Source organism: Channa argus, chromosome 13, assembly GCF_033026475.1.
Source record: "Channa argus isolate prfri chromosome 13, Channa argus male v1.0, whole genome shotgun sequence".
Taxonomy (NCBI): Eukaryota; Metazoa; Chordata; class Actinopteri; order Anabantiformes; family Channidae; genus Channa; species Channa argus.
In genome coordinates this window covers 15,580,970-15,641,917 of record NC_090209.1, presented here as the reverse complement: position 1 = coordinate 15,641,917, position 60,948 = coordinate 15,580,970, and the positions used below count along the sequence as shown (strand labels likewise).

The 60,948-nt window shown below is 39.1% G+C and overlaps 3 protein-coding genes across 4 annotated transcripts; 1 reads left to right on the top strand and 2 right to left on the bottom strand.

Moving 5' to 3' along the window:
- Positions 1-3,220: 3,220 nt before the first annotated feature.
- tmem201 (transmembrane protein 201) lies at positions 3,221-15,297 on the bottom strand. The gene is made up of 11 exons (XM_067527526.1): positions 15,065-15,297; positions 14,422-14,542; positions 14,056-14,250; positions 13,790-13,969; positions 11,955-12,331; positions 11,657-11,857; positions 6,901-7,121; positions 5,818-5,880; positions 5,378-5,668; positions 5,052-5,180; positions 3,221-4,533 (listed from the first exon to the last, which is right to left on the bottom strand). The coding sequence occupies exons 1-11, from the start codon at positions 15,172-15,174 to the stop codon at positions 4,436-4,438; spliced, it is 1,986 nt and encodes a 661-aa protein (XP_067383627.1). The 5' UTR covers positions 15,175-15,297; the 3' UTR covers positions 3,221-4,435.
- Positions 15,298-16,204: 907 nt separating this feature from the next.
- foxl2l (forkhead box L2-like) lies at positions 16,205-17,675 on the bottom strand. The gene has a single exon (XM_067528499.1). It carries the CDS (start codon positions 17,578-17,580, stop codon positions 16,777-16,779), a length of 804 nt encoding a protein of 267 aa, XP_067384600.1. The 5' UTR covers positions 17,581-17,675; the 3' UTR covers positions 16,205-16,776.
- Positions 17,676-57,281: 39,606 nt separating this feature from the next.
- her9 (hairy-related 9) lies at positions 57,282-59,121 on the top strand. 2 transcript variants are annotated; one of them, XM_067528363.1, is made up of 4 exons: positions 57,282-57,622; positions 57,731-57,826; positions 57,928-58,015; positions 58,136-59,121. In XM_067528363.1, the coding sequence occupies exons 1-4, from the start codon at positions 57,512-57,514 to the stop codon at positions 58,699-58,701; spliced, it is 861 nt and encodes a 286-aa protein (XP_067384464.1). In that variant the 5' UTR covers positions 57,282-57,511; the 3' UTR covers positions 58,702-59,121. The 2 variants fall into 2 exon arrangements, with proteins under 2 accessions (XP_067384464.1, XP_067384463.1); XM_067528362.1 differs by having other exon boundaries at positions 58,133-59,121.
- Positions 59,122-60,948: the final 1,827 nt, after the last annotated feature.

Genomic DNA, 60,948 nt, shown 5'->3' with positions numbered 1-60,948 from the left:
GAAACGTTTGGAAGCAGTAAGACACAGATAATGGGACTTCAGGTGGACGCCATAGAGGACACTGGCTAAAAGGATGAGAAACACACCTACGCTCTGAGGTCGGGTAATGTTGCACTCGATCATGTCAAAAACATAAGTGAAGTCCACAAGGAGAAAACAAAAAGCTGTTTTATGAACTAGATTTTTGTGTTGATTCAAATTTGTTTGATTTTTAAAGTCCACATTGAACTGCACAAAAGTGTTGTAATAACAACACATTATTCGACTTTCCTTGAGCCATAAGCAAGGTCTGTGGTTCTAGTTTAGACACATTTTCATGCACTCACTTCCCTCTTAGTACTGATGTTTTAATATTGCTTATCCTGACCAGTGCAGCCCCATCTTCCTGCCTTCCCTTCACTGGTTACTCCCTGAATCGATGGCGCGATCCTACAGATATATTTTAAAACTCTGACCTACTTGATTTAAGCGAGCTGATGTCCTCTTTAATTTAACTTTAGGAAGGTTTAAAGTTATATTTGGTAAAAATTCATCATGACTTTTGGGGGAAAACCATTAAAGAGGTATAGCAACCAAAATGATTCTCACAGCAATGTGAGATGTACAATAGTTACATAATAACATTAGAAATATTATTAAATAATGTTATTTCTAATCAAGTCAATTTTTATGACAAATGCTTTATAATAAATGATTTGATTGTTTAAGATTCAAGTGCTATCAAACCAAGGTTGAGCGTTGTGCTTTTGGCCTTTGAAAGGAACAACATGGTGGTTGTTGTACTGAGAAAACAGCTACTCTGAAAGTAAGAGAAGAGGGGGATGCTGTAATCGAGCAAACAAAACAGGAAGCAGCAAGTGTAACCGAGAACTAACTTAGAATAAAAGAAGAGCTCAGTTTAGGGTTAAGAGGCATTCCATACACTTGACCTGTTAAGTGACAAAAAACCCATGAATTCTAATTAATCAAATCATAGTAAAAACTGTTTGATTATTTTCCAACAATACACCTGCAAACACACTGGACTCTGGTATGGTCATGTTTTTAGAAGTTAAAAAACAAACCAAAAAACAGGTTAAATGACTGTAGTAGTCATGTGACCATTTTTAAAACTTGCACAGAAAATTCTTTTAGTGATGAAGAAAAGCAAATAGACAAAATTTGTGAGTAGGCCTGCACTACTGAAGCTTTGTTTAGAAATCTTATAATCATATTATTTATACAAAGGGATGGAGGCTTTTTTCCTTTTTTCTTTACCGTTTGGTCAGTAATGGACTAGAAAATAAATACAAACGGGTGGGCAGCGTCTACATGTTGATTTTTAAAATGACGGAAGGTAAATATGCCCCCTGCAGCTAATGCACAGAAAATACTTTGACTGTTTCAACAGTTTGGACATTGTACTAAGTCAGTAACCCTTCCTTTGGCAGATTTTGCCTGTGCCTGCAGATCACTTGAAATTCTCAGATATTTTTAGCCTTAGGTAGACAGTGTGTTTAACATGTAACCACAAATGTTTTCTCTTATGTTTGAGCTAGGGTTTATGTTGTGGTCTGCTCCACATTCTATCATTACAGCAGCCTCTTTTCACATTCATGATATGTGACATTTACATCCAGAATTACCCCTCCCCCCTCCTTTATTTTTAGATTTTGCCACAAAGAAATATATTTGTGTAATTTCCCTTTCTGTCTAGCAGACATGCCAAGTCAAGTTTAATTGTAGTTTTTCCAGCTTGTATTGAGGCAGTTCCATTTACCTTCCACTTTTTTTCAAGCAGGAAGCACTTTGATATCCTTTATTTCCCTGCAGTTGGCCTGGTGGATCAGTGGTAAAGCATTGAACTTATTGAAGTTTTCAGTGTTTGAAAGTTTACGGGTGCCCAAATGTTTGCACATGCCACAAGTTGAAAATAAATTATGTCATGTTTTTGATTGTTATAAAAACACTTTAGATGGCCAACTTCTTTCAAGGCTTCAATGTAGGGTTAATAATTAGAGATTCAGTCTACTAAGGGAGCCATTAGAATAAAATATCACCTAAGGAAACTCAAACAACAAAGATGATATGCAAGTTCAGTGTGCTGTTTGATTCAGAAATAACATTCAATGAACAAATGCTTAAAAACAAAACAAAAACAAAAAGTATTGGTCCAGATGAAACAAGCCAATATTGTTAATTAGAAGCATATAGACATAAGAGGTTTTGGGTGACAAATATTTACATTAGTGGATTACCAAGTTCAATGTCTTGATGTCAAGAAATAAGCAACATGTACTTAGTTACCCCAAACTAATACCAAATTAAAAATAAATAAATACAAATATATATCTTTAACTCAAAAAAAATGAAAATTCTGCATTGTTGAAAGAAAATGGTTACATTTAACAGGTAAATGACCTTTCAACCAATGACCAATAAATGTCCTTTAGAGAATAAACGAACATACACCAGTTTACACACACAAGGTACAAATATACAAGTCTGTAACCAGTATGTTGAGAAGTTACAGCAGTGTGAAATCTATTATGGTAGTTTAATGGTTATAAATTCTTAGGCAATTCTCAATAATTTAGAGGTCTATGAATTTTAGTTTCTCAAAAACTCAATTAACTTAAGTCTTCATTAATACTTTGGCTCAAAATGAGACAAAGAACACTTTGAAATTACCACAAAATAAACAAACTGCATTGACTAAGGAGAAACCACATAAGACAAATACAGAATTAAATAATTCTTTTTAAAGTCTGGTTATGCAATTACAAAATATCTTTCACATGAAAATAAAGAGTCAAAAGCCCCAAATTTGATTTTACATCAGAAACAGAACAAGCAGACTGCAACTAGTTTGACAGATGATCAAACTTATATGGTGACAGCTGTGCTCTTTAATTTTAATAAAATTTTAAATTTCATATCTGCAACAAAGCCAAATGCATAAAAATGAAAATAAAATTTGGAAATCCACCCCCCTTATTTTAAATCTTAAACAATAAAACAAAGTATTTTTCCCCAACAACATAATACTTAATCTACATTCAGGTAGTGCAACTGTTCCTACATCCTTTTTTATCAATTTTATCAATTTTATTTAGATGTTTGCACCACTATCATTTTCATTATTTTACATTTTTAAACTCACTTCTTTTTGACATGATTCAGTCTTTTTATGTGTTTGAATATGAACATGATTTTTTTCCTAGATAAAAAAAATTAACATTGCACTTGACCTGAGGGGCGGTGCGGTGCCCCTTACAAACGAGCCTGTGAACAGCATTAGTAAGCGTTAACAGAAAATGAAATGGTTTGTTGAAATGACGGTTTCTGCAGTAAAGATTGGGACATTCACCACTTTAGCACTTTACTGTATGAATAACCATGATATAGAAAATGTGGATTGTAAACTGTAGAAAAAAAAATAAGAACCTGACACACCACTACTTGACTGCTGAATATACGTAGAAACAATACATCTAACAATGACAAAAAACAGTGCTGTGAAAATATTATATTACAAAAGTGAAAATCTGTACAAATTTCAAAAATGCAAAACTGCCACAAACAAAGCATGCTGCTATATTTTCTCCTATTTTTCCAAACAGTATTTTGTTAACCCTGGTGTTATACAGTTGTTATAGGCAATATATTCATTACCAAAATCAGCGTTCAGTATGCTCAAAGTTGTCTGGACCTTTATTTACCTCAGCAGCTATAAATAGGCTTATACCAGAGACTCACCAATTCTCAGGGTTCTGCAGTTTAGTCCCAGCAGAGTGATGAGCGTGACACCAATATGTTGTGATATCATTGCATTAATGCTTCGAAATGACACTGATTTACTAAGTGACCTGTTACAGTAACTAATTGGTGTGTTTTTTCGGTTCAGTCTTCATTAGCAACCTCCTTTATGGTTTGTGCATTGATATCACTTGCCATTATTTGATTAATTTCTTGAATACTAGCTTTTATTATTTCTAGTATTACCAAGTATTTCTAAGCAGCATCAACCAAGCAGCAAGTTTATTGCACATTCCACAGATTGATTTTTAAAACCCCACTAAGCATTTAAATCTATTAAACATGCACCTGTTTTCATGTAACTGGAGCAGTGACAGACCAAAAGACAAAACAAGACCAGATCACAAAGCCAAAATACTTGTAACCAGTTGTGAACCAAAAATTCAAAAGACATATTTCTTTTCACCCTACATTTTTCTTGTAGCTCCAAATGAAGGGGAGGTATGCTTTCAAAAACCTGTCAGTTCGCATGTGTATTTTGACAAAGGAACAGCAAAATATGCGTAACTGCTAGTATGTCAACGTTTTCTGGCCTTTCTGAAAGTACTTCAGGTCTACAAACATGATAGGGTTGTCAATGGCCGGAGTCTAAGTCACTCAGTGTGGGTCACACAAACAGTGGCAGACCATTAACAATTCATCTCCAGTAGTGGTACATACAGATGCAGGTAAACAACAGGTTGGTAGACAGGCTCACTATTAAAAGCCCTGGTAAGATACACTGCTTCATGAAACCTGAAGAAAAAAGAAATAACAATAAAATGAATTAAACAAAACAAAAAAAAAACAAATAAAGAATGTGTTTAAATGTAATATACATTTCTTTAATAGATTAATTGTTAAAATGTATTTAAGGTGTGCATTTTCCTTGAGGTCAATAGGTGTAATTACAATTAATTTAACTATAAGTATAAATTTCTGGTCAAATATAAATGTAATATGGAAATACAAATCAGATGATGGACCAAAATATTAAAAGTGATAAAGTACAACTGAATTTTGCTGTGTTGCTATGATGTCCATTTTTTGATATCAAAAGAAGTGTGTCATCTAGTGCAGCAGTGTAGCTACCTGATGTCTTTTTTTAACTATTGATTTCTCTGGTGCACATGAATAATCTGAATTAGGTTCTGAGGTCACAGACATTAGGGTATCGGATGTAATTCAATTTCAGTTTTAGAACCTTAATAATGACAAAAAAAATACAGAACGCATAAAATCACTAGGCTTATTTTTTAAGTCAGAATGCTTACCTTTGGAAGGAGGGGGGCTTTCAGGCCCTTGTGTTGTAGTTCCAACTAGGCATGAAGAGGACCCAGAGGAACTGCCTCTCTCGCTTTGCTCTTCCTTATAAATCTCACTGCTATCTATAACATTCAAATCTGCAAAGCAGTGACACCGGGTAAATAATGAAGCCATACATATCCAAGCATAAATTTATTTAATATAAACCTTTTCAAGATTCCAAAATTCTCTTTAAAGCTACAAGTTTATATATTGGCAGTTATATAAAAAGTGATCAGATAGATTCCAATGCATGTTCCCCCTAAGCATTTGATTTTCAACAAGGTGTACTTACCATTCTGGCTCTGAAAGGGTGATATGTCAGGTGAAAAGCAGCCACTGTAAGTGGGGGTAGCTGGCTCTACGGTAGAATATAATGAAGAGACAGGTGGAGGCGAGCGCTTGTGTTCGGGCATTGTTGAGAAAAGTCTAAGTTTCTGACTGCAGATGTTGAAGCGAGCAGGGCTAATGAGGGGACGGCGTTGTCTGGCAGAACCTGAACTGGATGTACCAGACCCAGCTACCGAAGGAGGTGGAGAGGGGCTTGGAGATGAGTGGTGACTGCCAGACTTCAGAGAAAAATAATCTGTGCCAAAATATAAGCAGCGAACATTGAAAATTAAAGGCTCTAAAAAGGGTTATAAAATAGATTATAACCCTTATTAATTAATTAATGCATTAATTAATAAATACAGAATTGAGGCGAGCTTACAAAATCAGCAAGTCTTTTAATACCTGACGGTGGGGAGTCTTTGTATTGTGAGGCTGGTCTGCTTCCACTAAACAGGTAGCCAGAATCTAGGAAAGAGGAGAAAAAAAAATTATATTTTTATAACATAAAGTCACAATATTCACCTTAAGCATGAAACAGGTATTTCCTTAAACCAGCATAATTAAATTGGTCAGAAACAATTCCAAATTAAATCGAATTTCCCACAGATCGACATGTGGTTGTTGGTCTATTGGATGCTTTTCTGCCCTCTAGTGCCCAAAAAAGAAAAACAAAAAGTGACTATTTTTCCTGGACAAATCAACTAAACTCTGAATGCAAATGTAACTTATCGATGTAACACAGGAACTGGATAAGTCATTGAAGCATTATAATAATTTCATATTATTTTGATAATGTGCAATTACGGCAGAAAAAAAAAAAGTACAAATTCAAGAAAAATGGATAAACTGACCGAACTTGTAACCAACAACAAGCCGTCATATTGGTATCAGCTTGCTGGTAAATACAAAAATTGCACCACACAAGTGTCAAATGCACAGTGTGCGTGCAATCAGTTAGAGACAATGCCTTTATCACGAAGTTTCAGATATCAGACATACATAGAAATGAAAAAAATAAATATCCCCTCAGTTCTTGTAACATTTATTTCTAATGCCAATTTATTTTCAGTTTAAGAGAACAGTGAGCTTTTCACAAGTTCTGCATGGCCCAAAACATACCAAGTAAAAGAAAGAGGGAAAAAGCAATGCTAAATCTTGTCAATAATGAGTCTTCTGCACAGCAAGTTGCACAATGCAAGAAACAACAAGATTAAACATGTCAGCAGTTGTGTGGAGCCAGTGTAACAACACCTGCTGGCAGAAGTGGGGTAAAAGTTCTCCCTGTTGAAAATACTGACTTGCTACTAGCTAAGACACTTTAGTAAATTGTCCTGAGTGAGTTTAACTATTTTATTTGGCATAAGTAGGCAGCAAATTGACAATGCAGTGAATAATATGACAGTCCTTATCTTTGAGTAATCCCAACGATCTGCCAGTACATCACTAATTCCTTTTTAGCTGTCAATTCAAACAAATATAAATTACCTGTCCTTTTGAAGGTAAGGATGGTGCCAAGGCAGAGGGCCCTGCTGAGGCGCCCAGGCAGAGAGGAGGGGGAATCGTTACACTTGCAAGGACCATGTTGGCGGTTGATGAGCTTGGAGAGGTTGGGGGGCGGAGTGGGGGCAAAGGAGTCTGCCAGGTCCGAAGAGAGCAAAGGAGGTGGGTAGCTGAAGGGTGGGACTGCAGAATTGCCTGCAAGGTATCTGCAACACAAGGGCAATGTAATGGTCTACAAAAATACACCAAGAGTCAAAAAGTTTCAATACTACAGATAAAGCAGTACAAAAGATGCCTCGATAAAGTAGAAAAAACAAAAACAAATAGTCTGCAATGTGTGTAAAGAAAGTCTTTAAATGCAATTCAGTCCCACACAAATGCCAACATTCTTCACATTAAACCATTAAGTGGAAGCAGATGGTAGTGGGGTCTGAAATAAAGTAAATGCTCATGTTTTGTACAATTCAGCTCTGATGTCCTTTGAGCACCTCATTATTGACAGCAAGGCTGACAGTGAAATGCTGCTACAGCTGTTAAGACAAATGCTGCTGCCCAGCAACATAGCTCAGCTCAGACATTTCCACAACACACAGTACATGGCACATACATGGTATGCTTTGTATTCAGTGGCAGTCAAGCTTTGCATTTTCAAGTGACAATTTACAAAACAAGCACACAATCAAATGGACAAGACTGCGTTTCTGTATAAAAAACAAAACAGAAGACACATCCTTTTACCAGTTGTTTATTACATACCATGTACAGCAAGCATTCCTACAAAGGTGCTGAAACTCAGGCCTTCTTTACACCCAATTTCAGCAATTTAATACCCAAAACACACATAAACATGGGTTTCATTAGGTGTGTTGCAGGAAACTTTTCATAATTCATCTGAGGTGATTAGAAGAGCTCAAGTTGAGATAAATTTCAGTACCTTATATATACACTATAGCTTGAAATATTGCTTAATTATGTAAAAGTACTTAAGCTAGTTCTATACCGTCTAGTGTTTTAGTGTCTCTGCAACACCCACCTTGATACAACATTTAAATATGACACAATCAAATTTCAGCTACATATAGTATTACATTAGGATAACGGTGTGGTAAAATATCAATATTTACGGCTCTATTAGTAAAAACGTATTCCTGTAGTTATTATTATACCACAAAATGTTTGTTGCAATTGTAGAATCTTCTAGTATTAGGTAGATACAAATTTATCTAAAAACGCAGAAATAGCCACTTCTCAATATTGACATGCATATACCATGACAAACATGCACACTATAGATAAAACAGTGAAGACAAACATTTCAGCACAGATTATAAAATGTTGGCAAAGATAATACATTTAGGCTCTTTCTTAAATACTTAAATAACACACACAAAAAAAATAAAAAACAAGAGTAAAAGTGCCCTGATCTCTGATATCCTCCTCAATGTGAAAATATACAAACAGCAGTGTGAGGCTCAGAACAAATCCATCAAAATTAAAACATCACAAGTAGGGGTGTAATAATGAACCGTGGAAGGCCAGTTCAAGATTTAAAATGTGACAAGACATAGGTCTGCCACAATAATTACATATGACATTAGGACATGGCGTCACTTATCTGACCTAAATCATTTTTGAAACACCTTAAGCTAATTGCCAAGCTAATCAATCAGATGACTGCATATTTTTCTGAACCTTAACTAACTTAGATTAGATAGTAGCTGGGGTGAGATTTCCTCTCTTCCTGTTTTGAGCAGATTTTACATTAAACTAGCACCACTGCAAAAGCTGCAGGTCTGCTGCATCTTGCAACAAAATGAGTATAGGGACAATATTAAGATATAATAATTAAATCACACCCATTTACTACATTCAACATTTACCTGTCATGTTAAAATATTTCACCTTTCCAATTGACAAAATACTCCTCTGACATGCAAACATGGTTTTGTAGAGTGTCCACAAGTGTAACTTTAGTTTGATAAGAGTTTTTTTAACTAGACTTTAAACATTTACTACTCATCTTAATGAGGGCACTGTTTGTACTTCAGGGATTCTGATGTTTTCACATTTATTTTTAAGAAGGAATTAGGTTGAAACTGAGATATGATTATCTGTCATCTACCTAAAAACAAAAAAACTGATATTTCCTTATTTCCTTAATTGTTTTGGAAGTGTATCAAACAATGACTCCTGTATCGTGTATCAAACTGAATCGTGAGCTGGCTGCATTTTTACACCCCAATCACAACACTTCAAGTACATCAGGTATTTTTTTTCATCAAAGTGGATAAGTATGCATTTTAACTTCGATTAGTTCTTATCTTTTCAAAGAGATTTAAATGAAGAATTTTGAAAACTTGAATTTGGCATCACAGATATTCTGCACAAATTGAGCTTGTTCAACATAAATGCATCAAGACAACGTAACATAATTTAAATTCCATAGTTCAAATACAACCTAGAAGTGCACTCTACACCTAGTAATGTCTACACTTGTTCACACTGCTGTCCAAAAATTCCCCTTCACTCAGTATATGTCAAAACAATAACAGGTTAACAACAAAAATGCAGATTTTGTTACAACATTCAAAGTGTTTTAATACATCAAAATGCTTGAATGTTGGCAAACATCAGTATTAATAGAAAGTGATTAAGCAAAGAAATGTGTATATGCTTAAGAAATGTATTTCTTTTAGTGGTTGAACTGGGCAATTTATCAAAACAATTTTTTGTTTCTAAATGATATGAAAAATGTCTACTGTTAAAAAGATTCATTCTTCCTCTGCTGTCACTCAAATGGCAACAATAGCAGCTGTTGTCTATTGTCTGCTGTCACAGTTTCCTTGGAGATGCTTGCATACCAGCAAGCTGGAGTAACTGCGGCCGCAGAAGGTAAACCAAATAATACCAAAGAAAGGTCATGTTTCGTCAGTGACGAAGTGTCAGTGTCAGTAAATCCTAAACATCCCATTTTTATTACTCTTTGTGCATGGGCCCTTACACAGTTCCTCCATAAAAGCTGTAGCATTAGCCACTTGCAACCCTTACAGTGTGATAGTACACTGTTGATACTGTATGTCCAGGAGTGCACCTGATATTGGCAATATGTAAAGGAAGAACAGTGCTGCTTTTGGCACATATGGCCCTAGGGGAACTCTTGAAAGTATTAAATTATTTGAAAAAGAAAATATTGGCTTATCTTGCACAAGCATGAAATGTGGTGACAATACAAACAACATAATTTCTAATGATTATGAGTTGTAAGTTCAGCATAATTCTTGCTTAATAGCTGCAATTTGCATGTTCAAGCAAAAGGAAAAAAACAAACAAACAAAAAAATATCAGAAGCTAATACTTTACCATGATTACCTCTAGAAAATGCCAACACAAGCAAAGAACCTGGCTGGTAGCCATCAGGAGGCACTTTAGTAAGCATCGGCATTCGACACAGCTGTGAGTACAGCATCTTACCCAACCATATTTTAACATTCCTATCATCAACAAATTATTCAAGATGCACAGACTATGTCTGCAGTGGATGTTCAGATTACAGCCCACTTCCGAACAAATATAACCACATATCATGCATGTGAAAAACCCTCCAGCTGTACATTGTCAACTACTCAGTTGCTTCAACAATGCTGTATTCCTCAGTGTCATCAGCAGACATCAGTTGTCAACAATGAGCGGCTTCAAAGGACTCAATAAGCACATGAGGTTTTGTGATTATTAAAAAAATAAATAAAATAAAAAATTTAAATCACATTGAGTATGGAGTAAGTGTCTGTGTTTTATGTACTGAGGTTGTGGTTAGTCAATGACTTTCAACCCACAGATATTCTAAATTGGTAATAAGTGGAAAGGAAAAAAAAAAAACATTAAAAAATTCTTTTAGGGGAGATGTAAATATGTAATTTAGTGCTAGTTGTGTACATGAAATTTAAAGATGTTTTCAGAATTACAGTTCACACAATTATAGCTCAGAAGAAATCAGAAGTACTATTAATCATTTAAATGGAAATTGAAAATTGCCAAACGCATTATGTACAGTGTACTTAACAAGTCTTCTTAAGAGGTGTAACCGTTATTATGACTAATGTTACTAGTATTGGTTTGTGTGCAGACAAATGGTCTGCACTTTTAAAGCACTTTCTTAGCTTATTGATACTCAAAGTGCTTTACACTGCTTCTCATTCATCCATTCACACAATCACAAATTGATGGGGAGCTGCCATGCAGCTGGTCTGCACTCACTGGGAGCAACTAACTTGGGGGTTCAGTGTCTTGCTGAAGGACATTTTGGCGGATGGAGGATGGTAATCAAACCCACAACCTCAGGATCTGGGCAAAACTTCTCTACCTCATGAACCACAGCTGCCCCAATTAGTAATGATGAGTTTGACCTCAAACACTGTACACAGTTAGGCAACTTCATACTATATATGCTCAAGGCAAGGTTTTGATGTACATAAATGGTTCCATTGTTCAGCTAAGAAAAACACAATCATACGTTTTAAGTTTGCTATCACACACATGTCAAAACCGCACAGTTATTCATACAGTAGCAGGAGGGCTATGATTTAAAAAATGGACAGTACTTTTAACTTGGCACATTCCTTGTTCTGTTAAAGAACAAGAAAAAAATAAGGTGTCAGATACTAATGTGTATTAATCGGGTTCTAATGAACAAAATCCTCTAATGTTTGAAACACAAATTGAACATTACTGTTCAGATTCTGACCTTCGACATCTGTCTCTTTGTGGACCCAGTGGTTTGTGTGTTGCCACAGCAGCGGCAAAGCTGACTAGGCAACACAAGGCGATGGTACTGTACTTGGCTGTGTCCATGCAGCCTGAGGCACCAGTTAAGTAGGTCTCAGCCAGGTAGAGGCACAGAATAATGAACCACAGGACAGAGGCTACAGCGTCAATTCTCCTCAACCTGAAAATGCAACACAGAAACGTGCTTGTTTTTTTTCCTTTAATGAAACCTGAACGACAAAATTCCCAAGACAAATAAATAAGTGGTGACAGCTTACCTTGTGGGTCCTGCTAAGAAGATAGCAGTGAGACAAGTCAACAGGCCAGCAGAGACTACAGACAGCTGGTTGGACCTTCCATGCTGCCACACAAGTTTTGCATTTTGTATGGCCTTGTCTGGGAGCAGCTCCAGAAGACCCTGCCACACAGGCATGTTTGCACTGCTTTCATTTTTTGGGGCCGATTCATTGTAAGGTTTAGGCTTTGGAGAAGTGACTCCACCACCTAATGTTTGTGGGTCACTCACCAGCCAATCAGCCAAAGCAGACTGATCCAGCAATTGACAGAAAGTTGTAGCGACTAGGAAAGCACAAATTAAGAATGCAATGGCCCTTAACAGTATGACCCCCATGGGAGAAGACAGTGTATAGGAGCTCTGTAGGAGAAAGAAAAACAATTCCATGGTAAATTCTGGCATTTTCACTCATTTTGAATTTATAATTTAAAACTAAAACTCTAATAAGATATACTGGAGGACTTAAACTGTCTAAAACCATTCAAAAATAATGTATATTCAAGAAGTGTAATTGCTACTGGTGTAGAGGCTCAGCTGGTAGAGCGGCTGGCCACCGGGTTGGAGGTTTGTGCCTGGCTCTCACCGCACATGTCCACGTAACCTTGGACAAAACACTTAACCCCAAACCACCCATCCCCGGTAAAATTGATGAGGGTTGTGTCAGGAAGGGCATCTGGCGTAAAAAGGAAAATCAACATCTCTCTCTCTCTACACAACCACATAATTAAACTTATTCAAACATTATGTTCTTAAGTCAGTTTCCTTTTTTTTCCCTAACCAACTTTTCCCATTTTTGACTTCTACCCTCTTTCTACCCCAAACCTTTCACTGCCCTTGGCAAAGTAAATGGGGATTTTTCAGTCTTGTAAACAACAATTAATTACAAGATGGAAACGGTCATCAGGATTTCAGTTGACTAGTGGTCAACTGACCACTAGTTTCACACTGACAGTAATGTTTTCCAGAACACAGAAGACAGTAAACGATAAAACTACAATAAATTAACTCTGTATCTTGATCCAGCATTATATGTTCTGATCACTTCGCACAGTTCAGCCACTGATGCCTGTCAGCAGATACCTGGCTCACCGGAACTTAGCAGCCCTTATTTTGATTATTAACTTGTCAAACACAAACCGGTGGACCTTTTTTAAGTTTGATGTTACCTGGTTGGACCTCTTCCTTAGTTAGACACATTTAGCACAGCACCTGTTCCTGCTGTACATTATCTTGTTTAAAGCCGAACTATAGCCAAGTGATCAATGTGACCTTAGTGTTTGGCTTTGAGAGTAACATTAACATGGTCACTTGTTCATCGACATTGGGGTTTGCTTCTGTCAAAGCCATGTTCACTGTGCCAAGCAGCATTGCAGTTAAGCTTGTTTTTTGTCTTAAAATTTCTTCCACAACTCTCACTCACTTCCTACACAGACGAGGGAGAGCAGATTTCTGCATGTGAAGCCTGCAGGAATGCTTCTCCTGTTACTCTAGAGATTTTTTCTTTTTTGAGCTTAAAAAAAAAATCTGTTTTGTTAAATTGCCATAAATAAAAAACAAAACAAAAGGATTAATCATTCATCCCCATGTTCAGTAGTTACAATTTTAAATCATAAAATAAACTTATTAAATTTGGGGGAAAATGTTTTAATATAGGATTTGTTGTGGTGGTGGAATAAAGTAATATCCTTTAAGATAAAAAACAGTGTCAACAAAATATTAAATGTCATAAGAATAAAGACGTAAATATTATGTGGACCAAATAATATAAGGAAACCGTTTGGCAAGTGTGTGGTGTTTTGCACTTTGGGCTTTACTGACCTTCACAAAGTTGTTGACTGACTCTCTCGTGCGTCGAAGTTGATGGCTTAAAAGTATAGTACGTAGTTGACGATTTTGATATTTGATGTAGTACTCCACTGCTGTCTGACATGGCTTGCATAACTTATAGGTTTGCTCGAGGTGGTGCTTGTAGGCTTCAATTTCCTCATCATAGTTCTCCTGCAATAAAAAACAATAACTTGAGCGCTGATCATTGAATCAAAATCCAGTGCACTACAGTAAACAGTAAAAAGCTAAATACATACATCATCCCGTGGGATAAATGATGCCAACTGCTTGATCTTTGTAGTTTGATTGGTATTGCATTTTCTGCAGAGCAGCATCTGACAGTTAACCCACTGCTGTGTTTTGGGCGTCTCAGATGAGGGAACATTTTCAGATACTCCGTGGTTTAAATGTGCCTTGTGTTGAGCTGGGATGATTTTGTTGTAATCACCATTCTGAAAAGACAAATCAACATGTTCAATAACAAAAAACCAAAACAAAACAAAACAAACACACACACACACAAAGGACTCACAGGATTAACAGAAAGAAAGCACTAATACACTGGAAGTGACTTGAGATGCCGAGAAAATAATTTACAGGTAACATGCTCTTGTCCCACGTACCTCTTGGAAGCCATTGTATTGGTCACAGTTTGGACAGTCCCAGCAGTTCCTGTTCCCATAAGGTACCACTGTGTTTTCATTACAGAACCAGCAGTTCACAGTTACATGGCTCGGTTTCTTTCTGTAAAAACGGAGTGTTTAAACGATATAACATTACACTATTAATTTAATCAGCTGATGCATTTCTGCAAGTTCAATTGTTTCCCACACTGGGACAAGGAAACCACATTTGGTCTTTGAAGTGGATAAGGAGACTGCAGACTGTTATTATTATATATCTAAACAAGTAACTACTGATAGTTCTTGATTTTTTAGAAGTTATCTTTATTTTGGTTATGTATAAATTTGCAAACTTTCGGTGCAGAAGATTGCAAAGACAAAATTCCCGAAAACTCTGTGCATTCAAACAGTGGAAAGTTAACGCTAGTGAAGTGTTAGCCTCACTGCTAGCAGAGCGATCAGGCTAGCGGAGATAAATGGACCACTCTCGGGCAATGGATGGATGGATATATTCACATTGTATTTCTTCAACACGTTCACTCGTGAGAGTCTCAATTTAAAACACTCAATGTAAAGTGCGCTAACATTTTCCATTAAGAGTCGGCGGTGCAAAACCATGAAGTTAACTCAACGTTAACATTACCTGGAAGCAATTTTGTATATCAGCGCTCCACCGGCTACAAACGCCGTAAATCCAACTCCACCGTACATTATTTCAGGATATTCCTCCACAAGTTGGTTAAGCGCCTCCATATCCAGATAAATACAGTAAATAAGTTAACAAAACATGAGAAATAAACGTTAGTGTTTAATTTTTTTAACTAAACACGACGCGAGGATTCACGCGGCAAGCGAATCTTTTTTTTGTACACGCCTCGTAACGGAAACGGAAAGTACGTAACGGGCTGGACAAGTTCCAATCATTGCTCGCACGCCTTCCTGTGGACTGTACCATCCACCAAACTTAAAACTAAACCTAAAATGTGTGGCGGTCACTTGAGTGTTTTAAGTTGTGCTGTTGAAATCAATCTGATTTTACATGTTGCCTGTTGCAGTGGTCGTGAAGCATGCCAAAGAGGGGACTGTCCTGTCCTCTTTCTTTCGTAAAGTTAATGCTGCATTCACGTAATGTAGACAGAATGGGGAGAATCCGGTCCCTGGTCAAATTAAATCTTAACTCATTCTAATTCAGCTAACGCTGCTTTTGTTGTATTGTATCCATTCATTATAAAGTCAAACCAGATACAAACGAACAGTCAGTGTGTACCTCCGATAAAATTACCCGAGCTTACCGCTTTAGTGTTTATATTAAAATGTATTTAAACGTAACTGCAATAAATTGTATATTTGCAGCCATTCTGCCACGGTTTAATGGCTATGTATGTCGTTATTACATTTACCACTCGAAATTATATTTTGGAGACTGACGTAAAGTCCTTTTCCTGCTCGGCTGCTGGTAAGTGCGACGTCAAATCGATTTGACTTGAACTCTGTACCTGACAAACACTAAAAACATTGCACTGAATAAGATGTTGTTGTCCGGAATATTTGCCTTCCAAAACAGTTCTACTACTAGAACTTTTACCTTGCATAAGTAAAACATGACAATATCAAGTTGAGAAATACTCTGTTTTAATTGTGCATTTAAAATATTAACTAGGTAGAAGTAGGTCTACATATGTGGGCCCAATAGCATCAAAATATGCTAGATTTCTCATTTTGCGGATTAGACTATTTCTGAATAACATTATAATGACAGTAGGAGAGTAAAGTCACAAGATAGTAAAATGCAAAAAAATAATATTTTATTTTAACAAACAAGATGCATTACACATCGAGGAAACATTCATAATCGAATAAGAAAACTGATCAGTGCTTCAGTGTCACAAACTGTTGCATAGCAGCTCCAAGTATTGGATAAACCCAGAGAAATAAAATAAATAATATACTTACAAATTTATAGGCCTATTAAATCATAATATAAAATACCCTATGCAATTAATAAACACTTAAACAAGAAAAAGTTCAACTAGGCCACAAAATAATTCACAAACAAAGATGCAAAAATTAAGTCTCAGACTTAAATGATCTTTCTTCCTGCAGTTTACACTTTATCAGTGCCATTTCTGAAGCAATATGCACCGAGTCGTAAGAGAAGCGTTTGGCTAATTTCTTGGTATTTGAAACGGTTAAGTTACCCTTATGCTATATTAACAAAACTGTTCAGCAGTTAATCTTAGTCAACACATTTTCACCTAATCCAACTACCAAACAAATGGCAGCCGACCTGAAACGATGAAACAGATGAACCTTGAGTCCTTGAACTGGCTGCCAGTGGTCACACAAACTTGAACCCTAGTGATCGAATGAAGGAATTAGCTGCGCCTCCGCTTGCCTCGAGTAGGAGCTGAACTGCTGGTACGGCACGGAAACGCTGCCTCCCTCGGGGCTCATCGGCTGGCTCACGCCGCCGTAGGGACCCCCGTTGTAGGGGACCAGCACGGGTGGGTGGCGTTGGTAAGCCCCGTATTGAGGGTGGTGGTGGAAGTGGGTGGGCGGGCAGTATGAGCGCACCGGGGCGCTGGGGGACACGCTGCGGGCGTGTCCACTGATGACCTGGGCTGGAAGGTATGCGGTCTCCTGGGACGAGGTGGGCTGGCGCAGACCCCAGGAGTTGCTCACATAAGACTGAAGGTAAAACGGCTCGGGATAATCCACAGGGTTCAGGTAAGGCACACTTGGGGGTCTGTATGGTCTCCTCACACGCCTCCGCCGCCGGTAGTTCCCCTTTTCAAACATGTCCTCAAACGCTGGGTCCAGCATCCAAAAGTTGCCTTTCCTGTCCCCTACACCATCTCTGGGCACTTTGACGAAACACTCATTTAGAGACAAATTGTGTCTGATGCTATTTTGCCACCCTTTTTTATTCTTCTCATAGTAGGGGAACTTGGAGATTATGTAGTCGTATATTCCGCTCAAGGTTTGTCTCTTGTCAGGGCTGTCTTTGATGGCCATGGCGATGAGCGCCACGTATGAATACGGCGGTTTCTCCGACTGACCACGCTCCTCCGCACATTTAGGCACAGTAGGGGGCGAGTTGGAGCTGATGTCCAGGAGCTGCACTCCTTGGTCGGCGGGGGCTTTCTCCTCTCTGTCCATGGCTCAGGTATCCGTTTGTGCGTCCTGCTGCGACAAGAAACTGCAAGGCAGCGCTCGGATTGTCCGCAGGTGCAAAAACTCCTCCCACAGGTCCCGAGCGCGGCTGTTCTCATCCTCTTTCATCTCACTGAGTTTCTCAGACTGTTTGTCGGACTGTGATGTCTGTTTAGGTTGAACCAGGGGTCACAGCATTGTGTTAAATCAAAATAGACTGCACACACTTTGAAGTGAGATGATCAAAGTCTGCATTTTATAATAAATTTTAAGTTTCAGTTTTTAAAAATAATTTTATGAGCCTTTTACAAATGAACACGTCTTAATTCCAATGTAAAGTACCGTTAACAATTTTTAATAGCTAAAGTCAATTTATAGTCTGATGCACCAAACTAAAACTTTTCGTATCTTGTAAAAGACAGCTACACACTGTACGTAGATCAACGTGAAACAACTATATCTAATTGGAAACCTGCAGATTTTACTAATTCGAAATGCTTTTTTTTCTAAAATGGAAAACGTATAGACTGTGAAATTAGAAACCCATTTTTATTTTATTTTGTGTTTGCGTAAGATGTTTTTCCCATATAGTAAAATATAAGTGAAACAATATGGATGCAAACAAACATACACACACATGCATTAATTTCTACTTTATAGGACACACATTTGCTTTTTTGTTTTACTGCTTTACCCATATCTCAAAGGTACATGATAGTTGGGTATTTCCAGCACTTGCAGGTATCAGAGCCCAGCATACCCCCCACATACAGTGAGGCATGAGCAGCAGGCCTGTCTGTCCGCTGAGAATGGTAGATAATGATCACCTGCTCTCACCAGACAGTCTGTCTCCCTTGAACTGATAGGGAAACATAGATCTCAAAAAGTGTGCAACCAGTGGAAAAGCAACTACATCTTTGGCAAGAACTAGAGAACATTTTAGGCTGATCCTGCTATATAAGGGTAATTGGAGTTACACTGAAGTGTAATCATTTTAAAAAAATAATTTCAGTACAATTTGACACACTGAGTCTATCCAACATTTTTATTACCAGGTATCATTATCTGAAGTTTTATAGCGATTCATTACTCAAACCCTCAGAAATGTATTTTACCTTGCATGAATTCTACTGTATAGTGACATGAAATGTAACATGCTGAAATGTGTTTGAATTCCTGAACATTAACTCGAGTTCCGGACTGAAGTACAGGGTATTTTTTTCTAATAAATGATAATATGTTTTTATGGATTAACCTGTCAGTACACAAAAGCTCAAACATTTCCATCTGTGCTGTTTTTGTTCCACACCAGATTGCTTTGGGCTTTATTTTTATCTTTGCCACAAATTTAATTTTTGAGAGTTTGCCAAAAAATCTATAAACTTGTACATTGATATTATCAACAGTATTCATATTCTATTCATATTTTTTTATTGTTTATTCTATTCGGTTCTATTTCAAATTTATTTTCTTAGCTGAGAAGTGTACTTTAAATAAGGATTTACTTTTGTACTTCTGAGCATTTGAAGGGGTACTTCTACTTGTAGCAGTGCATGTTTTTAGGCAAGTACTTTTAGTATTGGGATTGTGTACATCTACCACCTCTGCTCCTGTACACGACTATTTGAGAATTTTCGCTGTAATGATTCAGTAATTCAAAATATCAATATTTCTTTCAACAACCTGGTCTCCCTTGAACTACACATATTACTACATTGTTTTCTCAAATAGTTTTAGATTTACACCCAGTGGACCATTTATAAGTGACAGTGAAGTGCTAGAATAAGTAAACATGTACGATAATCCAGCTGCAAAGGATGATTGACATGTGGACACTAAGGATAAGATGGTGGAAATTTAATTTGATTAAGGGCAATTTGAAAAATAATCTGAAAAAAATTTGACAGAAGACAGTTTGGCTCATGAAGGTGGTCAAACGATTCTGAAAAAGTTACAGTTCATTACAGGATGTTGTTGTCAAGAATGAATAAGTTACTTTTTCAGACTGTTTGGACCAAGTTGTGCACACTTCTCAGGAATGACCCACGTCCATCTCTGATTTTCCAGTTTTGAAAATAACTGGTCAAAAATGGTAAAGGGAAACTGGACAGCTCACTGTCTTTCTCTCACAGAAAGAGCTAGATTTACCATCTGATGTCATATGAGCAAAGTAAGGCGCCAGGCAAAACACAATCTGTACAGCTAAAGCCATCTGAGACTAAAGAAGAATGCAGCAAAACTGCCAAAAACAGAGATCATGAATGATGGTTAAGACAACAAAAGAAATGAAGAGTCGCAGCCTAAAACATCTTCAAATAGCACTCAGTTTATTACAGTTTCAAGGTTTGTCCTTGATCCTCTCTGATGGTTTTTAATGGAGCTGCAGTAAGGTGAAAGACAAGCGAGAGATATCTAAATATGAATCATTTATTTTCCATAATGAACAAGACATCAAAATATGCAAATGCTAGTTAATAATCAGTGATAAGAATTTGACAAAGCTTATCGAATGTGCAGCTTCATGTGAGTGTTTATGTTGTGTCATTGTGTATTATTGCCACAATCAAATCAAAGCATCTTTAACAAAATCTCTAAAATGATGCTGTGCTATAAGTCAACAGAGAAAATTAAAGCAATAAGTTCTATGTTGCATTCTACTGGTTAAACAATTCATTCCCCAGTTACTTCGGTAATAATTAGTCTGCTATTACATTAACGAGAACATTAAATAGATTGTTGATTCTAATGGGGTTGAATATGTTGAAGGTATTGTTCCGTGTACACTTTTTACATCTAAAACATTTTTAATTACTTGTGCCTTGAAATCCAATAGTGTAAATATCAGCATTCAAGCGAGCATAATGTTAGTGTGCACATTATTAGTAATTTCTTTAGTATTATTATCGTCTTATCTTAAACATTTTAACTCCAGAAAGTGTTCTATTAACCAGCCAAAGGAAACATTTTACTTTTTTTATTAAATATTTTGAAAGCTTCAGTTAAAAACTGTAATGCAACATGTGATGGTATATTATGTGGTAATATGGTGATGCAGCAATAGTTTAACCAGTGGGAATAGCTGTTCTTTTTAATATGTATTGTGTATTCTTACATTCAATTTGCTGCTAATACAGCAGTACATTTAATCAAAGTAAAATGTTTATGTTGCTTTACAGAATACTTATGTACACAGTGGTTTTCGGCAGGATGACAGGATTATTAGTCAGGACGAGAACTTGAAAGGAAAGAACATTGACTATTCAACTCACTACAATCAGGAAATTTGCTTCAGTCATACCACAAATGCCTTTTATGCATAATCGTTGACTGCACAGCAGCAGTAGCGCAGAACGCCAACTGCTCTTAACAGATTGTGGCACCTTTGCTTCTCCTTTTCTTTCAAGAAGAGGAGGTGGACAGGTTGAAAGGTGTGTGTACTACGAGGCTGTGAATCATCGGAGCACGTTGGGGTTGTGGCAACATGATCTTTTTAAGACGAGCAACATCCAGCCGCTACTATTTTTCGTTTTTAGCTTGATGCTACTGTGTTTCAGTTAAACCTAGATGATTTTTTTCACAACCAACAGTTTTGACTTATCAAAGCATTATTATGGAAACTGTTCCTACTAACATTAACAACGACTTCCCCAGTAACCGGTGACAGTAAGCTGGCATGTACTACAATATCAGAATCCTGAAAGTGAGGCACCTCAGTTGCTTATACCTCAGTTGTTACCGCTGTGATAAGTCAACATGTCTTATATAAAAAATCTTTGAACATGAATGAAATTGGGGAAATTAGGTTGTTCTAGCGATACATAATTTCACACTTAAGCTACAGTATTGAATTATGACGTCTTTTTTATCTATAGCTAATATTAGTAAGGATTAATAAGTATTTAATAATTAATATTATTAAATAAATTTAAATAGTGTCGAACATCACCAAGGCACCTGCAAAGCTGCGATCAGTGATAAAAGGGAATGACAGCATGTGTTGTGGCTTCTGTCTGAACACAAGAGTATGTAGCCGACCACAGCCCTCTCCTTGACTTACAGTAGTCATTTGAGGCACCACTCCCAGACCTAGGTCTAATCCTTGAATTACAGGAAACCTGACTTCCTTCTGTTAGTGACAAACCAAACAACATCTGATGTGAAGGTTGCTCAGACCGACAAAAAGTCCACATCAGAGTGAAAACATGAAGGGCAGAATAAAGGACTCTGAAGCACAAAATGTTGTGCACAAAACCTATAATACAATACTCACTTTAAAAAGGTGTGTGTGAGTGTGCAACAAATAACAAATGTGACAAATTAATACTATTAACAGTCCCCTAATGCTGTTTGTTGGCTGAATTCCACATTAGGTGTGGCTCTCTCTTAGGTGATAGATAGCTGTTTCCTCTTCAGTTCACAGTGCCACTGACCCTTGCCTCCCACCATAGTACATCCGTTTGTAGCATTCTACATGACAGCCTGTCAACCGGCCCTGTGCCAGTCTGGCTCCACAACCCACATCTCAACCCAGTCTCAAATAGACCACTTGCAACTCCAGGCACCACTTCTCTGTTATTTCCATGAAAAAGTGGGATACTAAAGTGAGATTATTACACTCCTAATGCACAGAAAAACACATGTTCATGGGACTGCCATCTTGTCACACATTTGTTCTTCTGTGTTTGACAGGCAACCTCATGTGTAGTTATATGTATGACTCCTTACATATCTACTATATTGTCTTGGAATATATGATTTGTATGTTTTTCTGTTATAGTTTTCTGTAAAAGACCTCCAATAGTCATCAATCGTGAACTGATACTTGCCTTCAGTGTGGAAACAAAATGTTACCGTGACAGCTTTAAGGTAAAAATAACAATGTTGAAGTCAACTATCAATCGCCAAAATTCGATCTTTGCTAAGATAAAGTCAATAGGAATTCCTCAGTGACAGATTGCATGCTGATAGCTTCTTTGTTACATAAATGATGTTCATGATCCACCCAGAGGTCAAAAGCCTAAACTCGTCATTCAATAGTCTCACATTGACATGGACAGTGTTTAACTTTTACAAAGACCATCTGTTTTTCACTTCACATCTAAAGGGATTTTTAGCATCTTATTCAAATTACTACTGGACAGTGTCAAAGTGGCAAGTTTCCTGTTTGACCAGGTTTGACTTGTTTCCTCACTCCATGTCAACCTGCAGCCACATGTGCTCTTCATTTGAAGCTGTTATGCAAAATGCTGCTACAGCATGCTCTTGCCTCTTTCCAAACAACAGTTGAGAATAATGATAGCAGTGACGTTTGTGACATGTTGCTGACAAATGATTTCTGTCTTATCCAACGAGCCTCTCTCAACTGGCATGATTTGTGTGACTGAGGTCAGATCGTGTTTGTATGATAAGGGCACTGCCAAATACCTTGCCTGAATAATCATCGTTTCATGTCCCTACTTGATTTTTTTTTCTTTCCAAGGACATGTTCTCTCTAACAATTTTTTTACGTTTGCTTCAGTAACACTCTAACAATTTTTTTACTTTTGCTTCAGTATTACAAAACATATTTCAGATTGCTTGTTTTTAAAATTAACACACAAAATTATTTTAAACGTTTTCAAAAATATTATGGAAGCAATGTTTCTGCCTCAAAATATCTTGGTCAGGCAAACATCCATACAACAAAGGCAGGTGAAACAAAAAGGAAACCACTACCTATAAATGAACTGCCGTGAGAATGAGTCCTAAAACATTTTTGCACTTCCAAGTCTTTCAACGAGAACCTGGCTGCAGACAAGATGGCAGACTTACAGCAGGAATTTGATAACTTTAGCAGAAAGTATCCAGATTTTTCTTACTTGTTCTGCAAAACATTACCTAAATAGGGTTTGTCCTACAAATAAATTCACTACCAATTTTTTTGCCCACCAGCCAATTTCATCTTATTCAAATCATTACTGGACAGTAAGTTTCCTGTTTGACCAGATTTGACTGCAAAACTTTGCCTAAATAGGTTTTGTCCTAAACATTAATTCAGTACCATTTTTTTGCCTGCCAGCCCCCCCAAAATGTATTTTTAGTTATTTAGGGAATTAAAAAAATCTAATAATTTTTTTCTTTCTTTTTTTGTTTAAAATTAAATTTTTTTAACATTTTGCACTTGTCTCCCTATCAGCCCTGTTTTAATTGTCATCATAACATATTTAAGCTGCCACTCTGTAAATGCCCTCACCAGGAAAACATGCACGAAAGCATTAATACACACATTCCCAATACTTGTAACTATTGGGAATGTGTACTTGTAATACAATACAATATTAAAACATGTTCCATACAATTCAATGCCAGCAAAAACTGTCTCCAAAAAATTATTAAAACATTCACTTCAGCACACGGAGGGCTGTTGAGGAGCTGAGTCTAGATTAACTATTCATTTTTATCTTAGTTTACAGATTTAAGTTTAGTCCCCATCTATAATAGCCCTTAGCATTTTAAATAGCTATTCAATTGCTTATACTAATCACTAATCCTAAAAATTAATTCTAGCAGCTAATTGCTAATGCTAATGTTAAATGCTAGCCTTAACAACTTTTCACCATTACTTATTACTAATGCTTGGTAACACTTGGGGCTCATACACATAACCCTCTCTTTCACACAAGCATAAACCCTACCCAAACTTATATTTTAATGTTCTTACGAATGTTTTGTATATAGTAGAGTATTTATTTTGACCGTGGCAACATCGTGAAATCATTACCAAAGCAAATGCAACTAATGGTTCTAAGCTAATTGATACCAAGGCTTGGGGTCTTACCTACAATATGCCTTCAGTGATTGTCTATTTTTAAACTCTCCAACACCCTCTTGTGGACATGAAGGAAAAGGACAATTCAGCTGAATTCGACCAGTGTTTCTCAAAGACCCCTGCCCTGCTTGTTTTCCAAATACCCACTCCCCAAAAGATGGAAGAGATCTCAAATTAAGATGCATTAGGGGAAGGCTAAGCTTCTGACAGACATAACACATCTGATCCATTCAATCAGCAGTGGGTTGTGAAGGGTTAGTTAGAAAATCGACAGACCAGGACTGAGAACCACTGAATGAGAAATGGAACTGGGGAAAGACTGAAAGCCATTTTAACCATTCTAAAAGTTGACTCAATCTGATAAGATCTTTAAATAAAATAATCATGTTTTATAAACATTTTAAGTTGATCAAAAAGCTAAGCTAAATTGGGATAAGCCAAAAGAAGCCTGTACTCTAAAATATGTGGTAATTGTTTACTTTTTAAAAAATGGTGGCAACAAAGTGACTCGTAATATAATGGAGTCGATTTCATATAATAAATGTTGGAGTAAAATGTATTAAACAACTTAGTGACATTTATTCAAATATCACAAGCCAATATTAAGTAAAGCAATAACTAGAAAGTGTTGGATTTCGCAATAGTATAGACAACTATGATTCGACATATTTAGTAAATATAAAGTAATTTAATAAACACACTTTCAGTACATACTTAATAATCAAACTAAATTCATTTTGTGTTTCCTGCTTATGTGGGGAAAGTTGATTTGCATATACTATGTACATATTTCAAATGACATATATCATGCAAATATTTGTAATTTATAAGTTTGTTTTCACGTAGCTTTATATGGACCTTTTTCAAGTATACCACAATAAGTCTTTTAAAGAATAAAACATTTAGCCCCACCCTAAAATCTTCACCATACAATGCCACAGCAGCTATACTGTTAAAACCCAAAGAAATTTCAACCAAACAGCAGCTGAAATTTCTAGGTGACCACAGCTGGTGCTACACGGGTTTTCACAAAAAAAAAAAAAAAATAGAGTTTAGATATATGACACAACAATTCACAAACAACACAACAAACTGTAATTAATTATTATAAAGCTGTGCCATTTTTTTGGACATCCTACCACTGTCCAGTTCTATGGGGAAGATGTGGAAGTGGAAGTCAGTTCAAACTATAGAATATTTATTAAGTGAAATTCATTCAGTTTTTTTGTCTTTAGTTTTTCCTTACTTAAAATCTAGTCTATATATATATATATATATATATATATATATATATATATATATTGCTGTATAGGCCTATTAGACATCATTAGACAGCATGTGTGGTCACATGGAGCATCTCTTATGAGTCATAAATTATATCTATTATATAGTTATTATATACAAAGTAACTTAACTTTCTACAGTAAAAGCTAGTAATTTGTTCTATTATTTTTAATTAAGATTTGTGCTTAAAGTAGTATATCTAATTTCTGGCAGTAGAGGGCAGCAGACTGATACTCTAATGCTGCAGAGTGGGACAGAAATCATAGTTTAGCTAGACAGCTGAGAAGATTCTGCTGACACTAACATGTGTTTCAGATGTTTGAGATGTAGTGTAAAACACACATTGTAATGCAATGCATTTGTCTTTATATTGCGATACACTCATATAGGGGGTCTGGTGGCTCAGTAGTAGACCATTGGGTTGGGATGTAGAAGGCCATGGGCTCGAATCCCACTCCACCAGGCGTGATCCCATTCATCCACCAAGGGCCACCTTGTTGCCGGTCCAGAGCCCAGACAAAATAGGAGGGTTGCGCCAGGAAGGGCATCTGATGTAAAAACCCATGCCAAATTAATGTGTGGATCACATTGTGCTGTGGCGACCCCTGAAGGGACAAGCCAACAGTTGTTGATCTTAGTATACACTCACATCTCCCAAAAGAATCAAGAAAAATTCTTATAGCTAACAAGGTTTGTATTATCTTGTAAAATCATACCTGGAAGTTCAGAACAACAAAACAAATTCTATGCAGAAAGTGCAGATGATGTATGCCAACCATAACCCCATCCTGGACCTCAGCATAAAAAAAGAGGACACAAAAGATAGGTGGGATCATTTTCGCATGTTGGTACACTGTGAGTCTAACTCATAAATTAAACGATAATAAGAACAAAGGTATTTTATTTGAATTTAAAGTAGAATTTTAAGCACATAAAGAAACACCTTGGTGCTTGACAAATGTTTTGTGATACGCTCCATGCTAACTCTATTTTAATGCTCCTTGCCTTGGTGGAGGAGGTTGGTAAACGACATCCAGCACTGGACCTGTTGACCTCTCAAGTTTCTTCATTCGAGCACGTCCCGTTCCAGATAACTTTGAAGTCAAAGACAAAAAGAGGAAAATGTATCCCCGGGGTCTTTGGAATTCATGTGAGGAACCACAAAAACAACACTTCATCAGAGGCACCATTCAGAATGGTGATCAGCAATATATGGGGGAATTTAAATGAGAAGCATTGTGTGAAGGAAACGACCAAGAGATTTGTCTCGTCCCCGGCCCCTTCCTCCTTTTTATCATCCTCTTATGAGTGACTTTGATGTGGACAAGATGATTGAAAAACAAAGTGGCATGGCTCGATTAAATCCCAGTGGAGAATAGGTTATTGGGATGAGTGGGTGGAAAGCGGGAGAATGGAGTTTCATAAGAGAGACATAAGAAAATCACATTGCAGCCTGTGTATCAATCGGCCAAGGAAGGGGTGGGGGGGTACAGGGGAGGGTAAAGTGAGCAGGGTGTGAGAAAAGGAGCTCCAGTTGATCGCTCTTTAGAATAGGCCCCCCACTCTCCTGCTGGGTCCTGCTCAGCTCTTGTCCTCCTTGTACAATGCTGGTGAAGCGGCTGCCACCCCCCCCGACCCCACCATAGAACCAGCCTCTTCCTCATGTGCACTCCAACTGCCCTCCATGTGCTGAAGCTACGCTGACAGTCTGGACCCCAGATCTCAGCAAATGGAGGTCAAACCAAGGAGTCTGCTATCCAACTTGCTCCCCAGCTGGGACTCTGCTGGAGGGGGCAGCAGAGCCTCATGCTACCACATGCTCTCTGCTGACTCCCCTCTAAATGCTTTTATTAGTGTAGACATGATGGTGAAAATTAATAATGGTCACTCACGCAAGAATATGATTTATAGATACAGACATACACTTACCAAATATCAAAAGATAGACAACTACATATATTATGTCCAGTGTCCAGGTTTTCAAGTTTCTAAATGTTAACTATTGAAATTACAATACAATACTATACTAGAATTTCCCTTTATAGCTGTAAGAATATTTAGGCCTTATGAATAAAAATTATTATGTATTGCTATGCGAGTTTCATTGTGTCAGGATTTTACCAGGTCCCAAGAATATGACTATACGCAAACACAAATAGTATTTTAAAGATAAATTGGACTTTTATATGACCTTCCTGCAGAACCAACTTGTAAACCAAGATTCTGTAACTCTCATTTACTTTCAGCACATTTACAATTCATCTAGAACCTACTCATCATACAATAAACCAAGTACACCTGTCATTGGTAGCAAGAGCTTTGGTTTTTGGCCCATCATCAACCCTTCAATTCTAACATGAACTAATGTTGACTCACGGCAGGAATATGTGGCCATTCTGATGCTAATTCCAGCTTTAACCACCTACTTAACCACATAGCCCTTGCTCTCTGTACAGCTCCACTCAACCTGATCCCAGTGTGTGTTTGTGTATGTGTGAGAGAGAGAGACAGAGACAGAGGAAGTGAGAGGAAAGGGCAGAGACAAAAAAGGGAAAGTGTCATGATGAGTATACTGGGAGGAAACTTTTACTGCGTCAGAATTCAAAATATTACTGCAGTGTGAAATTCAGAGAAGCTTCTTTTGATTATAAAGTTTATAAAGTGAAGGCTACTTCTGTTCATCGCTCTGCGTCTTAAATCTGTGTTTTTGTCACGCACAGGATTTTGGGCAGGAGCAGAGTGATTAACAAAGAGTATGGTTGTTCTTGTTACCTGTGTGGGTGGCACTGGCTGTCAGGCTTGTGTTGGCGGAATCAAGGGTCACCAGTTTGGGCTATGACCCTTTAATACCAGGGGATGGGTGCTGCTTGGCCTGGCCTGGCACAATACAGTGATGGAGCAAGGACAGGTGGTCATTAAAACTGCTGTAATCCCTGCTATGAATAGCTCATGGACAGAGAGAGAACAAGAAGGACGAAGAGATGGGGAAAGAAAGACAAAGAAAAAGTGACAGACGGGGCAACAGGGAGAGAGGGAGAGAGAGAGAGAGGTGAGGGTGGGGAGTGTTTGATGCCTGGACCGTGGGGCTCTTTAGCACAGTCTGTGGGCCATGCTTCAGAGCGGATGTGTTAACAGTTTCAGGCTCAATGGAGGGAGAAATCCCTACAAAGGGAGGTGTACAAATATTGTGGGAAATCCCTCCACTCTTTAATATTTCATGAAGGCCCACAATCTATTCATGGAACTCCATTCCTTTGGAGGGGCCCACATTCAGGCTCACTCCGCAGGCTCAATGGGCAGCCCTTAATTGAGTGCCCGCTCATTCTTCGTCTCCCTGGCAGATTGTTCCTCATGAAAGCCCTTGCCTCTTCATCCTCCTCTTCTTTTCCCAGAGAGTGGCCAAAGAAAAGGGGGCATGCCTTGCTGGTGGTGCATGTGGGAGGGTGAAATAAGTTAAAAAAAAATAAAAAAAGGGGGGGGGGGGGGGGGTAGTTGTGGATCAAATATGATAATAGGGCAAAAGGGGATGGTAGTTCATGGAGGAGTGGGGGTAGGTGGCTAATCCTTGGGGTGGGTGATGGAAGGGATGGGGGGCATTCCCCAGGATGGCAGAAGTATGTGTGGGTGTGTCTGTTGTGTGCGGTGTGCATGTGGTGAACAGCTCCTGGTAAAAGCTGCTTGGCACAGAAGCAGGTTTGTGTGAATTGTCCTGTCATTAATGTCTCTATTAGCTAAAACTATTTTGGAAGGACCAGTCTAATAAATGATTTGTATTAAAGTTTGATTTAGTTTCAGGGGTTCCGTTTTTTTTTTTGTTTGTTTGTTTGTTTTTTTGCAGCTGGATACATACTAGATACTAGAAGCCAGGATATACATAATCTCTTTGGGGCCCTTAATCTTTTAGCAGTGTACATCTCTGGTGTGCCCCCTGTGGTGGATTGTTGTTAAATCCACCACAGGGGGCATTTAAATTAAGAAAACTGCAAGAACAAAATGTATGAGGTAATTTATTTGGCACATACCTTAAATTCCATATACTGAAGCTTTCAGCATCCCTCCACCATGATGCATCCAATTGTCTTGGCGCCTTCAATGGTGATAACAGTAAAACTAGTTCACCCAAGAGCTTTCCACCAGCATGAATATTTGCTTTGCGTATGATTATCCATTGTGACACACAACTTTTAACTTGAGAATGAAGAGCAAGAAACTAATAAAAGTCTCGTGTGTGAGATGATGATTAGGGTGTGACAAAGAGAAAAAGATCTCTGGTAGATCAGAACTCTGTTGTGAAGCTCTGGTGTTACTTGAAGAGTAGGGATGAAGACATTGCAGATTAATGTTAAGACTCCATCATAAATGTACACCTCATGCAGTGCAGTGAGTGCTACATTTGACGTAAGGCTGCTTCTGTGTCTTGTTTCATGGTGGCTGGCCTGGGAGCTCAGGGGTATTCGGGACTCCTCTGGACCTAACAGCTGAATCCTGGCTTCCTGATCCCTGATTAAAGCTCATCCTGCTTCTTCTAAGACCTTGGGAGCATGGCTCACTCTCAGTGACTCCCCTTCACCACTCCAATGTGTGTCCAACAGGCTTATGCTGACTCATGATGGGTGGAGAGGACCTGCAGAGTGGAATCCCAGAGAGAGAACAATCCTCTACACCCACACACATATGCAGGAAACACAAGCCAGGACATACAAACACAGTTTATCCCTGTGGTACCATGCCTGATTGAGTGTGGCAGAGCCATGCTAAATGCATTCTGTAGAGGAAAGGATTTAAAGCTTTCATAGTCCTCAGTGTGTTCCAGGAGGCTGCATCTAAAGGCTTTGATGGATTGTTCTCTGGGTTCATTTTGTAGTGGTGACAGTGCTGGCAGGATTTACGGGACTTTGTTTATAAATGTGATTAAATTTTAGAGGTCCTGTAAGTGTTGAGAATTTTTGGTCTTCAAATGCTGCTTCCCCCTCTCAATAACCAACCTTCCAAACACTGGGTGTTTGCAGGTGATCCTAAAGACTCAAGTCTCAAACCCACTGTCATGGAAGACGTTGGACAAAGAAAGCACTTTGGCTGACTCTTGCAATATAATTGTACTTTGCTTGTTAACCTAGCAATTGTAGATGATTAAATTCACCGCTTTAATCCCTTGCAGCCCATGGACACAAGAGGAAGTGGTTCAGGAACAGTCTAATCCAGCAAGGTCCGGATATGGGACACTCTCACCACGCTGGTCCAGTGGGTCTTTGTATCAGCAGGTATTAACACCACAAGTGCCGCCTGAGACTGACATGGGCACATAATTAGGAGAACCACTGGTCAGCTTGGCTGAGTGCACTAAGAAGGGGAGCTGACAGCGGGTTCCATTCATCATCATTCATCATTCAGTAACTTTGCACAACTGTTATTTTCCCAGACTGCATATCCAAATCCATTAGAAACAAAGTAAACACCTCATTATATGTTAAGTTCAAATATATATCACAGTTTCCTAATGTCCTAATTATAAACCTCCTTTTTGAGATTGTTTTATTCATTGTGCCTTTTAAAGACATTGTGGGTTGCTCCAGTGAGTGTAAATGTTGTGTGCCACAGCCCAGGTCCATAAATTAATTCTGGTGAGAGGTGGCTCACTCTCCACCCCGCCCCACACCCGAATTATTTATACTTTTACTATTGCTCAGGGTGTCACTTAAATAAACACGGTGGAGGTTCATCTCATCTGGTCCACAAAAAGCCAGAGTGTGCCTCTCCCAATGGCTCTGCTGAACTTTGACCCTGATGGGTCACAGAGAGCATTTGTCCCTCGGTAATTGGACAGAAGGGCCCTTTCGCTTTTCATTTAACCTTTGGGGTCCAAATCTTTTTCTGCAGCTACCATAAAGACCCTGTATCTGACCCAGTGTTTTCAGGCCTTGTTTTCCACCCCCATCACAGGCCTTTGAAAGCCGGAGAAAAGCTGGAGTGTGCTGCGCTGTCAGAGACAATGGCAGAGTTAGTGACCCCTGACCCCACAGGCTGAAGCCTTTCTTCCAGGATCAGGCACAGCCTTTTGCTACGGTAGGTTATTGCTCCACAACTTGGGAACAGAAAGAGAGTAAACACTTGTTAAGATTCTTCTTCTCTAGACCCTCCTCTATTTCTTTTCTCTCTTGGTTGCTTCTAAATATATACTTTGTGGGTCTGTTTAATAATGGACAGGAGATAAGTTATTTGTAATTCAGGCAGCAGCTTTATAATCCATCATTCTGACAGGTCTTTGTCACTGGTCCAAAAAGGATAGGAGTCACAGTTGGTCAGAGCATGGAGGAAAATACACTAGTTAAAGTAACGTATTAGCGTTAGGCATCAATCTGCTTGTGTGTAGAAACTTTTGGTTTGTTGAAAAAAGCGCAAAGTTTCCATTTTGCACACAGTTCATGTGTAAAGATCTGCAGTGGCAAAGGACGTGGCAAAGAAATCTGGAATGATGAAGATGTGCAGACTAGTTTGTTTTTCCCATCCAAAATGGGAGAAATTGTTGTCAAATGCTATGATATTTACATCAGAAATGTATGAGTATATTTCCAGGCTGCTTAGATGGGAGCAATTTAGTCTGCACAATTCAAAAACTTTCTACTAAGAAAGGAACTGGTGAGCATTTGCAGAGTGACCCAAGTATGTTATCAGCATGCGACTAATTGTGGATTTGGTTTCTCTTACACCCCGTTTGTTTTCTGTTGGGGTATTTGCTGTGTGATTTTTGTGACTCTAAATCCAATCAAATTGGGATTTCATTCCATCCAGAAGTACTTCCTCTCCCTAATCTCTTGAGTGCTGCCCTGAATCCTTGTGTATCACTACAGCGTTACCACAGAGACCTTACCCCCCTCCTAATGCTGCAGTAGAGAGATGGTGGACCTCAGGTGTCCAGATGCTGAGCATGCGGCCATGGCAAGAGGAGCATCCTGTAAGGCGGCCTTAACCATATGGGCTAAATAGGAGGACTCCTCTGGAGCTGCTGGTCTACTCCTCAGGGACAGAAGCCCATTGTCCTGACCCTGCCCTCCATGCCACTTAATGGTGCAGAACAGCATTGTACAGTATTGTAAACTGCTCTCTGCTCCTTTTGCCCTGTCGGGCCCTCAATGGCTGGGCCCTCTCCCTCTTTCCCTCTCGATCCCTCTCTCCCAGTGGGTGTTTTAGTGCCCTTTTCTTTCATCCCTTTCTTTAGCCACCTCCTCCCTTTGCTGCTTTTGCTGGGCAACTCAATGTTCTGTTGAGTGATGGTCTAATTGTCAAGGAACAATTAAGCCATCTGATTTCTCCCCTCTCCTCTTGTCATGTATGCTTTGTTTTAGAATGGGACCGCCTGAGTACAGGAAAGGGCTGGAGGTCACTCTAATATCTGTCTGGGCTGTAATGCCCACACCAGGTGGTCTTAAAAACAGAAACTTCCCAGATTACTATTAAGCGATCGTTTATGAGTCAACTGGGCTTATCGTGATTATTATTTGTTATCTTTTCTAATTCATCAGGCTGTTTGTGGGGAGTCTGAATATTAGAGGAAATTGATGTACTACCCACTTTGAGCCTTCATCTTGTAGGCCCAATAAATCTGTCTTTCATTAAGGAGACAACAGGAAATATGTTCCCCTTTAATAGACAGGTGAACCAAACAGCTGGGAAACAGCTTTGCCCATGATGGGATGTCTACACACTTTATCCCTGCTGCTCCTATTGTTGGTGTAATGTCACATCTGTGACCCTGTCTGCCCCCTTCTCCTGTTTTGTCTTTTATCCTCTTCTGTGCTCATACCTTCCGCTCCATTTCATGTCTGGGTTCCTCCCTACAAGTGGAGACAAGGCTCTGTGCCATAATGCTGCAATAAGGCCAACAAACTCTTCTGTCTAATCCTGAGCAGCTAATCCATGTGCAGCTATTTCCTGCATACAGATAGACGGGAGAAAATTATATTCTTCGCCAGTTGGCATGAAACCTTGTGTTACACGTACAAAAGGCATTTTAATTGGGATAGATCGCAGCACTAGTGCCTGGACTGCCACAGTAAACAATTTTTGTCAACTTGATTATTGACTTCCCCGTCTGCAATTTTATGTCATATATTTAGAGTATGAAAAAATAGGTAACCTGTTGAAAGAAAAAAATAACAAGAGTAAACAGGAATGCAGCCGCTGCAGAGTTTGGATCAATGCACCAGACAGTGTCCTACACACCATCATCTTTGAAAGCCCAAGGAGGGGAATCATTTTTTAAAAATGTTGTTCATCCCTCCAGAAAAGAGCTCCGGAGACTTGAAGAATATCTTCCAAAAGGAATTTGGTTTGGAATGCTAAGTTACCTTACAAGACTTGTGCAAATATTCCAAACATGTGTTTAGGTTTAGGGTCTTTGCTAAATTTCAAAGCTGTCTTTTATGATATACGGCATGAGATACGAGATATGATATCTGTTATTCTTACAGGTACAAGCCTGTAGAGAAAAACTTCTTACCACTGGTCAGTGGACAGTGTAAACCAAACAATGTGTTTTAAGTAAAAAACAAAAACAAAACTGTCATTCTGTATCTGGTTACATGTAAGAGTCTCTCAAGAAAAACATATTCATTTGATGTTATAATGGAGCTTTATTAACTTTTTATGGACTATCCACAACCACTAAGGACAAATGCAGAGCAGAAAAAACAATACTGTACTGTACTGGGAAAAAATAAAGTGGAAGCAACTTGCATTCTGTTGTTTTTAGTGTCTCTCTCTTTGGACATGTACAATTGTTGTTTCAGTCTTAGTGCAGCACAGTCTTGGGAGATCAGTGCCTTGCTTAGGGCCATTTGGTGTAATGTATAATATGATATTAACCAACCTACCCACCAACACATTTACAATTAACTTAAAAGACCTGCTCATAAAGGTTGTGAGAACATTAAGCCAACTTCTCCATCATACTAAAGCCTGGTCATCCTAAAAGCATATCTGTAGATGTGAGTTCCCATTGAAAAAAACACTAGGCTGCATATTTTTCAGGTCCCAGCTAGTGGTTAATGATCTGCTTGTGAGGGCTCGCTGTGTGACAGCAGTGCAGGGCACTGTGGTGCTAATGAGAGAAGAGGACGGCCAGACCTCCCCTCCCACACATACAGCCCTTTGTCTCTCCCTCTGCCCCCCATCATTAGCTTAATGTGGCCCTCTACCTAAACTAAAAAGGCCATTGCCAGTTCACCAATGGTTTCACAGATGCAAATCCCTAACCAGTGCTAATGGAGGTAAATGAAAATTAATTGATTCTCATTCAAAAGCTTTTTCAGTTGTCTGTTCTCCCTCCATGTTTTCTTGATATGCAGACTTGCCTCTAATCCACATCCACCCCCCCTCCCCCTTCTTGTCCACAATCCAAACATATTGCAATTTACTGGCCATTGCTATGTAGAGAGGATGACACAAAAGTGAGCAAAGGAGCACATCCTTGTGACACACAGATATGCATAACATACGTACCTTTGCTCTCTGACCTGAACCTATAGTGTGGGTTGTTTCCTACTTGTTAAACAATTATAGGCATTATTTGTTACTCATGGCACCTGGGACCAGATTTCAAACTTTTGCAATGTAACCTTTTCACTTACCTGTCAGGGGAAGAATTCCCACACATAATTATTCCCCATGAAGCTGAAACAATATATGAATCCTGCCAATTTCAGAGCTATTTCATCAAGAAGGTGCTGTGTTGTGTACTAATGTCCAGCACATCCACATTTTTCACATTCACAGCATTAAGTTGGTTATCCATCTTGAAATACAGCTGCATGTGATGAAGCCAACACTTTGAAATGTAAAATTCTCAAAAAGTTACAAAAGAATTTGGAAAGAGGGTATCATTCCACCAAACTCAACTTTCACATTTTGACATTTGGAAAAATGCAAATTATGGACACTTTCATCATACAGCATTTACCAGTCCAGCCTTTCCAAATGGGTGATACTCCTAACCAATGAAATATACAATTCTGAGACAATCAAATGGGTTAAACAGAGCTTTACATCAGCTCATTTGTAGTCACAGGGTTACCTAGATGAATATATTAAGACATTAAAGGGATACTCTTCTGATTTAACACATAGTTCTGTTCAGTTTACTCATTTTAACCAGAAAGGCTGAGCCTGAGAATAACTTTATATTAATATATTGGTATTAGAGGATAAAGGTAAATTAGCCGGTGAAGTTTTGATTTTGATTCTTGGTAAAAATCATGTTCTTGCAAGGTACCCAACCACAGGGAATTGCAAAAACAAATTGCTATGGTCGTCTCTGGAACTTTGCTTTCCCTGGCTGTCTGTATCTATGAGGGGGTAGTTATGGCTAAATATATGAATCAAGAAATAATCATGCTATAGTAAATAGCAGCTATAATAATGAGTTATGATGCATGGAGTTGTCACATGTGGAAGATAAGGAGGCTCTCTCCCTTTTGCTATGCCACTGCCTGTCAACCCTGTTTGTTTACCAATCAATTGATCACCCCCTGTTTTCCTTTTGTGATTAACCAAGCCTCCTCTGCTCCTTTTCCTTCTCCCTCTCTCATGAGGGCTGAGGAGCTAACCCCCCCCCCCAAAAAAAAAAAAAACGGGGACTCGTGAAACATTAACCAGACAGAGGTGAAGTGACAGTGATGAAATGAGCCTGGAGGGATGATGCCGTTGTTATCTACCAATGGGACAATTGTTCTGGAGCCTGTAAACTGCTAACCTGGGTCAGCTGAGGGGTCACAGTGGACTTTCAACCAGGCTTTATCTGCTCAGTGAGACAGAGGCTCATTATGCTGATATACAAGGCTATATTAGACAAATATACGACTTATGATCTAAAACAAAAAAAGTAAATGAATGGGAATTTATACCTTTTCTTTATGTGAAGTTATTGGCGGCAGTGATGTAATTTAGGGAATTCCTGAGAGCAGCAGTGTTGAAAAGGAAGGATATACAGCCATTGTAAGTGTGTGAGAGCTGCTTTGCTGTGTTTCTGGCTGAATTTATGGAAAGCTGAGAAAATTGCACACATGGTGTTTATCTCACAAAGTGAAAAACATCACGACCTCCCAGAAGCACTATTCATATAAAACTGAATCACATTGTCAGGCCTTGGCCAATGACAGATAGCTTTACATCACTGCATAGACCATACCGTGAGACCACAAAGCCCATCAGTTTAACAAGCAAAAATGTAAAAAAATACCCCCCTTCCCAAACACCGCTAACACTCCCCCACTCTACACCCTTCACACATACAAAATCACACAAAAACTAACACGTTTCACATCTCAAACCAATCAAACCCAATAAAACTAACGAAGCTGGGCAAGTTTTTTGAGTAGGGTATGAAAGAAAACGAGAGATGGCCCTACAATGAAAGCCAGTGAATGGAGGGCCATTTGCTAAGCTATCATTCATGAGGTATTGGTCCCATGCCTGTACAAGCTTGCTCCCAGCTCTACACACTTGTTGCCATTGTGACACACTGGCAGAGAGAAGCCTCTGTAGTCCCGGGGATCAATTCAAACCCTGACAACACCACACTAAACCAGGGTGCCATTTGTTCAGAGGAACCCCCCAAAACCCCATCTGTCAGGGGGCCTCCGAAGCACTTTGTGTCCATGTGTATGTGTGAATGTGAGTGGGTGGGAAAGGGGGAGTGAGAGAGGAGGTTAATCAAGAGTTGGATGTGGATGGGAGTGGGAGAGTGAGGGAGTGAATGTGTGGTAGGAGAGCACAGCCATTATGCTGATTTTCCTTTTTCTTTCAGGACATTAGAAGAATACTTTCTTTAACGTTCTTTTTTCCTTCAGCCGGGCCATCCGCTGCCACCTATGCTGCCCACTTTTATGCTACGGCAAGGGTGGCCAGGGGGACAGAAATCTGGGAATCAGGTCAATTATGGATGGCGACTTGCTGATAAGAATGAAAGAAAGCATGCAAGAGAAAAAGAGAGTACCAGGAAAACGGTGTGAGACTGCTGTTTTTTTACATAATTTGGTTGAGAACTGCTGGGTCACTCCAGCAAGCCTGGCCCGACCTGACCGCCTGTTTTGTCAGATCTGTTGTGACGCTCCTGTTCTCACACAGACCTCCCCCTTGAGTGCCACATAAACTTTTTTTGCATGGTGATACTTCCTCCAGTAGCTTCACACGCATCCACGCACACCTGCAAATTCTCAAACCACAGCTTTGTTTTCTATTTCTGTCCATGCTATTGATGATGCAGAAAAGGCATGACAAAGCAGGACAACTATTTGTTCTTTACTTAATTAAGAAACCTAAAGAGTCCCTTTCAAACGCTTCGGTGAGGCAAGCCGCCTCAATGCACAACTCCTGTTCAGCTCACACAACTGTGGCCCTAAAAACCAACTGGGCACTCTTTCCCGCTGACCGCAGTGTTCAATGGGGGTTCATGTTGGTTCTAGCTCACAATGGGACAAGTGATGACCTCTGGCCTTGGCACTGACCCCTTCTCTTCCAGGGGTTAGGTGCTGAGACAGATGTGGGTAAACTTCTCCATGTGAACAAGAGAATGGGGCCCACTTGTTAAAGGACCCTGTTTTCTCCCTCATCCAGCCGTAAGTAAACCTCAAAGTGGAAGGTGGGTCTAATTGGGAAAGGCCTGGATATAGGGTTCAAATAGCACTGGGCCAAATGCACAATGGACACAAGTGAGGAAATCGGTGATGCAGGAAAAGTTTTGGTACATTAATGTCTCGAATTGCAGGCATGGATGCATAATGAGTAAGTAAAGGAAGCTTTTACTAATTGATGCAGCTAATTACATAGCTTTATATTGATCAGAAAGGAAGTAATTTTAATCGTATTAATGGAATTAGATAATAAACAGATATGAAAGTTTTAAATTGACATCAAAAAATATAATATATTATAATATTTCACATCTTCCCCAGACGCCAAAGAACAAAATTAAATCCAAATGAAACTTTGTATACTTGAAAGGCTTAAATCATTTGTTGACATGGCCGCTGTTTTTCTGATATGACGCCAGTAGGTGGCGCTCTGGGACTGATGGATGTCAGTAACAGAAACAGTGGCTTCACAGGGCTGCAGGCTGAATAAACCCATCTAAATGGAATCAAATAAAGACCATAGTGTTCGAATCATGTTTATATGAGTCAGTTAGTCTGGTGCAAAGATAATCCAAGATATTTCATCCCAGGGTGTGACCTGCAATGTGTAATTGATCCCAACACTGAAGCAAATGTCTTAAACCCAGAGCTACCAATTCCTAAATTAGATATAAGGGGGTCAGCATCAATTGTATGCAGCTAGTTTTCAGACAATACTGTTTAAGTTTACTCTCTGCTAGGTTTACTTACTTTCTTATGAGAAACAGTGGGTGAATAGTCTATGAATAGTTGTTTGAAGATTAGATCAATTACACAAAAGCTGCTTACATATAATATACAAAGGACAAGGTTATATCAATGTTATTATTTTACTTGTTCCTCTCCGATACTTGATTAGTGCAGTGTATTGTTGTTTTATCCACTGTGCTCTTGTTTCTTAAGGCACTAGTATATTCTCAGACCAGCTGTGCCTTAATTTGCCTTACAGAGTGCAAGTAAGGCTGCATTTTTCATTTTGGTTGCCTTGGTTATTACTAGTAATTTTGTACAGACTAGTGAACTACCAAGCCAGAAATCAGCTGGCTCCTGTCTGATGAGTGCTGGTGAAACTTGTGATTAAAAGTCCCATAGGGATGGGAGATCGGTCGAGAGACAATGGCAGAGAAAGCTAATAACCTGCCATTTAAATCACTTGCAATGGGACAGCCTGGTTGTATTCAGGAGAGACCTTTTATTCAGCTTTCAGACATAGCCCAAAAATGTGAGGGCTGTCAGCCGAGCCCACCATCACTCCCTATGTGTCAGTGGGAGTACAAGACGCAGTGTCCTGAGTGTGAACCTCTCATTTTCTTTAGTCGCTAAACAGTCATAAATGCCTTGTTCCCCTTGTGTGGGAACTTTTCTTGGACATTGTCCCGTACCTTTGCCCACTAGTAGCCAATAAGTGGAACATGGTCTCCTATCGAGTAGCAGTCTAGCATTCCTGGCATTTCTAGTCGACTGTCTGGCATAAGGTTGGAACAGACACCGTCAAGCTGAGAAACAGCTTTTTCGCCTCTTCTTCCTGGTGAGGAGGAATTGTTTGTCTCCAGACTGGAATGTCATTTTTTTCCAACTTTTTTGTTGTTATTTTATTTTTTGTCATGTTTTGCCTTTTTGAAAAAAAAAACAACTTTCTAGATTACTAGATTTTCAATACTTACCAAAGAACTATTTTCTCTCCGTGTTTAGGGTTCCTACCATTAGTGTACCTACAGCTACTTGGGTTACATTCGTGAAGACATAATGTTCTACCAAAAATACAAGATTTACATTTGTGCTATTTGATTTAATTCCACTAAGGGGAAGAGGCAAGAGGCAAGAGGTCTATGTGTTTCCCTTTGCTCCTGGTTTTTGTGCTATGCTAAGCCAACCTCCTCCTGGCTGTAGCTGCATATTTTACCGTCAGACTTGATTATAATGATGCTGTCACATGGTATTAGTCTTCTCATCTAAGCAAAGTGTATTTCCCCCTATTTATTTCTTTTCCATTAAGACCAAGACTAAAGTTAAATCCTTTTCCAAGTCACGAGGGGGGGCGGGGTCACCAAAAAGGGTCTGCAAAATTAAAATCCTAGGAGTTATAACTTTATTACTTTACTATTTACTATTTTACTAATTTCCTCAAGTATAAATAACTATAGATTTAGACCTTGATGACATGAAGAGTAACTCAAACTAAACCAATTAGACTGCCAATGTGGCTTACTTTAGGTCGAAGTGACCAGGAATCAAACATTGCAGGTTGTTGAAACTGTCTGTGGGTTGTTGTCATGGCTGGCCATCATGTGAATGGCTAAACTGAAAGATGGCAGTGATGTTTTAGACAACTTTCTGTTTAGAAAAACTAAACCTTCTGTTTAGTGGTGGTCATTCCACTTCAACATACAAATTTTCCATTACTCATCATATTACACAAAAATCTTCAAAACCAAAATTGTGGGTTAAGAACTCCACACAGTTTTAATTCTTGTGACTCTCCACAATTCAGAACTGAATAGGCCTTTCAGGTAAGAAAATTTTATGTCTAGTTGCTACCAAACATACACCTTTAGAACAACCCTGAACTTTATGTCTGAGAATCTCAACAAACAACGGACATTTTATGTATAACACAGTCAAGTACCACGTGGGGCCTGTGTTCAGGATGGATTTAAGAAGTCACAATCCAATATGGCAGTTTAATATCTTTTATCGCTGGGGTTCTTTCCTGCCTCCACTGCTTCAGCTCCAAATGAAATGAGAAGACAGACCATGTTGGGATTGGAATTACAGTGAGTGACTGAACAGAGTCCCTGGTGAGCAAGAGACAGGCCTGATTCTTGGTCCTGCAGCTCAGAGAAAACATCTGCCTAATCAACACTCCAGTGGGAGTCCTTGTTTCATTATGAACTCAAAACTAATTCCCAAGAAAGGCAACCAGGGTCTTTCTCGTCTTTATGTAAGGCATGAGTAGAGGACTGATATATTGCTACTATAAAAAAAAGTCCTTTTTTCGTTTGTAGGACTGAATATTACAAATTTTCTTTTGCAGCTCATAGTTTTCTGTTTTCTTTTTTCCTGTATTGTGAAACAGGCACTTAGTTTGTTTTGGTAAGAACAGTGATACAGGAAGAGGATGAGATTGTATTGAGTTAGTAGTAAATTGTTTAAATCCCTGCATGATTATTTTAATAGGAGTGTATAATATTACGCTTGTAAGCAACATGAATACAAAAGGAGGAATATTAAACTTTACTTGTAGTTTCAAACAATGCAAAGACTGAACAATGCTTCTGACAGCTCAGTTATATGGGATAAACTCAAATGAAAATTATAGTTACATTTAAAGTCTACAGCCAGCACAGACGTTGTGGAACACACTGCATAGACTAGGCTGACAGAAGACCTGACAATCTAATGCTGGCCATTCAATGGTCAGCTTGGTGTGTGTCAACATATGCTAGTTGCATATTGTAGCTTTAAGGTATCATGAATTATTACAGTTCAACTAAATGGAGAACATGAACATGAAGGTCTACACCAAACACTATGGTAATGTGTGCATTTACATTCAAAATTGTCAATCTCATTGTGGAGCAATAGTAAAGGTTAGGATGGTGGAATTAATGTCCCTACAAAATTGCATCTAAATCCAGCCAGGAGTTGTGAAAGTATTTATCAAGTGATAAATGAACCACTGAACAGACCAACACTGTCATAGCTGTGGCTTATACCACTCTGCTCACCAAACTTTGAGATCTTGGTGATCATTGCTAAAGAAAAGCTTGTTTCCATTCAGAGACAGAGGTGGATTTTATCATTAGTCAAAGTGGGCAGATGAGTAGGACAGATTGATATAAAATAGCTTTAAGAAAACCATGGCGTGGTATAGACAAACAAGGCTGCAGCCTGACAAGCAATCAAACATTAGTAGAGAAGATTCAATGTTTTAGGTGTAGTGTTTTGTGATTGTGAACTATATGATTCATTCAGAAAAGGTATCTGGGAGGCCCCATATCTGGATTTACAAACATCCAGCCATATTTACGAGAGAGAATAGAGGAAATCAAATGGTAAATTATTACTCAAACTGCCTGTTGGCTGAAAACACCCATCACAGTTTAAAGTCTGTCATAGTGGCTCAACTTTGACTCACAGCATCTGATAGAGCTGTAGATGCACACAGGGATTATTGCCATTTCAGGAATGACCGCTTTTATTTTTTCTGCAGATAAAATGGTTTAGATGGTTTGGCAAAACTGTTTGCTGCTTAAAAAACTAATTCTTTGACCAATTACATCTTTAAACACACATTACCAGATCTTAGCTATTACACTCTTTGTGCATTGACTGAAATTAGAGCAATATACTGAACATTTCATTTAGACGTAAACTCTTTTTATTCTTTTATCATCACTTATATCATTTAGATTAACTTTTTTAGAAGGTTCTGTGCTGTTTTAGTTTGCACATTTAAATCTACTAAACTGACATTTATGGAATTTATGTCTACTATCAACAAATGTTCTTCATTCGTTCTTAATGAGGGGAAAGTTGATGTGGGGCATTAACTCTTACTTGGAGTCATAAAATAAAGTGTTAAAAGTAAAACAGCGTGCACAATGTGTGCGTGAACCCTGGGGCCCACTGTTTTACCGCTCCAGATTTAAAGTCTCGTTACTGAGAGATTATTAGATTTAATCTAATAAAGAGGAGCGTGAAGTTCCGATCACCCTGAAGGCTGCTGAGAGTCTTTTGAAACAGTAGGGGAATTCATCTGATATGGCCATATGTTGCCTCCCTCATGGCTCCTCTCCAAGGGGGGAGAGGTGTAGCTAATTGTGAAGTGAAGCCCATTCAAACATCACCTGAGGCATTTCGTCGGCAGGTAGCGCCTCAGTCAGTGGTCAGTGCAGTTCGATGTGTTCAGAATGAGCTTGGATGTTGTTGACAGAGCAACGGGTGTGGAGGAGGGTGAGCCTTGCCCCAGGGCAGGTGGTGGCTGTATAGCAGAGAGGTGCACAGAGTGACCATCATGGGAGCCCTTTGAACTGCAGGCTGCAGGTGGAATGTGCTTAGTCAGCAGGTCACTTTTTTCATCCTTCTTAAGGGGTGAGCCTGGAGAGTCAACCTAATGCTAATTGTCCTAGATGTGGTGGTCCGTAACTGCGATTTACCAGTCATCATGACCAATCCATTGTCCACATTCAGCGCCCTTAACCCAAATCCTTTGATCTGACAAATGAAATGTTTACTATGACTATTTTATAAGGTTTCCTTTTATCAGAAATACTGACTACAGAGAAGACAATACATTAAAAGGTGGACAAAGGTATACATTCAGATTCAAGTTGTGCAACTAGGATGCACAGCATATATCTACTTGAACTAAGTTTATTGCATAGATCCCAGCAGTGATCCTCGGGTGTTTTTATTCACCAGACAAAGTGCATCCTTGGGATCCAGTATCTGAATGAGTGGAGAATCTAAGGGCCACAGCAACTGCAATGTCCTGACTACTTTTATATTCAACACAAATTTCAAGCCATGTGAACGATGGAAACAAATTTTGCTTAGCAAATAAAAGATAAACAAGTGGACAAAACCATTTTGCCTTCAGACACATTTACAATTGTTTGATGTATAGTGTCATGTATAGTGAGGCTATACAGAGCAAGACCATTTTTATGGATGTCCTGTAAACATCTTTGAAGTGTTTTCAAAATGAATTGGATTAAAGCAAAGGCATTCGATTGTAAAAAGCATGTTAGGTGCTTTATAAACATTAGTATTAGAGGATCCTTCTGTTATTTTTGTAACTGTATTTTTAACAAAGCAGAGGGATCCAATAAATCAGGACACTGAGGCCTATTTTCCAAAAGGACACAGTATTATGTGAAACTATTTGAAAAATTCACCTCACACGTTTGTATCTCCAAAGCTAAATTCCATTGAAAAGGCGGTTGTTTAGATACTGCAAAGTGGTCTGCTGGATGTAGTCTGTGTGACTGGAGCCACATGACTCAGGACACTTGCAGTTCCTTTAGTGGAATCCCTTTGTGTCTCCCAGACCCAGGGCGTCTAACCACAGGGGCTCCAGACCCTTTGCAGTATTACACACAAACTCACCAGCATCGCCCCCCACCAACAACTGAGACAAATAAACACTTAATCATAGCAAACAACTCCCCCACAACACAGAGGGTGACATTTGTTAATGAAGATATGCAGTCAGTGGGTTTCCATAATTGTTTTACAGACTGTTTATACTGTGCTGATACCATCAACACAAACAGTTATAAACCTTTTTTATAAGCTTTGAAACAGAGTTTCTGAGAGAAGAGATGTGTTCCTCTGCTGAGGGAACAATGAAACGGATTAAGCTTGATCACCTCAGAACTGTTGGAGCATGCACTGTATATCTGACAGTGCACTGTGCCGTACTCTGCTGCAGCAGTTCTGTCCCTACTCTGTGTCACACTGCTGCTCACAGCCAACACATCAAGGCCTTGGCCCCTGTGGACCCCTGTTAGCCCCCAGCCAGCCTCCAGGTGGGCGCTGCTAATGAGCCCCAGCCATAGCTCCACCATGGACCTCTTCTTTTCAGAGTTGATGGGGGCCACAGTGGGGCGGGGGGTGGGGGGTCTATTGGCTGGGTCAGCAACAGGCGGGGGCTGGGGATGCGACATGGAAGAGAAGCACAAGAGAGAAAGAGCTGAAAATCAAACTTTTTAGACCTTAGTTATGGTGAGTTTGAGCTGTGTAAGAGTGTGGGAATACTGAGCTTGTGGGCTGTGTAAGGAAACAGGTTGTGCCACATGGTGCATTATGGAACAGAAATCCATCTGGGCACTTTGATCTGGGTTTATTGTAATTGACTACACAGTAGTTCGCCTGTTTCTGAACCTGTTGAATAGGCCAGGCAGTAGGTTCTCTCTGCCTTTACAGTGTGAGATATTCCAGAGTAAACAGCCCCTCCTCAGCCGCGATGTGATACATGTGAAAGAGAGTGACTAATGGGAGTGTTTGTCTGATGCTGCCAGCCTCTGCTTTTGTTTCCTGCCCTTTTGATGTGATTAATTCATAGTGTTTTCAAAGACAAATCGTCTCCTTCGCAATGTTTGGCCCAAACTAAAAGTTAAAGGGAGTGTGCGTACTGTGAAGCGTATATCTCCACATCACAGGGAAAGGGAAAGGCGGTGGTGTTTTGGGTTTGGGGTTTAGAGGGGACTTTGATGATGGGATGATGTTTGAGGTGACCACAAACATGGAAACACTGTACTCCCACTGTATGTCTTTGCTTCAACCAAATGAATTTAGTAAGGATTAACGTTAACAACTGTTGACATTTTACTCTAAATTTAAAATAATCGCAGTGAATTGCTTTTGTTTTACCTTTGGTCTAGTGTAGGAATGTACTGAGCTCAGCCTCAGCAAGAAAACTGTGAAATAAAGGGTCAATCTTTGCATCTTGCTAAGTCAGCATCTCTTGCTCTGAGTGGTAGACAGTGATTTGGCTGTAGTTATTTTTTTAATGGTAAGGGGGGGGGGGGTTAATGGTTTTTTATTATTAGTAAATGTTTAAATACCTTGATATCAACCTAATACTAACATCTCCCCAGTATTTTTTTGAAAACAATTTAAAAACCCAAACTGACATTAGTGGCCTCTGCGGATAATATGGTTTTAGAGAAGTGCAATATGTTGAAGTCGTAGTTTGTAGTTAAAGTTTACAAGCAGTGTTTTTTCCCGTCAACACACAGCCCCTTTCCACAATGCAACTCAACCCACAAAAGTTTATTTGAAGATGTAGGTGTGTTACGCTAGTTGCAGCTACTAGCCTTGAGCCACTAGCCTCAAACAAAGATTGGGTGTGGTGCTTCTTTCTAACTTTATATACTTTATGTCTTGTAGTCTTCTATCCCAACAGTTTATTTGTTTCTGTGTAGCTCCCTACAGAGCAAAAAAGGGTTTATACAATTTTTTTTTAACATAAATGCCCCGCAGTTATATAGTATTTCTACCTTATCAGTACCTGAGGGACTTTACAATGTTGCTTCTCATTCATCCATTAACACACTGGTGACACCTGAGCCATCGCGCAAGGTGGTGGCTTGACCCAGCAGAAGCACCTTGGGTTTCAATATGTTGCCCAAAGACAAGGAGATGGAAGACTTTATCAATAACAATAGGGACATTCTTGTTGTGGACGGGTGCTATGTTCAGTGTATGTAGGGTTTCAGTGTGTTGACCAAGGAAACTTTGACATATGAGCTGTAGATCACTTTAGTAAAGGGGCTGTTTAGGAATGGGTGGTTTGACTCCTGCTTTCTTCTGTCCAAATGTCTTTGAACCCTGACAACAAAAATGTCCTTATTTAATCAATAAATTATTTTGACGAAAAATTAAAAACTCCCGCATGACTAAGCAAGCTGAAGGCACTGGGCACTTTCAGGACATTGGTGACTATCTGTGAAATGTGGCAGTGTGTCCCACATCTTTGGCATTAGTCGAACCCCCATTGGCAGCTTTTCAGACAATTCAGCATGCATGTTGCATAGCAGTAACTGAGAGAGACCACTCTGATTGGCTGTTCTTTAGCAAATCAATATACGAGTAATATAAAAGACTAAAAGCTGACAACACTTACAGTGCCTTTTACAACTTCTTATCCAACATATTTTGAATTAGAAATAGTTATAAAACATTAGTAGTGAGTGAGAGTGGTGTGAAAATGCTGAGCAAACGCTTCTTTGTTTATGGTTTTATGCCCATGGTCACAGGTCTTCAGCTTTTCCTCCCTCTCACACAGGTGCAGGACATTTATGCTAGTTGGCCCTTGACTGTAACCTCTATGGTGTGTTCAGGTGACCCTTTTTGACTCCGACAAAGCTGTTTAGGTGAGGTCATTGCAGTGTGTCTCTGCCCTAAAGCAGGTGAATTCCCCCATAAAGAAAGTTAAATACATAGTACATAAATCTGGAACATAATTGGTGTATCTCATTTTACTAAATAAAAAAATTACATTTTGATGTTTTCTTCAGTTGATATTAATAATGAAATGATCAGAATCACAAACGGTCTGCCACACAGCCTGTAGCCTATCCCTCTCTGCCTTTGAAAATGTGCAGGCAATGATTTTGGCTTTTGTTTTTTTTTTTTTTGGTTCTCTAACCCCCCATTATTGATTGTAAAAAGAATTGGTTTTGCTGGACCACTATCTTTGCACGTGTTGGAGCTCCTGTGGTGCCGGTCAGTCAGAGTGGAATACTCCTGTTTCATGGGTTCACACCAACACCATAAAGGAGTCTTTTGTCACTCAAGGGCAGGGTCATCTCTCTCTTCCACCGGCCAATAAATGTTCGCATTCTCCACCTTTCTTATGATTCTGTTTAGCTCTTGGGCCCCAAACAAAAGTGCAAAGACTTTTATTCAGGGTGAAATGAAGAAAGGATTAATTTGCATTGATTTTTTCCCCATTACAAAAGGAGTAATTTTTTGTCCTGAAAAACTAGAGAGAAAAGCATTTCTTCAACCAACAAAACTGAACAAAAACAATGGCACCTTTTAATATGGCAATAAAGGAGGGAAATCTCAAAATTGGTGCTTTGTGTTTTATTAGTTTGAGAAATGTTCCACTTGGTCTGCAGACATAGATTCACGGTGACTTTTGTCTGGAATTTACGCTTTTAGTTAAACACTGAGAAAAACATCAGTCTAAAGGTGAATAATTTCATCTGTGAAGGTTTGACGACGTTCTTTATGAATCCGAATGAATTGAGGAGTTTGTATGTCAATGCAGTGCCTTTTTCTCCTGTTTGACTTATTCAACAGCATTTACCACAGTCAGTGAAAAATCCTGTTCCTCTATTGTGTGTGTTTGGTTTGGCTAGAATGAATTGGACACAAGCTCAATTTAAATCTAAACAGGAAAATGAGGTTGATTTTCTGCCGGATGTGTTGTTGGTTATTTGGGTTTATGCTGACATTTGATATGTAGAAAAGAAAAGTTTAAATAAAACCACCATTGTTTTTCAGTTGCGAAGAAAAAAATATGAGTGGATTTTAGCAAAATAAAAATGAATTGGATGATGAGCACTTCGTAAAACATGAAAATGGGAATTTAATAGAATAAACTATTTATTTCTCGTTAACTCAAGTTAATAGAGTTAATTTACTTACAATGGCTACATTTATTTTCAGACCCCTTTAAAACATATAAACATATGTTTTACTAACTTTGAGTCTCTGGACTGAATTGATATAAACATCTTAGAGTTTACTAAAGTCATTATGTTAAAAAAAAGTTTACAAAACTAGAACATAAACAAAATTCATTGGCTAAAAGTTGAAACTCTGCACAACATCTTGCTTTTTAGAGCCCATTTATAATTATATTTATTTGTTGATTTTTTTTTTATCGTAATAACACAGTGCTACAATTGATCAAGGTTAATAAAGTCCATACTGCCATCACTTCCACTTATCTACTGGGACCAGGCACAAATTAGGCCTTTGAATGGGTTTATCTGCTGCTAAGTTTTAAATGTCAAAGGAAGAGGTTACTTTAAACCGAGAAAGATAAAATATAATGTAACAGAAGAGCAAATTTATTTTTTAACAGTTTTATGAAATTGGCCTAACACATTTTTAAATTTCAAAAAATGACTACCCTTTTAAGTTGAATGAAGATAAAACAATATAGTGCTGTCTTAAGCGTTATTAGAAAATACATATCTGTGTGAGCTCTACTGAAGTTAAAACAGATTTACGTCATCAAAAAAACACCTTTTACACACTTTAGCTTTTTGTCTCTACTGACTACTCCATAAGATTAACTGCAGAATCTGTCATGAAGTAGGCCAGTAAGAAAAATGACCAGGACAAATCAAGGTCAGCAGGGAAATATGCATATTGTTGCACTCCAGCAAGTACATTTTTAGGTTGTCTGTGCCCTCCACCTTTGATCTTTTGTCTTCACAGTGCCCACCCTCTGTTTTAAATCAAGGAACTTGTATGCAGAGAGATGAGGGGGTTGCCCGTCCCATGGAGAGCAACCTTGTTCAAAAGTGGCCAAGAGGGCCATATCTGTCATAGCACATTCCAGTGTGGAGCTATGATATGGATGAAGTGCTGGGGTGTGCCCAAGCTGAAAGTGTGGAGCTCAAAGGGCTTGTGAAATGCTGTAATGTAATTATGTGGACAGTCTCTCAGATCCATTAGCCTGAAATTGTTCTACATCCCCCCCATTCAGTCACTGGGCTGCCATGTCTTTTCTCAGGGGGGGGGACTCTGAAGTCATCTCAAAAGACCTCCTCTGTACTCATTGTGCTCATTGTCTTTGTAAGGCTGTTATTTGTGGGGGAATCAAGTTACAGCACACTATTGATGAGAGCTCCAGAAATTTTACAGTCACAGGTGGGGGGTATATTCCTAACTTAAAATGTGTGCGTATTAATCAAGTCAAGTATGAAGAAAAATAATCAATTTCACTGTCATATCAAGAACCTCCCCTTTTGCCTATTTTAATGATCCTTTAATGATGCATGCCACTACATAAGTTATTAAGACTAAAGTTATTAAAGATGTGCAAAGTACATTTTTATAAATTTTTTTCATCACTTGATTTTAATCATTCAAAATATTTTCCTTCCTACATAGCTCTTTATATTCATCATCACATAAATAGTTACAAACGAATCAAACTTTTTCAAACAAATGTACTATTATCTTGTGAAAAATTATAACAAATTACCTGTACATCTATTTACATGCTTTTGGGATGTCCTAACTACAATCACTTATGAATGATAAGCCTTTCATTTAGAAATTGTTGGATTTTTTCCCAATAAAACTAATATAAATACTAATATGATCTAAACAATTAATTTTTGATTTTTAAACCCTTTGTGCTTAGCACGCCCATCTTGTAAAACCTAAAAGTAAAATTGTATTTAATTCACTTAAAAACTATTTAGCAAGTTGGCCATGAAAACACGCCTCTAGTCCAAGTGTCCAGTTAAAAGTGAAGATTGCGTTAGTCTTGTAGTTTACAAAACACCCCTCAAACATTTATTTAGGAATCAAATTAAAGGTTCCAGCAATTTCCAAAATTTGATTTAGCGCTTTGTGTTTACCTAATCTCTGGCATTATTGCAGACATCAGTGGAAATGTCCAAATGCGTCACTGCACAACTTTAAAGGCCTTTCCCATGTATTGCAGCCTAGTGACCCATTCTAAATAACCTATATCATTGGGGAACTGTGGTTTATAAAGGAGTCCATTGGGACCTCTGCTGAAAAGGTTTTTTTCGGTGGAAGCCTAGATGAAAAGTGCAAAGAGGAGGATAAAGAAAAAGTATAGGAGATGTCAGGACGCCTTTGGAAGGAAAACAAACTGCAGAGACCAATGTGAGTTGACTTAATCTGATTAGACTAACCTCATCAACAGCCCACTTAAAAGGGAGAAGAAAGCCCTGAATTGGGGCGAGAAGCAAGAGAAAAGGGTCTCTCTCTGTTCAGAAAGCCAAAGAGGCTCTGTGAATACACCACATTGTACTGGACATGCTGGTCTGCAGATGGCAAAATGACAACACACCGCTTGAAAAGTGAGGCAAATATAATTGATCTCAGGGTTTTTTCTTTTTCTTTTGCAGGTATGAAAACAGCCAAGGGAGTAATGAGATTAAAGAAGAATAAAGTGCAAGTCCATAAAAAAATACCACTTTCTATTACATTTGTGGTGCAAACATGAAGCTTTGAAGCCTTTGACTGAATGCAACCACCCCTGTAATGCCATGAGAAATATTTCCAAATTCTAATATTAATTTATTCAAGTTCTAACCTATTATAAAGCATCCTGCAGTTTTGGTAATACATCAAACACTGAATTGGATCAGGAAAATAAATGAATTAATACCAGCACAACTAGTGTGTGTGTGTGTGTGTGTGTGTGTGTGTGTGTGTGTGTGTGTGTGTGTGTGTGTGTGTGTGTGTGTGTTTTAAATTAATACATCTGGCCACTCCCAAATTTAAGAAACCCTAGTAACATGAAATATCTCGTCTTGGCATGAGAAAAATCCCTTCAGATCTTTTGCCAATGTTTCATGAAAAGAGCACATATTTTAAACAAATATGTGTTAACCTTAATTCTTCAATATTTGGTTTTATTAGATTCCATAATGAACCATCAGCCCTGTGTTTTTGGTATTCTGCAAATCCCTCTACTTAAAGTGGGAGGGGGTGGGGGGTGAATGCAGCACCCACAGGTGTCCTTTCACTCAGAAGCTTAGATCTCCTGGTGTTGGGACTCTGGCTCTACTTCTTTCAGATGCCTCACAGCACTAACTAGAATTACTAGCTCTCTGAAGTCCTGCTGTCATCTTTGATTTAGAAACAGAACAACAAACGGTTGTGTCCTGATTGTCATCATGTATCTGGGTTCACTTTGTTTCACCAGTGGTGGAGGAAGTATTCAGATCCTGTACTTGAATAAAAGTTGATCTACCATGTTGTAAGTGTAAGTGTGAAGCAACCTGATGTGTGTATTGATATTCTAACTTGATGAGAAACCTGGTGACTATAGGCTGATACCTACATTGACTCCTAAGAAGATCATTGAATGTCTATTTTCAATAGTATGTCTAAAGAAAAATAAAAACAATGCCTCAAATTAAACAAAATTGAACAAAATTAAGCATGGCATAAAGTAAAAAATAAGCTCCCACAAAGAGAAGAGCTGTTTCAAATTTTAAAAAATAAAGCAATAGCACAAATTGAAATGTTGACGTTTGACAATGTCTATTAAAACCAAAATGCGACAAAAATAATACAATCATAGAAGGACTGACTGGAGTGCCTTAGGAATGAGTCCTAAAACAGGGAAATAATTTAGGAACTTCCAGTTCCCTCCACTTCCCTTTTCACAAAGTCTGTTTTGAGTGGGTCAAGCTCTGTAGTTAACAAGGTCCAGAATTTTTTATGTTTTATTCTCATGTATACAATTCATCAGCAAACACCTCACTCGCACTACTTTTTAGTGTTTATGTGTCCTTCCTAACAAATAGATAAATGAGAATACAAAGGTGACTGTAAGCATTTTGGCTTTTGTAGAAGAGGTAAAATTCATAAATCAAATTAGTGGTGGATATTGATTGGAGATGTTGAAGTCATGCATGTGTAGTTTTTATTGCCCACCAGCTTTATAGCTTTTACTTCTGGTGATAATGTTCAGGCTTAAAACACTAAAAAAGTGTGGAGATGATCTCACTGAACAAAACGTCTGAGCACCATTAACCTCTGTTTATGTAAAACCACTGGCTCAAGGGAGATGCTAACTTCCAGGTTGACACACAAAAAAAATGGCAATTCCAGTTGTGTGCTAGGAAATCCTATGAAGGGAAAATAGTACTCTCAGATACTCTCTAGTATCTTTTATAGTGAATAGACATACAATATCTTGACAGCATTCTTGTGGTGATATGTGGTCCAAGCATATTATCTGTTGCTTTCCTTTACAAATAGTATAAATTTTAAACCACATTGATCGTAGGTCTCAGACTTTTGGGAGCTTGCTCTGTTGTCCATAGCATTGTAATATACAATATCATTTATTTTAAATGTGTCACTCAAAATACAATATGGTATGGTCCATATTTTAGACTGACTGGTCATTTTTAAAGTAATCAAAAATAAGTTCACAATAGATTTAAGATCTTAATGTTGTGAAATAAAGGTTGCACAAACAAACAAAAGAGAGGTAAAAATGTTCAGAAATGTAGTGACTGGATTGGATTTATGACCTTAGTACGACTTCAGCCTTGACCATCATATATTATATTATAATAATCGATGCATTAATATGCCATCAGCAGACCATTTTGCACTATTCTTTCACACACCCAACAGTTACAGCTTTTTAGTCAAATTTATAAATGAACATAATGTTTTCAAAGGATTAGTATCCTCAAATTTTATCACCTTCCTGCTTTTCCTTTGATAAAATAGCCACAGGATCCGAAACAAAGTAAAAGCCACCCAAACAGACATTGAGACTGTTCAGAGTTAGGGATTCATGGTGGTAAATACATGTTGATTGGGGAATGTGTATAAAGGGATTGCCTGGCCAACACTAGCTAATACAGATATAATTGACTCTCCTTCTGCATTCTGCACATGGATTTGGAGAAGAGCGCAGGCTTATTGTACAACAACAAATTAAGCAGCCAGCAGTCAATAGGAGCTGCTGAGCATTCACCAGATCTGGACAACAGACTACTGAACTCTGCTAAATCTGCAAACACAGCTTGTCCCTCCTTTTGAGCTCTTTCATCTCCCCCGACATCTCCTCCTGCAGACCTTCACCTCATAAAGTTAAGTCAAAAAGCAAGTGCCTTTGGCTCCCGTCCGGTGAATGTTGATTGTATCTTAAAAACTGCAGAGATTTCTATTCTTTACATTCCTCTGGTCATCAATGCCAGCACCAGCTTTAAAGATGCTCTAATGGTGGAGTCACACAAAAAATTTCTTTCTAATTGAAGGCGAATTCCTGTTCTCTTTGTTGTCTGAGCCCAGATCTTTAAAATGCAGGAATGACAAGGGGGAATTATGGATGGATAATGTTTGAAATACCAAGAGTTTTCAGACTTGGTTGTTGTGACTTCAAAAGGTGCTGCTCCACCTTTACAGAAATATTAAACCAAAATCACTTTTACCCGACTGCTGCAGGGAGCAGTTGTGTAATCTGTGTGGAGCTCTTTGGAATTAGATCTGCATCATTTGGACCAATCTGAAAGCAAATGAAAGCGATCTGAGCCCAAGCACACACAGCTGGCCCTTGAGAATCCTGGGTAAACAAGTGTCCAGCATGCCTCACCACAGCTCACCCATGGGGGGACATGAGCCAGTGAACAATGACTGATAGTCCAGCAGGGACTGGACTGAATCAGGGCTTTGCACAATTTTATTACATTTTGCCTGTTTCAATAGATTACTAGCCAAAAGAGAATCACAGACGTTGTCATCAGTTTTTAGATTACTAATACATCTGACTTCCTTATTAGACTTGCCAAAGCTGCTATTATTGCAGCACAACATGAACATTTGCTCTTCACTGAATAAGCTTTACATTTTTATTGTTGCTGGTCACCTGTTACATCAACCAGTATATGGAGTTCATGTTTTTAGTGTTTCTGCATGTTGGAGCAAATTTGCAACAAATTAATAAACCTCTCATCACTGCTGACTATGATTAAATGTATGATTTTATGTTTTGTTTAGTTTTTTCTACTTTACATATAGTCATTTGTGTTAATTCTTTTAAGGGTGATCATGCAGACACCTAAACTTCAAGTCTTATCTAATCTTAAAGATGTTTGATTCTATTTTTGTCACAGTTATGTTATTACAGCGCTATAATCAAGCCAGAAACTCTTTGCTGCTAATCAAATAACATTTTAAAACACACACACACTCACAAACACACGGATACAATTACATACATGCACTATGCTGTGTTGTTATATGTGGCACATATTGCATGTATAGGCAGTTGTGCTGCAGAATCCATTGTGTATGTTAAGGATGTAAATATATACTCATTAGTACGTGGGCAAGACTCTTAACACCCCAGCAGCCCATTCCTATCCCCAGCTGTGCAGTGCTTGTCCAAGCCCAGTAGGAATTTGGGAGGGTCGTATCAGGAAGGGCATCCAGCGTAAAAACTGTGCCAAATCAACATGTGGACAATGATCTGCTGTGGCGACTCTGAACTCACGGGATAAGCCAAAAGGACAAAAAAAAAAAAAAGTACTTGGATGCAAGCAATATAAATGTATTATGTAAAGATAAAATTGTAATATTATATAATCATATATTTTGTGTAAATCCTTTTTCTTTATATTTTATGTCATATATTGAAACTGTTTGCTTTATCACTTATTTCTCCATTTCTTGTCTGTTATTATTCCTGGGCTTTTGGGCAACATAAGTAATGGGACATGTGATGTTTGCCTGACCTAACTCTTAGAAAGATATAAGAAAGAAAATTTAATAATACAGTTTTCATGTGAATCATGTATCATTACTTTCCTTATTTCTTCCTTTCTTCCTTCCTATTTATTCCTTATTTTTGCTTTGTTACCACAGGTATGCCACCTTGTGGTAGTTTTAATACAACAGTACTTGTTCCCCATAAAAGTCATTTTTAGGCCTTGGCCTATGACTCGTTTATGGATATCAAAAAGCTCAGAAAGTTAGGGAACATGCTCAGGAATTTAAAATGTATTTTTAGGAAGTATTAAATGCAATAAACTAGGAAAATCCTTGAAGTGCAAAGTTGTTGATCATTACATTGCATGTAAAACATCCACAAAACACTTCACAACACAGTTTTTATCAACTCACATTTAAATTACACTGGGGTTACATGTGTGCTGTCTTTAAATTGCTTCACAGAGGCTTAGAGCTCCGGTATGTTTGGTTTTTAACTCCCCTAAATGACCCAAAATCCATCATGTTAAATGGGTTCACTGTTGTAGGCCAAACGAGACGCCAGATGGTGCTCTTTTCCTTCAAACACCCTCAACACTTTGTTTCAACACAGCCGCACACACATATAAGCATAAACAACCTGGCAGAAAGGACGACTCCATTATAAGATGTAATCTACGCGCTGACTCAAAAGCATAATCATTGCTTAATAAAACTACATTTTAGTGCATTATTAATTCTATACATTTTAGTAGCAGCGCTCACTGGATTTTATCTCACGTTTATCACTGCTGTGATTTTTCTGAAACAGGTAACAGTGATTTCATGTAGGCTAATTAGGTAGTGTTATATATAACTGTTATATGTAACTGTTGTCTTGCTTCCTTAAGAAAATTAGCTGCTTCTATCGCTGCGGTGCAAGTCTTCCAATGCAGACTAAATACCATGCTTAATATACATATTCCATTCTATTCTATTCTAGTTTAATACAACGATCCTAAATTTTCAGACCTGACATTTTGCGCTCTTCGATCTTTCGGCTATAATCTGCAAGTTTTGGCACGTGCTCCGCACAGACCGGAGAGGACTGTGCGTGAATGGCACGCGGACAGATGTGCCCCCGCTCCTCCTCCTTCTCTCTTTCCTCCTCTCCTTTGAGCTGCTCCCGCGCCGGGATGATTGACACAGAGCCGTTCTCACAGCCAATCAGAGAGCGCCCTGCCTCGTTTGCATAAAGTGGTCGCATGCCATTGGCTTGGTGCGTGCTGCTGCAAACCGCCTCGCGTGCCACAACAGATGTCTTCTCCTTGGTGGTGCAAGAGGACTCTCAAAAACAGACTGAATGTGTATTTGTTTTCATGTGAGACCGAAAAAATGTTTGTACTTGAAATAAGCAAACGTGTGTCGTGATTATGGCAGCAGGTGTTTCTAGCTTTCAGAAGGGGCACACAAGTTCAGGTGGAATAAAACAAATGGTGAAGCTGGATTTCGAGGTTTGGGTATTGGCATTTTACGCACCGCATTACACCACCAAAATGTTCTCCGGAGGGTTCTCGTATGAGAAACATACATGCACTTGCAGCCGGAAAACAATGAAATAATTTATATTAATATAAACAAAAGTTTTGCCAGTGCAGACTCTACATTCTTCCACACAGCCAGCAGCGAAACATTTTTGAGGAGCACGGAGCAAAGTTTGGAGCGATCATCCATCATGGCCCCAACACACCCACCCAGCCCCACACCCCCTTATCATTTAACAGGCCGGCCCGGCCGCCGCTGCTCGCTCCGCTTTGTTGTTTGTCCCTACAGGGCTGATTGAGCAGCGCGTGACTGACGGCCCGCGGGTGTGTTGTCCAATCAGCAGCCTGCCCCGCGCCCAATGGGCGAGTCCTCTCTGCTATTGGCTGAGACGAGTGTGGGAAAGAATGCAGAGAAGGTTTCACACGAACTGGGAGCACGCGAGCCGTGTATAAGTACCGCAGCGTCGTGTGTCGGCGGCTGAAGCGGAGACTCGCGTCGCACGTTCCTCTGGTCGGATGACAGCCAAGTGATAACAAGCGACATAACGCAAACCGATAGGTAAAAGCGAGTGTCAGGCGCCTCGTACATCTTCAGCAAAGTGACACATCATTTTTTGTTACAACGTTTTATATTTTTACGGCGCTTTCTCGTAAAGGATTTATATCTGTACACTTCCCCTGGTTTGATGATGCCAGCTGACACTATGGAAAAGCAGACGGCGTCCCCTATTGCCGGGGCTCCTGCAAACGGATCACACACACCGGACAAACCGAAAAACGCCAGCGAGCACAGAAAGGTATGTTTAATGTTTAGTGCACTGTAAAATAGCATAGCTTTAGTTTGCAAATTGACATTTTTCATTCCGGAAGCAAGAAGTTAATGTATCCTTGTTTATTCTTTGCAGTCGTCAAAACCTATCATGGAAAAACGCCGCAGAGCAAGAATTAACGAAAGCCTTGGGCAGCTCAAGACACTCATCCTGGACGCACTTAAAAAAGATGTAAGTGCAGACGAATTTTGGGGGCTTGTTTTACAGTTTGAAGTCTTAAAGATCATTCAAGTACTTTGAACACGTTTAACCTGTCGTATTATCTCACACAGAGCTCCAGACACTCTAAGTTGGAAAAAGCAGATATCCTGGAGATGACAGTGAAGCACTTGAGGAACCTGCAACGCGTACAGATGAGCGGTAAGTGCGTTTAATAAGAAAAATCACACCGATTGTAGAGTCTCTATGAAGTTCTTGAAAAAGTCTTAAAAGCCAGATGTGTGTCACTCATGTCCGTCCACTCTCTTTCTCCCCCAGCAGCGCTCTCGGCAGATGCCACCGTCCTGAGCAAATACAGAGCCGGATTCAACGAGTGCATGAATGAGGTGACCCGGTTCCTGTCCACCTCAGAGGGGGTGAACACGGAGGTGAGGTCGAGGCTCCTCAACCACCTTTCTAGCTGCATGACCCAGATGATTCCCATGAACTACACGCAGCAGTCCCCATCCCAGCAGACGCACCTGGCCCAGCCTCTCCATGTCCAGCTTCCATCCACTCTACCCATGGGCTCTAAACTCAGTCCTGCTGAGGCCGTCTCCCCCAAGGTCTTTGGTGGGTTCCAGCTGGTCCCCGCAACTGATGGACAGTTCGCTTTTTTGATCCCTAACCCGGCATTTGCCTCTGCCACAGCCCCTGTCATTCCCCTTTACGCGAACGCAGGAGTTCCTGTTGCGGTTAACGCCAGTCCGGTGCACGGTAGCTCAGCGCCGACTGCAGCTTCTCCAGTGCACGGCATGACATCCTTCTCCGGGGGGTCCCAGGCGCTCAGCCCTGTGGGTGTCAGCACAGGCTCAGAGAGCAGCGAGCCTGTGTGGCGGCCCTGGTAGCTTAAGGGAGAAGAGAGTCGTGTGAATCCAATTTGCATTACTTTTCCAATTTCTACATTAAACTGACTGAACACAACTGTTGCGGATGTTCGACTTGTCACCCTAACTCCATAACACTCCCCCAGCAGTTTTTGTTGTTTCGTTTTATGGAACAGAGGCTGCTTTAAATGGCACATGGTTATAATTTATTGACTGATTCCAACATTTGGAGCTCGGTGGTAAATATGCTGTAAATGCAGAAAGATTTATAGGATTTTTGTGATGAAGTACTTTTTATGAAAAGGTTTTAGTTTTGTACAAAGTTGTTATTGATTGTTATACCAAAGCTGTGTTTTATATTCTTTGTTGTTCTGTGTTAAAAAGACAAACCGAAGTTGGGTGATGACCCATTGTTTGAATAAAACAATTTTCAAAAATGTATTTATTGTCTACAGTCTCGTTCTATCACGTCAGTTATACTTTGTTATACTTTACAATGTCTCATTGTCCAATTTTTTGGGCCGTGCGTAAAAGTTACATTTGATGCGTAAATGTCACATTGATATATTGATAGAACGTCTGGGGAATATGACTTGCTGCTATACCAACAACCAAAACGAAGCCGCTAAAATGTGACTGTGTTCCTAATATGAACCTCAATATCAATGAATATAGGCTATTATAGTTTAAGTGGCCACATTGTCACCGGTTTGGCGGGAGCTCCTTGCATCTGGCTCAACAGAGAGTGACCCTGGGTGGGGGGGGGGGCGTAGCTTTCTATTGCTATAAAGGTAATTAAAAGATTGAAAAGAGTTTGATCCCGTATGCAGCGGGAGCTTTAAGAAGTCTTAAACCCATACGAGCCTGGGAAATGCACTCGGGGGTTAATGTCACTAACAGATTGCTTCAGTGAAAAGAGAATATGGAAGGTTTCGCGCTTCCTTTTGTGTGTCAATTGTTCAATTCCACCCCCAGTGGGCCTACACCTCAATAAAAGAGAAAATGGGGAACTCCCTTAGTTTGGTGTTATTGCGGGGAAACCTGACCAAAGTCGGTATAAAAAATACATCTTTTGCAGGATATAGAAACCTGATTATAACTTATTTCCCAAACCACTTTCAGTCTGTCTCACACTCTAACAAGATTACTTAACACACACAGTTTCATTTGGTGTGTCTTAAAGGTTTCCACCTCTTTTCCTTTTATCTCCCCCTGTTTATCTCTGGGTGTAAAATAATATTCCTGCGATGAGGGGGATATAATACACAGTGTTTCGGTGTCGGCCGGCGTGGCGTTAGCCGTGTGTCAAACACTTACAGTCAACAGGCCCCTTTTTTGGTCGAGCTCAGGTTACATTTAAATACACCACCATCAGGACATGGGTGCGCATGGCAGCCACAGGCCAAAAGTAACTCGGAGTGTTTCTCATCTGAACCTTTCATTACATTTGGAAAAGGCAAACGTTTGTTGCTTCTCCAAAACATTTCATTTGCAAACTCCAAGGCCTGTGCACAAACGCAGTTTATCCGTGAACAACAAAAACAGTCTTTGGAGGTTCAGAACAAAATATATAAAAGGTCATACCATGAAAAACACAAATGCATCGTGTTGACCAACAGCGTTAACAGGCTGCATCGACATTAAGACAATTAAAGAAAAACACATTTTAAAACAGTGAAAATAAAAGAAACATGTCATCGCATTTATATCCTTTTAACAGCTGACAAGACAATCTATGAAAGTTCACGTCTTTATAATGTAATTTCCCCCACATTACAAGTGACGGGTGTTTTTTGCATTCGTGAGTTGTAAATGATAACAATCTTTCTTCAGCAGTTGGACTGTTGTTCAGTCCTGTAGTTGCGTTCTCACTTTCACCCCTTTTAGTGCCAGTGCCCTGCAGATGACACCGTCGCTACTGAAAACCCCATCGGTGACATTCGGGCAGCTTCCTTCTGCAGGGAGGCAAACTGAAACACCAGTTGGCACCGTGTGTGGGTTCTGTGGTCGCGTCTACTGCCTTCGTGTCTGACTTAATAGTTCAGAGATGCCTTTGTGTAGCTGAGGTCGTGAGAACCGAGCGAACTAGTCTGCCTGCGGCCGGGCACAGCGCCAGTCAGTAAATCCCCGCTGGCAGGACGGGTCGTGCAGCCGCTCTGCGGAGGTGAGGAGGCGGACACACACGCGTGGGGGACTCGGGTAAAGCGTCATACACTCCTAAGAGAAGTTGACTGAGTCCATTCAGTTTTTATAAGGCAGCGTGTTTGC

Coding starts and splice junctions, on each gene's coding strand:
- tmem201 (XM_067527526.1), bottom strand. CDS start 15,174: ATGGAGGCGCTTAACCAACTTGTGGAGGAATATCCTGAAATAATGTAC. Junction 12,332..13,789: donor CAGTCAACAACTTTGTGAAG/GTCAGTAAAGCC, acceptor TTTCTCCTACAG/AGCTCCTATACACTGTCTTC. Junction 5,881..6,900: donor CCTTACCTTCAAAAGGACAG/GTAATTTATATT, acceptor CCTCTTTCCTAG/ATTCTGGCTACCTGTTTAGT.
- foxl2l (XM_067528499.1), bottom strand. CDS start 17,580: ATGGACAGAGAGGAGAAAGCCCCCGCCGACCAAGGAGTGCAGCTCCTG.
- her9 (XM_067528362.1), top strand. CDS start 57,512: ATGATGCCAGCTGACACTATGGAAAAGCAGACGGCGTCCCCTATTGCC. Junction 57,827..57,927: donor TGGACGCACTTAAAAAAGAT/GTAAGTGCAGAC, acceptor TATCTCACACAG/AGCTCCAGACACTCTAAGTT. Junction 58,016..58,132: donor GCAACGCGTACAGATGAGCG/GTAAGTGCGTTT, acceptor TTTCTCCCCCAG/CAGCGCTCTCGGCAGATGCC.